The 72,089-nt window shown below is 45.3% G+C and overlaps 1 protein-coding gene across 1 annotated transcript; it reads right to left on the bottom strand.

Moving 5' to 3' along the window:
* Window positions 1–16,817: 16,817 nt before the first annotated feature.
* TNFRSF11A (TNF receptor superfamily member 11a) lies at window positions 16,818–71,489 on the bottom strand. The gene is made up of 10 exons (XM_059893798.1): window positions 71,415–71,489; window positions 47,741–47,822; window positions 45,809–45,934; window positions 41,894–42,037; window positions 38,925–39,018; window positions 37,679–37,770; window positions 35,867–35,980; window positions 32,956–33,008; window positions 30,096–30,855; window positions 16,818–17,158 (listed from the first exon to the last, which is right to left on the bottom strand). Exons 1-10 carry the CDS (start codon window positions 71,487–71,489, stop codon window positions 16,818–16,820), a joined length of 1,881 nt encoding a protein of 626 aa, XP_059749781.1.
* Between the last annotated feature and the right edge of the window lie 600 nt (window positions 71,490–72,089).

Genomic DNA, 72,089 nt, shown 5'->3' with positions numbered 1-72,089 from the left:
TAATTCGAAAAGATACATGCACCCCAATGTTCATAGTAGCATTATTTACAATTGCCAAGATATGGAAGCAACTTAAGTGTCCATGGACAGACATGGATAAAGAAGATGTGGCATATATATATATATACACACACACACATATTATATATATATATATATATATATATATATACACACACACACAGTGGAATACTATTCAGCCATAAAAAAGAATGAAATCTTGCCATTTGCAACAACATGGATGGACTTGGAGGGCATTATGCTAAGTGAAGTGAGTCAGAGAAAGACAAATACTGTATGATATCACTTATATGTGGAATCTAAAAAATACAACAAATATAACAAAAAGGAAGCAGACTCACAGATATAGAGAACAAACCAGTGGTTACCAGTAGGAAGAGGAAAGGGGGAAGAGGCAATACATGGGTGGGGAAGTAAGAGGTACAAACTATTAGGTATAAAATAAGCTACAAGGATATATTGTACAACACGAGGAATATAGCCAATATTTTATAATAACTATAAATGGAGCATAACCTTTAAGAATTGTGAATCACTATATTGTACACCTGTAACTTATATGATATTGTACATCAAATATACTTCAATAAAAAAATAGTAAATACAAAAAAAAAATGACCACAGACTACTTAGAATTGCCTTATACAGATTCCTCTTTCTCTGAGGTATTGACCTCCTTTAGAATATTTGTTGCTGACTAGAATGAAAAGACAATAAAACATTCCCATTAAAAAAAAATAAGAGTCTTTCTAATGGAGTGATCGTCAGACCAGCTGAATCTGCAGCTCCATCTAGAACACAGGCATCAGGAGAACGTGAGACTGTCAGACACAACATATCTCACGACAAGATGCAGTAAGCAGGACATGCCACCACCCAGGAATCGCCTAAAATAATTAAACCTGAATCTAATCGTGATGCTAGTTGTAAATATTATTTTTACAGGAGAAACAGTAGGAGGAACTAGTTAAATGACAGCCCGAGGAAGGAATCAGATAAGCCCCGGATGTACAACATTCTACAGGCTAAACTACTCATTTTCAAACAAATCAATGGCATTATTTTAAAAAAAAGTCTATAATAGGATAAATAGAATAAAAAGGACTTGAGACCTAATAATCAAATGCAATATATGGAAAGAGGTGATGGCTTCTGGTCAACAACCTCCTCTGAGCTTATTAGGTCAGCTCAGGAGTTCCATCTTCTCCTAGAACTCCAGGGGTAGTGGGCCTGGCCACCCAGACTGGGGACAGGGGACCACTGCAGGCCTGGGAGCCGGTACCAGGAGAGGCTCAGCCACACCACTGGCTCCTGAGTTCGCTGGTGAAGGACCCTGGCTGCTGCCCCCATCTCACACACCCAGTGCTTGGTCCCCCGTGCACCCCGAATCCTCAGCGCTCGGCACTCTGGGCCTCTCTCCGCTCTTCTTGTGTTTTTGGCCACACTGCTGTGGGATCTTAGTTCCCCCACCAGGCATCGAAGGAAAGCGTGAAGTCTTAACCACTGGACTGCCAGGAAATTCCCTCTCTCTGCTCTTTTGAAACCACTGATTATGTCACACTCTGAATAATTAGTAAAATTAGTTTGCAGTAATTATATCATTTCTCTTCTCATCTCCTTTAACATGGTATAAACATTTATGCAAATTGAGAATATCTTTAATAATCAAATATTTATATAACATCTGCTATGGAAAAAAAGGTCAACTGAATTAAGAATTTCCAAGGTAAACTATTTTAAATCCTGAGACTTCTAGAACTCTGAGGCCCCTTCTGGGAAGTGATTTATTTGGGAGGCAATGGGGGGGGGGGGCGGGGAGGAGGAGGGCTGTTCACGGCTAATGACAAACCTTTGGAGTAGAGGTGAATTCCCATTTGCATGGGTTACAAATCAAGGAAAAGTTAAGATCAGGACAGAACCACCCAGGGGTTAATTATGTAGAAGGATCTGTTTAGTCCTGGGTGGGCTTCTACATTCTTTGGGGCAATGCAGTCCACAGTGGTTAGACAGGAGGCAGGAACCTCCCACTCCTCAAATAAGGTCACATTTATAGGTGCCAGGTGTTAGGACTTCAACATGTTTGGGGGGAACCCAATTCAACTTACAACACCCCCATGGGCCTCCTATATGGGAAAAGCCTTTCTTCCATAGTTACTGAGGACAGGGATCCCTGAGTGAGAGACTTGGGTCCCCATCTAAGACTGGATCCTGAAGTCCTTGATATCCTGGGGGGAAAAGTGACCCCCAAACTCTAAAGCCTCAATGGTTCTCCATTGTGCTGACTCCCTGCTAGAGGCTAGAAGTCATCTTTGGAGGCAGATGATTCTTTTGCTTTGGGAAAAATACGCTGATTGTTTGTGGAAAGTAGAGCAAATCCTGTTCTGAAATAGGGTAGCTCAAGATAAAAGGACCTCTAGGTAATATAAAAATCTGTCCTCACTAATCTGCAGATTGTTTCTGGGGGAAGCAGTTGAGCCTGGATTCTGGGTAGGGCAAAGATGGTTTCAAGCGCATTCCTTTGCTTGGGGTGGAGGTGGGAGAAGTGGCAGGGGTGGGTGGTGGGAGTTACAGGTCATGCAAAATGCAGCCAGGCTGAAGGCTAAGGAGGACGTCACCTTGAAGAGGCAGTAGTGTGTGTACCGGAGCCGGCTGTGTGGACTTGCAGTAGATGATTGTAAGCTTCTCAGCAATTTTGCAAGCTAATTGATAAACATGACTTTCATTAAAAATTAAATTATGTAAATGTGTAACTAAGTAAATTATATTAAAAACAAAGTTAATAAATACACGAGCTCATCACTTCATAATGATTTTACTACTTTTTCTATTATCTATATTCTCGAAGTCTAATGTGTCAGTTGGTGGAAATACTGTATCAGGTTACATAGGGTGTGTTACCATACATCTCTTCCCAACTTCCATTCAATGACATCACAGTTGGCAGCTTGAAATTGGCCATGGTGGGATGTACACCATGGGAAGTGCAAAGATGAGAAAGCAGCCGCCTCCATCCAGTTGTTAGATATCTACCAGCCCTCCACTGACGGGGAGCACTGCGCAGGCGATTGAACTACTGGGAGTTGTTTGGTTTCCCAGGCTGACTGTCTTTTCTGTGCTGGAAAAGGGGAATAAAGGAGCAGGCTAGTGTCTACACACAGGACAAATCAATGTGGCAGAGCCCAGCAGCCTGAGCAAGCAGGTGACAAGGTGGAAAGAGGTGACGTGTGGGTGGAGACAGCCCGGCCCAGAGAGCCGACACCTCTAAGGGTTTATAGACTGTGGAAGCTCGGTGTTAGCAACTGAGTACTGGTGGCTCAACTCCATTCTGAGACCCCCAAAATAAAAAGGTATACGTACACATATTCCTTGCAGGTTCTCAGAAACACTCTCAGAGGGGAACCTGAGGAAGGACTGGGTTTCCAGTCATCCCACAGGCAGGGGCTCCAACTGTGGTCTTCGGAGAGACTGAGAAGCTCTCAGCTTCAGAAAGTTAACAGCAGTCTTTCCTATAGGATTTCTCAGGACCTTCAATGATCTAATGTGCCCCAGGACTCTCCCAGGGGGTCCCGTATGCAGCATTTCCCAAAGTTATTTTTCCACAAAATCGCTCATGGGCTAAGACTCCACAGAAACAAACTTTGCAAAGCTCTAAACCAGGCACGTGGGGATCATGGAAATCCAGCCCGGCGTTTTCCAGCCCGATCATAGTTCTATGATCCTTAAAGAGGAACATGCTTGTTATTTTCACACATGTGATGGTGCTCACATGGAACTCTCCTTTACAGCCCATCCTTCTCACTCCACCACCCAAAATATACAATGGGAAAAAATGTTTTTGCAGTGAAGAGTGACCTGCAGACTACTGGCATCTCCATTATGGCCCGAAAGCATCAGTGAGGGCCAGGGTTGCTATATTTAGCAAACAGAAACGGAGGATGCCTAGTTACATTTGCATTTCAGATAAACAAGGAATAATTTTTAGAATCTTCATGCTTCATGCAATCTTTGGGCCATCCAAATACTGAAAATGTATTTCTCGTTTATCTGAAAAGTTAACTGGGTAGCCTGCGTATTCCTGGGACACCAAGTGAAGGCAGGTTTTTGAAGGGATGCTGTCAGGTCTTCAGGGAGGCAGTTGTGGGGTGGTGGGAAACAAGTTCTAGAGTCGGATTTGGTGGGACTGAGTTTTGTCACTTAATTAGCAACATGAGTAAGTTAACTAACTTCGCTGAGACTCAATTTCTCCAGCTCTACGTAGTTATGGGAGATAACACTTCCCTCATGAGTGGTTGATAGAATTAAATTTGAAAATTCATGAAACAGACTCTAGCACAAAGTAGCACATAGTAGTTGCTTAATCAACGTTTAGTTCCAACCTCTCCTCACATCTCCCTCTCTTATTTGGGATCAATCACTGAGGAAACAATTTTGCTGGAATTCTGAGAGATATGGTAAGCACTCTAGCCACTTGTGAAACTTCCATCTTCTCCATTTCAGCTTCTGTGGGGCTTCAGTAGTTCAGAGTCAGAACCCGACTGACAATTCGCGGGTCAGCCCTTCAGGCCTGAAGACAACGGGCCCATCTGGAGGCCGTTCTAGCGAGACTAAACCAGGAGCCCCTTGCCTTCCTAGTAATTCAAACATTCGACAATTCTACCAGTGACAATCAGTTAAAATCATCACAGAAGCCTCCATGTTTTGTTTGTAAAGTGCTGATTTTACAAATAATGTTCGCTTGGCTTGTGAATTGCTGCCAAGGGGGAAGGGAGAGTCCTGCCCAGGTGGCTCTCCACGTGCTTCCCTGTCACCCTGTGGCCGACACAACGTCACATTACTCTCAATTTCCCTGGGTAACCAAGAACGGCCCAATCCATGCTCCAAAGATGGTGACTACTTCAAGCTGTGAGTCTCTGTCTTGATATTGGTTTACATAATTATTTTGATTACAAAGTGTTGGTTCTCTAATTATGTTCCCTTTGCACTAATGCTGATTATTTAAAATTTGTTTGTAGCATGCCTGGATTGACTAGGAAAAAATCAGTTGGGCAATGAGGGGAATTAGAGGCAAATTGGGGACAACTCAGTATGTATTCTAAATTGGTTGTGCAGAATTCTGGAAGCAGATAATCCACATGTGTCATATAGACAGCTAGCTTTAAAAAAAAAAAGCCATTTCCTACAAGACAAATGAGAACAGTCCAAGGTTACCATTGTTCTTATTATGGTTTCAGTTTTCCCCAGAGCACAGGAATCTTCACATTCTTTTCAAAACAGCATTAAGGAAGTTGAAAGCTTCCTTTTAATGAAAGTATAACCTCATTTGAATGTTTAAAAATACCCCTTGAACACAGGATCAACTGCTAGACTACTTACTGCATGGGTATCAAGGATGTTGGTTGTAAAAGTTTTAATTACATAATAAGAGGGAAAAAGCCATAATTTAAGAGGGCAATTACCCAGAATAATTTACCTCATTATTAACTTCTTCGGATAGATTTAAAGCCCTCAGAAGCCTTGCTTTTAGGAAACAAAACAATACAAAGTCCGCTCGTCATTAGTAAACATTTGAAACTGTGTTTAGAGCCAGGTTGTGGATAATACCAAGTGCTGGTGAGGAGGGAGGGTGGGTAACTGACTCTCACACATTGCCATATTGCAAACACACACTTACCAGAGAGCCCAACAATCCCACTCCTAGGTATTTACTCAAGAGAAATGAAAACTATATCCACACAAAATCCTGGATGTGAAGTTTTATAGCAGCTTTATTCACAATTACCCCAAACTGAAAATAACCCAAATGTCACTCAACTGGTGAACGGATAAACATACTATATCCAGGCAAAAAGAATACTACTCAGCAATAAAAAGGAACAAACTACTGATACATGCAAAAACGAACACTGTGCTAAGTGAAAGAGGCCAGACTCAAACAGCTGCACACTGTATGGTTCCATCCATGGTGGAAAAGGCAAAGCTCTAGGGACACAGAACGGATCTGCAGGTGGCAGGGGCTGGTGGGAGGTGGGCAGTTTTCTACAAAGGAGCAAGGGGGGACTTTTGCAAAGATGTTGAAATGCTGTCTTGATTATGGTGGTGGTTACATGACGACATGCATTTGTTAGAATTCATAGAACTGCAGTCCTAGAAAAGGTGAATTTTACTGCAGGTACTAAATTATACTGACTCAATAAAACTGATTTAAAAACCAGTCATTTTGTGACTTCCTAAGTATCATGCTGATGTTGAATAAGCTTTCATTAACACTCTTGATGCAAACAAGTGTGGGGAAGGTGGGCAGGTCCTTTGTTCTTCAAATAACTAGCCCAGATGTTCTGTTATAGCTGCTTTGTTCCGTCTGAGCAGGAGACAGATGCACAGGTTGACAGGGCCCTGACTGACTGGAGTGCTCTTGGAGAACAGAGGTCACCATCTGCCCCTCCTGGAAGAGGTCCTCGATCCCGTGGACATCTGCTCACCACCCACACCATCCATGGATGCTCAGATATGAAGTGTCAGATAACTGCTGAGTTTGTATTTGCTCGACTTTAAAGATCTCTCAACCATGACTTGGGGGCTGTTTCATTATTTATCATAAATGCTGTAATGAACATACAGTCATTGACACAGATGTATAGGGCCCTGCAGCATTCACCCAGTGGATACGATCACAGACAAGTGCCCATGAGCTGCCGTCAGTGGGGCTGCTCATCCTTCTGACGTTGCCTGTGAGTCTACACTTACTCTAGGTGCGAATAAAGGATAACCCGCATCATCTTATTCACAGACAGGAATCCCTTTGGGAACATAGGGCCAACAGACTGTATGCTTAGGATATAAAGTGTCTAATGCAAAGTTTTAGGACTCACTAATGAATTTGGGAAACTAAGTCTGATTATAATAAGAGGGTTTGGGGTTTTTAAAAAAATATTCACATCATTGATTTATTCCACCTACATCAGTTCTACTCTAGTGTACATAACTTTGCTATAGCCAAAAACAGAACACTTTAGAGGAAGCAAAACAGAGTGGATATAAACATGACTACAATCCACAAAGTCATTATAATAGTGGGCAGGAACGCAAACCTTGGGGCTTGGGTGCAAAACCCACACACTAGTTTTGTGAGCTTGTGGAAGTTCATTAATTTCACTGACCCTATTCTCTCTACTGTAAAGATAACAATAGTCACTTTGGATTTGCTGTGATGATTAAATGGGATTATATATATATGTATATAACTTTGCAGGTGGCTTCAACAAATGATAGTTATTTGCCCAGACGTTACCTATAACCCACGTGAGGTGAGGCTCTCTTTTTACCTTGAGTCAAATCCACATTCTTGTCTTCCTGTAAGAGGACTGTCAGTGATCACTGCTGCTCCTCCCCCGGAGGCCGCCACAAGTGGATTTACTTACAGCAGGAATTGAAGGTCAAGAGCAGAGTCCGCTGTCAGTGTGAGAGGCCGGGGCTTAGTGACGAATGACAGCTCAGCAATGGGCAAGGATTCTGGTCAGAGCTTAGGGCCCCTGGCTCTGCTGTCACACTGCACCTCAGTCCTGACATGTGAACTCTCATGGCGCCTAAGGTTTGTTTCTTTTATCACTGGGAATTATTTTTTCCCCGGATTTATTGACTGACATATAACATTGCGTTAAGTTTAACATATACAACGTGATGATTTGATACACACGTATATTGTGAAATGATTACCACAATAAACTTAGTTAACACCTCCATCACCTCACATAATTTTTTGGGATGAGAACATTTACGATCTACTCTCCCAGCAACTTTCAAGTATTTAATAGAGTATTGCTAACTAGAGTCACCATGCTGCACATTAGATCTCCAGAAGTTATTCCTCTTATAACTGGGATTTTGTAACTTTGACCAGCATCTCCCATTTCCCCACCTCCAGCCCCCTGGCAACTACTTCTGGTCTCTGTATCTGTGAGTTTGGCTTTTTTAGATTTCACATGCAAGTGACATCACACAGTATTTGTCTTTCTCTGTCTGACTTATTTCACTTAGCATACTGCCCTCGAGGTCCATCCCTGTTGTCGCAAATGGCAGAATTGCCTTCTTCTTTTATGGCTGAGTAATATATTGTCAGGAATTACTGCTCTATCCTTACTTTACCTTCAGAAGCATAGCCAGCTCTGGCTTAATAAAAATGCTTATTTTAAAAAGGAAGGCACACGAAGAACTCTTTTCTAAATAGTCCCACTTTCCCACCAACATCTTCAGAGCAGAACCTTAAATTGTGTCTTCCAACTAGAAAGATGTATCTTTCCTTGAGTCATTATTGATAGAACAGAAATTGGAAGAGAATGGAAGTCCTATAATGATCTTGTCCTCACTGTGTTTGCTCATGTTATCAGACCTCAGCAGTCGGGGCTACACATGGCTTAGGGGTCCAGCATTCTCCATCTTCCTCTGGACACATTTCTGCCCACAGGCCTGACTGTCCCATAAAACAAGTGCCTTGTTTTATGTTAGTGGCCCTCCTTGGCCACTGATTGGACTGATCCATGTGATCTATGAATGGTATCCTGGTTGGAAAGTTGTGTTGAGATACCGAGAGTGTATCTCATGGAATTTGGAACTGTCTTATGTATAAACTGGGTGTAGTTTATATCTATAAGGTTTATCTATACACATACACACAAATACATCTGGCCAGTGGGTAGTGGACACTGGAAATGAAAGGATTTGGGCGCTGAAGATTTGGGAAGAGAGCAGCTATTACCTGCACCACACATAGCAAAGCTACGAGGGAGACAGAGAGAAACTGAGTGTGAGGGGGAACGTGAGGGGGCAAGAACAGAGGGGCTGTCTCTGGAGCTGCCTCCTTCCTGCGCTTCCAACATCTAAGGTTCATTTTTGAAATCCCTCCCTGAATTGACCTGATTTCACCACAGTGGGTTCCTTTGTGCAAGCCTGACTTTGAGGCAGTCAGAAATAGTTGTTGGTTTCAACTACCACTGAGCAGGCTTTAAGGGTTTAAACAACCATTTAAAACACAATGCTGGGCTTCCCTGGTGAGGCAGTGGTTAAGAATCCGCCTGCCAATGCAGGGGACACGGGTTCAAGCCCTGGTCCGGGAACATTCCACATGCCGCGGAGCAGCTAAGCCCGTGAGCCACAACTACCGAGCCTGCGCTCTAGAGCCCACAACCCACAACTACTGAGCCTGTGTGCCTAGAGCCCGTGCTCACAACAAGAGAAGCCACCACAATGAGAAGCCCGCGCACCGCAACGAAGAGTAGCCCCCGCGCACCGCGACTAGAGAAAGCCCGCGTGCAGCAACGAAGACCCAACACAGCCAAAAAATAAACTAATTAAAAAAATAAATAAAACACAATGCTATGGATCCATACATGCAGCCAGAGGTTGAAATGGTGAGATTCGAGTCCAATCCCCACCTTTGTGTCTGAGGGGTCCTTTCCTAAGGAAGATGGGATCTGGACTTTGCCTTGACATGAAAGCAATATGCTCACCGGTGCAAGAGGAATAAACAGGGTAATTTCCAAGAAAAAGTCACATTCTAAGAGAGTGATGGGTAGAATGTTTAGCTTCAGCAAGAAGACCTCAGCACAGCACCCTCTTGCAGCCCGAGGTCCCGGGGTGGAGGAGGGAAATGGAGGACCTGGCAGAGGGGACCAGAGCGGGGATCGGACACAGGACATGAGGAATCTGGGCAGGGGAGGCTCTGAGGGCCCAGGAGGCAGGGAGGAACAGAAGAGGCGTTGAGGGAACAATTCGGAATGCGGGAGCCACATGGAAGGATGGAAAAGGGGAAGTGGACCAAGTGCCTGGGGGAAGAGTCACAGAGACAGAGAATGGCTTGAGCAACAGGAAAAGAGGGAGAAAGCGACACAGAATGAGGGGACAGAGAAGAGGTCAGGGAAGTTGGAAAGGAAGAGTGCAGGAGGATGGGGGGCAGACACACAGAGAGACAAGACTCCCTGGTTCTGACACATTCTCATTGGTGACCCCTGCTCCACGGCATGGCCTCTCCCCATCTAGATTGTCCTTGTTTTCTGATTGGTTAAAAAAAGAGCTACTAATACCATCCCAGTCTATCTCAGAGGGAAGAAGTCAGGACCAGGGGAACACACATCCTACCCCTTCGCACGTGCTCTTTTCTCTGACTGCACCATTCTGCAGCGTGTGCCCTGGGAGACCAGTGAAGCTGGAATGGTGGAGGGTGGTGTGGGATGAACCTGGAGGGCTGGGGGCCGTGGAGTCCATGTGAAAGGTTTTGATCTCTTTGGGGTAGTTGTGGTCAAATTCATAAAGTCCTGATTCCTCTTTTCCATTATCTGTCCATCTCTGGCATGCCTGCTTCACCAGCTGCAAGTATAAATACAGCCGCACCTCTTTTCTTTTTCCTGTTAATTGCTGGAGCCCCCATATGTCAAACAGCTCACATCTAAAGCCTCCCCCTCCAGGCATCCAAGAACCCCAAGGTCTTACTTGGTCCCAAGGGGAAATGTTCTCCTTCCAAATACCCCAGAGAAGATGAGAAAAGCTAGTAAGCTCAGCTGTGGTCTGTCACGGCCTCTGGTCACTGTCGAGCACTGTCCCACACATATAGATACTTGTGTGCTGTTGAGGGGAGGAGAGCCTCCAGGGATAATGCTGGACTTACCTCGCTCATGCTCAGCCACTGTCCCCAGAGCTGAGTGGGACGTGGCTGGGCCTGCAGGAGTGTCCACCTGTCAGCCCCAACAGTTCAGCACCAGCCCAGTGCTCTTCAGAACCCTTGGTGTCCTTTCTCCCAGGGGACCTCACATGGATGCTCTTAATCCCTCACGAAGCTCCTGAGTGTGGAACGTCTCAGGAGGCTGCTGGGCCTACATGCAGCCCGGACTTACGGCCCTCCCCTCCACTGGCTCTGCAGACCAAGGGCAACCGCGGAGCATTTTTGTCAGGGCACAACGGATCCCATTACACTCCAGCCAACAGATACCAACTGGCCTTAACTTCATAAGACCAGACCACCTTTCCCATGATAACAAAATCTATCCCATGGCTACCAGCTCCCTCTATTTCCAGACATAGGTGACGGTGGCATTTGGAGTTTGTTTTCATGGTTTCCCTCTCCCAGCACCTCATTATTATAATATTATTATTAATATACAAAATAATGAAATCAGAAAATATCAACAGAAAAACATTCCACGTTTCCAACCAAATAAAGACATTTATACCAGCATGTAAAACACAGAACTCACAGTTTCCGTGGGTGAATGTGCTCCCTAGAAGTGTGACTGATGCATCCCATAAAGCCTTATAGGACATAGCAGCCCACAGAGCAAGCGACGGCTCTGGGCCCTGACACTGCGAGTCCCACTGTGAAAAGAGGTTTTATTGTAGAAACATTTACTCTGAAAAAATGTTACTGCTATACATATCCTGAACCTTAATTTTTTAATAAAATGAAAAATTGCGACATCTTTACTTTTTTACTAAGGGTATTAAATATACTTTCAGAATGCTCTAAAAGCTTTAAATATGTATTTTTCCATGGTTTCTTTGTCATTGAAATAAAAGGCCCTAAAACCCTATATATTCTCATATCCAGAATATATAAAGAACTTTCAAAACACAATAAGAAAATAAACAACCCAATTAAAAAATAGGCAAAAGATTCGAACACACACTTCACCAAATAAGAGATAAAGATGGCCAAATAAACATATGAAAAGATGCTCAGTCATGGGCTGAAAATGTAAATTAAATTAAAGTCACAATGACATCTATTAGAATGGCTGAAATTAAAATAAACCAACAACTGATGCTACCGAGTGCCGGTGAGGATACGGAGCAACTGGAACTCTCCTTCACTGCTGATGAAATGAAGGGAATGTAAAATGGTACAGCCACTTTGGAAAACAATTTCACAGTTTCTTATAGAGTTAAATACATATTTACCATATGATCCCACAATTCCACACCTGGGTATTTACCCAAGAGAAATGAAAACACATGTCCACACAAATTATTATAGCAGCTTTATTTGTAATTGCCCTAAGCCGGAAAGAATCCAAGTGTGGGTGAATAAGCATCCATACAACAGAATACTACTCAGCAATAAAAATGAACTATCTGCTGATGTACCCAATAACTTGGATGGATCTCAAGGGTATTATGCTATAATATTTGAAGAGTCTAAATTATAACTATTTCTATACAAAAAGTTTTTTAGAGAAATTTTCACTATAAACAGTGATACCAAGCCATAATGTAGGCTGAAAGGGTTAAGGAATTCTTTTAAATTAAATAGAATAAAGTTATGAAGGAAGGAATAACCCATTTCATTATATTAATTCAGCTCCTTAGCAGGGGCTGCCATGGGAGCATTGGTCCAGGGTTTCCAGAATCTGTGGCTCCCCTGCACTTCTGAGCTTGGCTTCAGTGATACCACCTTACATGCTTGTGCCCACTGCTGACCCCACCCCTGCCCAATTTCAGGTACCCACGTATTTTTTTAAAAATAAATTTATTTATTTATTTACTTTTGGCTGCATTGGGTCTTTGTTGCTGCACGTGGGCTTTGTCTAGTTGTGGCGAGTGGGGGCTACTCTTCGTTGCGGTGCACGGGCTTCTCATTGCAGTGGCTTCTCTTGTTGCGGAGCATGGGCTCTAGGTGCACAGGTTTCAGTAGTTCTGGCACGTGGGCTCAGTAGTTGTGGCACGTGGGTTCAGTAGTTGTGGCTTGCGAGCTGTAGAGCGCAGGCTCAGCAGTTGTGGCACATGGGCTTAGTTGCACTGCGGCATGTGGGATCTTCCCGGACCAGGACTTGAACCCGTGTCCCCTGCATTGGCAGGCAGATTCTCAACCACTGTGATACCAGGGAAGTCCTACCCACCTATTTTTGGAAAGGCTTTAGTAGTTGCAAAGTATTCTGTTCACCAGCATAGCCCTGGGGAGTCAGGAATTCCACAGATAACCCCTCCTTGTGCCCTAGAGCACAGCAATGCCCACAGTCTTCCCCAGAAATCTAGGACATCCCAGACTCCTTGGAACTCTGCAGCTATCTTCATCTCCTTTCTCAGGGATGCTCGGGGCCCAAGCATCAAAAGCACATTAAATAAAAATGATGACTCACCAACCGTATGTTTAGGCCTTTGAATGATTTATCCTTTCTCGCAAAAAGAGGTTATGCAACTCATGCCCAGAGCACCCCAGAGCTCCCCAAAGCAGATGGCCAAGGAGAGTCATGTGCCATCAGAGACTGTCAAAGAGCAAACATTTCAAAATTATGCCTCTTCCACCGAAGACAGTACTTCTGCTCAAGCTCACCCTTTTGCTGAGTACCTAACCATAAAGAGTTTGTTTGTTGAATCAGCCTAAAGGGTGAACAGGACATCGTTTATCTGTTTATGTAGCAGGTTCTTCTACCCAAAGGATCTCACCAGTTTTCTTGACTTTACAAATCGTCACTTTTCCACGATCTGTGCCAATGGAATGCAGTAGTACCATAGACCCAGTTCCCTCATCATGGATATTTGGCTTTGGAAGGAATCTCAATACTTAAATATGAACGTGGGAGTCTCTCATTTGTAGGAATTGACTGTACTCTGCATGAAAGGAATCTGGTCACCAAAGAAGGAAGCACTTATTGGGGGCTGGGAAACGTTCCTCTCCTGCTCCCAGCTGCACTCTCCCCAGCACCATTTGATTATGAACAATGTTCCCGTGGTAGAGAGGGCAAAAGGGCCCCATTCTCCCCTCCTTGTATCTACCACTCTCTCAGTGTCACCCTGCAACTCTGTGTCCTCACCCCTTCAGTCTGGCTACCCTGTGTCTTACTTTGGCCAACAGAATGTGGCAGAAGTGACAGCACACCAGTTCAAGCCTAGGTCTCAAAAAGCCTGATATGGTTTTGTTTGCTCTCGGAACCCAGGCACCACCATGAGAAGAAGGCCAGGGCAGCCTGCTGGGAGGACGAGGGACCGCGTGGACAGGGCTCAGTCCGGCCAGCCTTCCCCCAGCCAGTCAGCCTGCAGGCTGCATGCCGGTCAGCAAGCCCAGCTGGGCTCGTCCAGGCCTAATGAACCAACCGAGCTGAGCCAACCCACAGGGCTGGGAGCTAGATCAATGGTGGTTGTTTTAAACCACTAAGTTTTGGGGTAGCTTGTTACACAGCAAGAGCCCTCTTTTCCCTTGCCATAGGAAGGTTCCAATACCTCACATTCAAACTACTCTTTGTGCTTGCAGGTAGAGAGAAGAAATTAATTCTTCCTACTTCTGATAGCTGAATTAGGTGTGGGTAGAAAACACGAGACTCCATTTCCGTTTCAACTCTTTCACTGCCTAGCCAACCTACATTTTAAAGAATTTTACTTATGAGATCAATGGTAGATATATTATTAAAACAAGGCACTTTCTGTCCCAACTCTTGTTGAGGTTTCCACCAAAGACACCATATAACTAACATTTGATACCACAGCACATCATAGAGATCAGAAAGACGTCAGATCATTATTTCACAAAAAGCTTTGTTTAAACAAGCCATGAAAAAAAATTTTTATCATCAAATATAAGTTTAATAATCTCTTTATCACATTCCCCAGTTTTTCATTATTGTCTTCATTTCATTCTGTTTACATTTGTCATATACATCTCTATAATACACAGACACAGACCTATATTTGCTATATACCTCCTATCATTTAATTGTCTTTGGATCAATATAGAATCAGTAGGGATCAGCATGGGAAACAATACTACCTTTTTCTGAAAGTAGATTCTTATGTATTTATTTAGCACCTTTTATTTAAGGAGCTCAAGATACTTTAACATTCACTGTAGCATCCTTATGTTATCTCTAGTTTGGGAAAATGTCAAAAATTAGTGCCTTTTTATAGGAAAAAAAAGGAAAGTATCAGTGAGATGATGACAGTCACAGCAGAAACTTGGGTCTTTAGCTCAGCCTTCTCCTTTGTGAACTATACTTTAACATGTCAAAAGGTTTAATGGTTTCTTCCATTTTTATAACATCTCTCTTTGGATGGATGTGAACTAAAAGGGCAGCACAGACAGTAAATTCCCACCAATGGATCATCCTGGCAACACAGTTATTTCCTGCAGTTTTTCATGTCCGCTAAGAAGCCCCATAAATTATAGAACCACCTCCGCTTCTCCATTAAAAGTCATAATTGATGGTTACTATTTTAGCATTTCCAAGAGACCTGCAACCAACAGGGAGAAACCAGTGATCAACGATCATTCCCTTCAGCTGGGCATTTGTGGCCATTAAAGTCTGGGCAGTGACCACTATCAGCACTCTTAAAACCAACCAGATCTGCAAAATTAATTTTAATGTGTTTAGATATTTTAACTTTAGTATTTGAGGAGAACAAATGCTCACTGGCCACAACAGATGAAACATCCTAGGTAATTCCTTTCAATCTGACTCACATTGTATGTTTCCTCACAAGAGCACTGACGCTAAGAGAAAAGCACCTCTATGATAAGTTTTCTTAAATTCACAATATAAGGATTTGGTTTTTAATGTAAACGCATGGAAAATAATGTTTTCCACTTCTACAAGGCTAAATTACAGATACACGATTTTTTAGGAAGAAAATGGTGCCTACTGCCTAAACACATTTATGCTATTCTTGTTTAGAAAGAAAACAAATGCACAACTTTATTCTTCCTTTCTTGAACTTTCCTGGCACCTTCCTTTCACCGTGTGTGCAGGCCATCCCATGTCCTACTCATTTTCCACATCTTTTCCAGGGAGACATCAAGAATAAGAATGCCAAGTGCAGCAACTTGGATTTTTAGAGATTTAGTTTCCCAAGTACCTGATTGCCTCTGCTGGGAAGGGTACTGCATTCACCCGGGGGGAATGAACCATTTTGAGATGGAGTAAAGGAGGCAGACACGAATTGCAACTTAGTGCTGCCTAGACACAAACTTAAAAAACATTCAGGGGGAAAATGGGGTTTCCCCTTTTCCTTCGTTTAGAAAACTGAGAACTCAGAAAAGTTTTCGAACGCTAAAAGTCCCTCCTCTTGCTCTCTGAGCCTCCCCCAGGCTTCACATTTCCAGCCTTCTTCCAAAAGTGCTTAGTGCAGATTCCTCACCTCTCCCCACCCCCGCCGTCACCCAAACACAGGCATCTACTCGTGAGAAGGGACCAAAAGAAAACGTATAAAGAAGACCATCACCCTTAGGTGACTTTTCAAGAAAATCGTTAAATAGTAGAAAGAAAAAAGGGCGGACAGTATCAAGAGAAACGTTATGAGAGACAGTGAAATACAAATATCAAATATGGAGGACGGGGTGGGGGGAGGGATACAGACCCAAATAGAACAGGACAGCCATAAAAAGATGCCATAAAGAGACAAACTACTGATGAACTAACAATGGGAGGTGGAAGTAGAAGAAGAAAAACTATAGAAGGAGATAAAAAGTGGAGTAACCGAGGAGATCAACGTGTACCTGTGCAATTAGTTGACACGTGACTGTGGATGGAAGTGAGTAGTAATAACAAATGTACTTTTGTTTGCTTGTTTTTAAAGTCCCCGATTCTAGTTAGAACAAAATGGATAAAGAACGTCCGGTCATTTGACGCAGGTGTACCGAACGGAGGGGCGGCAAGGCACACCTCTGGGGCCACGGCCCCGCCCCATCCCAGGCCCCGCCCTCAGCCCCGCCCAGGCGCGGGTGCGCGGCGCAGAGGGCGGGATGGGAGGGCCGCAGCTCTGCGCCCGCCCGGCTGCATCGCGGCTCCGAAGGGCGCTGCGAACCGCAGCGGGTTTTCGGCTGCTCAGCGCCGCGTCTCGGGCGCGCCGGCCTCGGCCTCCCCCTGCTCCTGCACCGGCCGCGAGGCCTTGTCGGGCCCGGGGGCGCCTCGCTCCTGCAGCCCCGGGCCCACCTCGAGGCCGGCGCACGTGTCCGGGAAGCGCGGCCCGAGGCCGGCGAACGAGTCGCAGCACGGCGGGCTCTCCTCCTGCACCGGGCGGCCCACCGGCTCCCCCGCGCCGCCGCCCGGCCCCGCCGGCCCCTCCTGCGAGTTCTGACTGACGTAGACCACGATGATGTCGCCCTTGAAATTCATCACCTGCCCGCTGGAAATAAACGTGGAGTTACTGTTTCCAGTCACATTTCCTACAAGGGGAGAGGAAGAGAGAACACGCAGAGGGTGAGTCATCATCAGTTCTGGGCGAGAACTTGGTCTTGTGAGAGGAAAGTTTCCCAGTGAATGGAGGGGCGCTGGCGCCCCAGCCCTCTCACCGGGCGGCCCCTCCTCACCCACCCGTCTCCTAAAATGCATGGGGCGCTCCCCGTGGTTCCTTCCTTTGCCGTCTCACCGGGCCTGACTGAGGTGGAGGAAGGAAAAAGGGAGGGAGCGAGAAAGAAGACGAGGGAAGAGAAGCACGACAGTGGGCCATCCTCAAGTTCTGTCGTTGGCCACACTGACCTCGGGGGACACTGGCAGGAGAGCCCGCCCGCATCGCAGAATCACAGACGGGATTCAGATGTTGCAAAAGGGTATGCGCACGTGATGGACACGCAGCAAACACAGCCAATGGCTCAGCAATGGTCAAATGCATCAGGAAGGGAAGCAAAGGCTGCAGCGAAGGTTGCTGCCCGTTAGGACCCTGGAGCCCACCGCAGCCCAGCCTCCTCTCTGACCAGACTCTTTCGCATCTTTTCACCCTCCCTGGGGAGGTCCCTAAGCTCAGCCCTGGAGGGCCATGGGGCCACTCGGGCTCAGGATTTAGCAGAAATTAATTTCCTTAACATTTTTTTTAAACTCCTAGAAAAAAAAAGAGATTCACAAGACTAAAATGGAGAAAAGCCAACCAACCAAACAAAAACAATCTTACAAATCACTCTTTCCTTCTGATCCCTGGGAGCTGTTTTGTCCTCAGGGGGGTTCTACCATCACTTTTTGTGGGTGACTGGATTTAGCCAGTCTTTAATTAGTGGGCCTTTTGAAAAACAAATAGAAAGTTCAACAAATGTTAGGAAACCTACTACCTCTTATTCTCCTATGTTAAAGACTGATGCTCTACAAATGACCCAGGTGAAAATAAATGCCACAAACCAAGCAGATGCAGAAATGCCCCAACACTCAGCATCACAAGCAGAATCTTTCAGCCTGACCAGGGAAGGTGAACATAAAAACAGTGCCTCTCTATTAACCTCATCTTTTTTTTTTTTCTTCTGTGTTGTGACAAAGCTTAATAATAATTACACAAATAAAATCGTTTCTGTCATTACTCTCCATGAAGAGATTTCTCCCAAATGTGGAAGGCATATTTTGGATGGTCTGACTGAAATACTAACAGCATTCAGGAAATACCAGGAGCCTTCCCTCCACCCACAGGGTACCTTCAGAGATCCTGAGACAGGCACAGTGGCCCATTACAGGGATTTCAATGAAAACAGAGATTTCAAATATGAGCAACAAATTGAAAGTCACAAGGAAGGATTTGTGACTCACGCTCTTTCTCCTGTTGGCAGTTGTATTGGGGATGTTCCTAGATGGGTGGAGGCAGGGATTTATTTGCCTATTAATTCCCCCAAGCGACTTGGGCAAGTACAGCTAGTATTCCATTCACCAACTAGGCAGATGGACCCATGTTCTCCATTACCTCTAAAGTACACAGACATGATCCAGCAATCCCACTCCTGGGCATATATCCAGAGAAAACTATGGTTGGAAAGGATACATGCACCCCAGTGTTCATTGCAGTGCTGTTTACAAGAGCCAAGACATGGAAACAACCTAAATGTCCATCAACAAATGAATGGATAAAGAGAATCCATTGTGGTACGTATATACAACGGAATATTACTCAGCCATTAAAAAGAATGAACTAATGCCATTTGCAGCAACATGGATGGACCTAGAGATTATCATACTAAGTGAAGTGAATTCAGACAGAGAAAGACAAATATCATATGATATCACTTAAATGTGGAATCTAAAAAAAAATGATACAAATGAACTTGTTTACAAAACAGAAACAGACTCATAGACTTAGAAAACAAACTTATGGTTACCAAAGGGGAAAGGTGGAGGGGGAGGATAAATTGGGGGTTTGGGATTGACATATATACACTACTATATTTAAAATAGATAACCAACAGAGACCTACTGTATAGCATACGTAACTCTACTCAATGTTCGCAATAACCTAAATTGGGAAAGAATTTGAAAAAGAATAGATATATGTATATGCATAACTGAATCGCTTTGCTGTACACCTGAAACTAACACAACACTGTGAATCAACTATCCTCCAATATAAAATAAAAATTAAAAAAAACCATAGACAGGTGCTCATAACATCAAGCGTACTCTACGCTACAGGTCTACTCTCTATTATGCCTATGTCTTTCTGCTCTCACCAGCTACCAAGTTAGTTCTTAAGTCTGCTTTTAACTAGTTGAACCTATTAGGAAATCTAATGAAATACAAGTGTACCTCGTTTTCTTGCTCTTGGATTTACTGTGCTTTGAAAATACTGTGTTTTTTACAAGTTGAAGGTCTGTGGCAACCCTGCATTGTCAGATGATGGTTAGCATTTTTGGCAATAAGTATTTTTAAACTGAGTATGTACATTATTTTTTTAGACATGCCATTGCACACTTAATAGACTACGGTATAGTGTAAACATAACTTTATATGCACTGGGAAACCAAAAAAATTTGTGTGACTCACTTTATTGTGGTGTTTGCTTTATTGCGGTGGCCTGGAACTGAACCTGCAGTATCTCCAAGGTCTGTCTGTATCTTTATGTAAAGTTGTGAAATGTAAGTAAGTGTGAAAAAAAGGCAAATGTTTCTAAGAAAACTAAAGTGAATGCTTTGCAAGGACCCAAATAAATGTGACCCACTAAACGCAAAACAAAAGGCATCAGCAAGCTGCTGAACTGGTGTGTGGTGGCGTGGACAAGGCAGCTGTTAAAAGAAAAAATGAAAAAGAGACTTTAAAAATGCAGAAGGAGTTTGCATTCAGACTTGTTATGCCTGGAAATTAAGATGGTGTGGTTAACGTGAAAAAGGCTCAGGAAACTATATTTAGCCAACACATATGTCCCTATACTAAAAAATCAATGTGTGAATGCAAGTTATATGTTTTAAGTTTAAAAAGATGTTGAAGAGGTGAACTTGTAAATGACTTTTTCAAGTAACTCAACAACTACTAACTGAGAGCTGATATAAGGTCTCTACTGTAGCAGCAGCAGCATGAATGAGCATAATAACACAGGAGAAGTCTTCCTAGTTGAGGGATCACTAGTTAACAGAAAAAGTCAAAGTGAGAAATCAAAAATAATATGTGTATACCATAAACCATATTCCAATTTAAAATGTACTGTTTAAAAATAAAAAATAAAATACCAAGATTATTTAATAAGAGCAGCAAATTTAAGTTGCTTTAAAGTATGATTTTTTTCTTGGTATAATTCCTTTAGCTTTTTATTATTACAACATTGAAGAACATCATGATTCTGTTGTTCTTCAAGATCATGTAAACCTACACACAGGGCAGTGCTAGCCACTGCGTGATTGATCTGTGGTCTTGAATTTAATATCTTTTTTGTCCTCTTCATATGGATTTATCTGTTTATGTCATGGTATATATAATTTCTCCATCATTTAAAATTTTATTTTCCAACAAATCCTCATCATGACTCCATTGTTGTTTACCTTCCTCATCAGAATCTTCAGTTTGTCTGAACTCAGATAAAAACCCTTTTTTTTTTTAACCATTATCTTACACATCAAGATTTTGTGTTAAACTTTTCTTCTTAAGAATTTCATTCCAGGGGACTTCCCTGGCGGTCCAAAACTTTTCTTCTTAAGAATTTCATTCCAGGGGACTTCCCTGGCGGTCCAGTGGTTAAGACTCCACGCTTCCAACGTTAAGGGGCACGGGTTTGATCCCTGGTCAAGGAACTAAGATCCCACATGCCGTGCAGCCAAAAAACCAAAAAACAAAAAAATGTCATTCCATGCCTTTGCCTCCTGGTCAACAACATATTTTTGATATATTCTATAGGATCGATATCCTTATTTTCTATATTTTTTTCCAAATGGAACTCAAACCCTTTTTCCTAAGAAATATATTTAAACATTTTGTAATTCTTCGATCCATAGACTGGATCAAGAATATTATTCTTGCAGGGGGCACAGTACGGAGGGGAGGACCAAAAAAAGGCCTTTAAACTCCTGAACGATTAGGATGTAAAGAAAAGCTACCTAGAAAGAGTATGAGATTCTCAAACAATTTTATTCTTCATGTGTTTCTTCATCGAAAGTACAATTAATGACAAAAACTACCTTCGATCAAGTCCAAGTCTGTTCCATTCACACTGACTTTTATGAGAGTAGTAAACTGGTGCAGGCTAAACTTTAAAAAGCTCTCCTTATTTGCCAGTAACAGTAAGTGACAGCAGAGCCATCTTCAGGGGCATGTGACTTGTGCAGTCGCACAGGGCCCTGTGCTCAGAAGGGCCCCGTGCTTGTTTAATGTTCTGTTGTCATCATCTTGAAATTCTTACTAATTTTTGCACAAGGGGCTTCATATATGCACTTTTCACTGGGCTCTGGAAACTCTGTAGCAGGTGGCAGACAGCTATAAGGAGTGCTGCTCTGTTTCCCCCTCCCCCCTCACTGATGCTCTAATTTAATGTTACTCTTTTTGGAGGTAACATTTTATAAGTTGGACATGTTTCAATACTGCAGACACATTTGCCGATCTAATTTTCTCTATTGATAAAGAACTCAACGTTCGGTAAAACTCTGAGTTGCAGAGGCTACCCACCGGTGCTCCTAAAATGTGGACTCTATGATATGTTTCCCTGGTGTTCAAGCCACTTGCCACCCGCTATAAAACTTTCAACACCCACTTTCTGATAGAGAACTGAGGCTTGTCCCTTTGAGAAAAGGTCTGCTGACTGTGTCAATTATACCTGTCAGGCTTTGCCTCCGATCTCATTTTGGTTTCTTTAAAGTGAAATGAGAACCAAGCCAGCTGCCAAGCAGTCTAAGTGCAGAATCCTTCTAGAGTTTTATTGCCTCAGCCTTTTATCACCTCACCCTCTCAACTTCAACAGCAAAAAGATTTTAGCAGCTCATTCTTTGAATCTTCCTGAAGCACTTAATAGTTTTCATTGAAATAATTCTCATGCTTATCAACTTCATTTTTTTTTTTTTTAACCAGTTAATGCAACAGTTAAAGTTTTAAATTACAACAGGATCAACTCACGCTCATAGGACTGGGCAGACCTGTGGATTTTAGTAAGCGCGGCCATTCTCTGGGCGGCAGCAGAAGGTCCGGGGTGTCCTAGAGTGACCCATTAGCTGTGAGTAATCAGTGTGCTGTCGGCTTCCGTCAGGCCACTCTACAGAGGTTAGGAGGATGTGGGCTAATCTATGGTTAAGTGAAGCTAGATTAAGATTAAGCTGGATCACTATTACAATACTAATAGTGACGGAACACCTCAAATCCGGAATTTACTGCATGCTCCCTCTGTGCCAGGCTGGCTGCATTACAAACACCAGCTCCCAGTTCCTCCTCATGTGAGCATTCCAGGCTTGCTTCTTTTTCCCCCTCTACTGACTGACATGGCTTCAGGGATGAAAACTGTCTAACAGCCTTCTTTCTCCAGCCTCATCACAATACAGACTCACCTGCAAGTAATCTACTAACATCCATGGCATCCTAGTCTCACCTGTCTCAACTTCAAAAGCAAAGAGCTTTTAGCAGCTTAGAGTGGTGTTTCACTCTCTTAAGAGCATGACTGGTTCCATATATATGTGTTAGCAGATGGTATTTGTTTTTCTCTTTCTGACTTAACTTCACTCTGTATGACAGACTCTAGGTCCATCCACCTCACTACAAATAACTCCATTTTGTTTCTTTTCATGGCTGAGTAATATTCCATTGTATATATGTGCCACATCTTCTTTATCCATTCATCTGTTGATGGACACTTAGGTTGCTTCCATGTCCTGGCTATTGTAAATAGAGCTGCAATGAACATTTTGGTACATGACTGTTTTGAACTATGGTTTTCTCAGGGTATATGCCCAGTAGTGGGATTGCTGGGTCGTATCTAAGAAAAAAAAGGTCATGAAGAACCTAGGGGCAAGATGGGAATAAAGACACAGACCTACTAGAGAATGGACTTGAGGATACGGGGAGGGGGAAGGGTAAGCTGGGACGAAGTGAGAGAGTGGCATGGACATATATACACTACCAAACGTAAAATAGATAGCTAGTGGGAAGCAGCTGCATAGCACAGGGAGATCAGCTCCGTGCTTTGTGACCACCTAGAGGGGTGGGATAGGGAGGGTGGGAGGGAGGGAGACGCAAGAGGGAAGAGATATGGGAACATATGTATATGTATAACTGATTCACTTTGTTATAAAGCAGAAACTAACACACCACTGTAAAGCAATTATACTCCAATAAAGATGTTAAAAAAAAAAAAAAGAACATGACTGGTGACTAAAAGGGTGGTGGTTTCAGTGGCGGCCCGAGTACAGGAGGGACAGAAATGGGGTTGGGACAGAGGAGAGTGCAGGACCCTGAAAGCTCTTGTCCTGCCCTGGCTCGGCATCCACTAGCTGTGGAATTGGGACAAACTACCTAACAACTCGGTCTGCTCTTTATGAAACGAGCATCAATTTTCAAGCCCAGCTAGCCTGGCAGCGTGCAGCCGCCCAGAGCAGGCATATGATAAATGTTAAATGAATGAATAAATGAACGCGTGAATAGCCAGCAGGATGGCATAGGGTCAAACGAGACAGTGGATTTGAAAATGCTTGGGAAATAGCACAGAATTTCTCACAGGTGCAATGCTGGCATCATTACTCCCAGAATGTAATGTTTGTGCTCATGGAACTCCCCAGGAAACGAGATTCGGGAAATGTACTGAGCGGTCATGTTATCTTTCCATCCCTGTCTTGTTGAAGGACATCAAAATACCTTGAAGACTGAAAGGGCACTTACCTCTAGCAATCTAACCAACTTTTATTTTCTTTGCTGAAATAATCCATCATTCTGACTGTTTCCATTTTGAACACTCATCTATGTAATTCTACACAAATCCCCCACCATCTCATTTCTCATCATGCAAGTCAGCAGCTAGTTGAATGTAGCACTAGAGTAGGTCAAGGTTTTGAATGAGTTGGTAATATCCTTATCCTGTATTACGCCTCAGTCCTGAACTGTCCTTGTTTACAAGCAATCGTTCCTTGAAATCAGCTTTCTGCCTTTCAGAGGGTTTTACACGGTTGTGTGAATGGACCTGAGAGGGCAAGGCCCAGGGATGGAGAGTCAAAAGGACCCCATGTCAGCAAGGTGGGTGCTGCGGGCCCCCTCATGAGCATGGTTGCCGGGGTTTCTGCAGCTGGTACATGCCCGGAAGGGGTAGCCCTCTCCACTGACAGCCAAGGAAACCCCAGGACGTTCTGATGTCAGGGGAGACCTTCTCCCTTGCTGGTGGCTGGTTAAGGGGGGAATGTGGAAAGGGAGGGATGGGGTGCATGAGGCTTGTCCAAGATGCCTTAAGAAGGCTTAAGGCTTTCATAGGTCCCATTAGTCCACAGACCTATGGGAATACGAGCAAAGCCAGGCCCGTCACTTCCCTCTTCCCTACTCTCCGAAGCTGTCTTTCCGCCAGCTTTCCCCAGCAAGCTGCCTCTGGCATTTATTTTAATTTTATTTTACTTTCAAAAAAAGATGGGGTTGGAGGCACATGGAAGAAAGAGCTTTCCTCCCAAAAGAATCGGTGATAGTGAAAACAGTAACTTCCTGAGACAACTGGCAGAAGAAAGGGGACTCAGAGGCCAAAGTAGCCATCACCTCCTGCACAGACACTAGCGCCCCTTCCCACGGAACCTTCTGGGCCTGGCCTGGCCACTGCCCTGTGCTCAGCCTGAGTAGCCAATGATCCCAGCCTGAGTTTGCCCTTATTCTACAGCACAGTGAGGATTCTCCAGCGCACGGTAAACAAATGAAGTCAGTAACATTGGCACTGATTTATGGGGAGACAGTGCCATGGTTGAAGGCATAGGCTTCAGAATCAGATAGTTGAGTCATGGTTTCATCGCTGACTTGCTCTGTGGTCCTGGGCGAGGACCTTGCCCACAGGATTCCTGTGAGGAAGTGGGAAGGTAATCCCTACACGAAGCACTTAGCCAGCACCTGGTAGCTAATACCTATAATGTCACTGATAAAAATGCAACCTTCAGGATGTCAGAACAGGCTTAATGTGCCTCTGAACACAAGGGGATTGATAGACTTCTATGTGAAGGCTACCCAAAAGGTTGATTTGAGAACTAGCATGACATGAGGGTTTTTATTAAATTAGAACACCTGAAGAGTTTCTAACATTTAAAATGGGTTGGTTGGCTTAACATTAATATTTAATGTGACTTAGCTAGAAAAATTTTCAGGTCACTTGAGAGAGTTAAAAATAGCATTTTAAGTCAACAGAAACAATGAATAAATGAAGTGTCTCATCATGACCAGAAAGATGTTTATAGTTTGCTAAGCCCCTGCTTTGCATAGCAGGCCCCGTGGAATACCTATTTCTCCAGCAGAGAGAACAAAATTCCTTTTAAGAACTCAATCCTTGACACAATTTACATTTTTTAAGCAAGGTAATGCATACTTGTCTTCTCAAAGGCTTATTATGTTGTTTAAAATGCATAACGTATGAATATTAAATCACAAGAACTATAGCAAATAATATCACCCAATTGTCATGTAGATTTTCTTCCAAGGAAAAGAACTAAAAATATACACAAATCCACTCAAATTACCCAGGCTATATTGGGTTCTTTTGGAATTTTTTAAAAACTTATTTTATATTTAACCCATATGCTTCTCATGTGATTTTCCTTTTTATGGAAATGCAAGATCTGTTTCAGGCATTTGGAAGAAACTGGGTCTATGATGATATGGGAAGGGAAACAGTATTTAATAGTTCCATTCTGAATCATGCTTGAAAATTACTTAGAATGGCTCACAAACGAAACCCTTCCAAAATGAGCCCCATTAGAATAGAAGGAAGGGAAGTAGGGCTAAACTAAAAGATACAGTGAACAAATTTTTCTTATATTTTGAAATAATGCATTGAGCTTTAGCATCAATGAATGCTGAATTTTATTACCAAATAACTGAATTAAAAAATATTTTTAACTTATAGAATCAGTGAGCTAATACCTGCCCTTACGATACTTAGCTAAAAGTCAAACACAAGTTAGTGGATGGCATTGCAACAGGAGAGAGAAGAAAGTTAGAAACAGAGGACTGTCCTTTGCTCAGGGAGAGGGGAGGAAGGGGAAGAAAACTGGGGTAAGAGAATGTTTATCTGTCTTTCAGGATGGAAGTGGATGGTCAAGAATAGTCATTTCAGGACGGGGTGGGGCCCAGGGATGGGAGACCAAGGATGGGGGACAATGGAGTCAGGCGTGTACCCTCATCCTCCAGTGCCCTTGGCTCCCAGGCATTAGCCTAGGTGTGTCTATGCCACTTGGATGGACCAGCGCATCCTTGTTTCTGCCATCTCTGCCTCCTCTGCCCAGGACACCTAAGTCTGCCCAGGACAGCTAGCGGCCATCCTTCCATCCCCTGCCTGGCCCCCTGCTCCCCTGAACAAACCGAAGAGGTAGGAGGCTGAGAGTGAGTTAGGGAACAAACAGGAAGCTATGGGCTCTTATTCCTTTAGTTATTCATGACTGGATGGATGGAGGAATGAATGAATGAATGAATGAGCTTATGAACATTTATTCACTTATACTGTGAGTAAGCTGCCATGGGAGAGACGAGGAAGATCGGGAGTGGTGAAGGTCATGGCAATTCCTACCAACTGTTCGTGGCTGCCTAGAGACGGCTGTTGATAAAGGTACGAGTGTGCTGGGCTCGGTGAGAAAGATGCCAAGACGAATTACGAGGGGCTGCCGAGGGCACGGAAGGGGAGAGTGGCCACCCAGGCAGCTAACATGCATCCCTGGTTTAGGAAGCAGCATTTGAGCTGGGACTTGAAGGTCAGGAGGAGCTGGGTGCTTTGGAAAAGGGGACCGTGTGGGGACAGAGTGGCCACACTAGGGGAGGCCTGTTACAGTGCAGAAGCAGGAAAGTGAGAGATTCCCACTAAAAATGGCTGAGGCTGGCGTTGGCCAAACTTAGGTGGGCGAGCAGGTGAAGAGCACCAACAGGCTGCAGGTTAGGGGGGCTGGCCATGGAGGGCCTTGCTTTCTCAAATTATTGATTCTCTTTGTGTTGTCCATTCCCTAGCACCAATCCCTACTTGTTTTCCAAGCTTTTCCAAGTCTCCATGTCTCAGTGGAACCTCAATAAAGATGTGATAGAGAATCATGTAGCTGGTGTTCATGAAGAATTGTTGTGGGCCCTGGGAACAAACACCTCTCTCCAGTTCAGAAGTGTCTGAACCAATTAAGTGATCTCAGGAGCCAGAAGCAAGTCACAGGCCAACTAGTGACACATTAATTGTAAGAAGTTGTTCTTTCACATGACATCATTTTCTAGACACAGAATTCTCCAAACTCCAGGTGAAAGGGCTTGTAACCAAGGTAACCACCGTCATGTCATCAGGATAATTTAAGACGTAAATCAAGACATGGTTTCGCAAAACAAAACCACAAGTATGTTTGTTTTCCTCTTTCATTGGTTTTTGCTGGTAACTCTCCTTGTGCTTTAAGAGCTGTGACACTGCTAACACAAACTTACCATCAGGTATTATTTTTGAAAGACAGGCTTGTGGAGCTGCTTGAAGAACAATCATCCTCTTCACAAGGAAGCTGGGTGCAAAGGAGATACTTTTCCCTACTTAGGTGGCGCCCAACCCTGTCATTTCTGCAGAAACCACTTGATTTGGTTGTAAGTTTTTTTCTTCTTAAATACTCACATATAAAAATCCAAAAGCCAATAAAAAGGTCACCTCCCTCAAGTCCTGAGAGCACAGTGGCTTTCAGGAGATCGTGTAGGATTAACCCCACCTATAACGTTCACCCAAGCTCCATCCTCTTTCACACATTTTATAGAAGATAAACTATGACAATTAAAAAAAAGCAATAATGAGAAAGTGCTATTTTGACCAGGAATCAGAAGGCCTGTTTATGTAGAAGTAATTATGGAGAGACCTGCACAGCCTCAAAACTCAATCTGGCTGCTACTTCTCCTCAGGCGAACATGAATTTGGCCCACTTGCTGGCAACTCTCTATGGATGTTTTATATGGCTGAGCACCAGATTAAGACAGAAAAAGCAGTGTAAACTTTTTGCAAATTAATACCATTTAGTTGATGACACACTTTTTTTTTTTTCCTTCTTTCCACGCCTAGATGTTTAGTGCTGGAGAAAAAAAAGATAAAAAAAGCAGAGATGGGCACTGCTTTAACTCCTTATAGGAGAGCTCGGATCCGCATTTTTGGTTTCATGACACTACGAAAAAATTGATCTCTTTCACTTTGGCCAGTGCTGTTCTTCCAAGAACTGCTGCTGCTTTTCACACAGCAGCAAACATCACCTTCCTGATGTTAGCAACTGAAAAACAGGTCTGTCCCCTGCAGTGTCACAAGACGTGGCAGCTGCCACACTGAGGTTCTGCCTCCTTCCTCCCCACACCCCCAAATACTCGTGTTCTCTCTGTGTGTGCAACCAGCGGGAAGAAAATTAACCTGTAGAAAAGAAAGAGACCAATGCAAACGAACCATAGAGCCAAACTTTTAGACACGGAAATTACTTAAAATCTTTGAAAAAAAAAGTTGAGGTCTTCTGGAGGAAAAACATATCAGTTCTTTGAAAAATATCCCCAGGCCTATGTCCTCCTTTCAGTTTTACTGAGAACTGATAGAGAATTTACCCATCAGTGAATCTGTGTAGTTGCAGCAAAACCACAAACCTTGGAGAACAGATTCAAATTCATTGTTCTACCCAATAAGCCAGGAGCCATTATCAGCATGGGGTAAAACAGTCTCCATTTAGGGCCCGATTGAGCTACCTCATAGTTATAAAATAATTCAAAGACCAGCTGCTAGACCCGGTGGCAGTCTAAATAAAGAGGCAGGAAAGAAAAAGAAAAAGCATCCCAGGATAAAGGTGGTCCATGAACGGGCTTTGTGGTTTTGGAGAGTGGGAGGGTTCTGTGAAGCCCCTTAAATAGTACATATGCATATATTCATTTTTCTGGAGAGAGGGTCTATAGCTTTCAGAAATTTCTCAGAGATCCCTGACCACCCCTTCCCATAATACAGCAAACAATCCCCGGAACCAGAGGAAGCCCTCACCATCAGCAGAAAAGTTCCCTGTAACTACATAATAAAACAGAGGATGTTTTACCTTCTCAGAAAAAAGTTATAATATTACAACTGGTGGCCTATTCACACTCAAGCAGTGGTGCAGCAATAAATCTCTATAATGATTTTAAATTGTAAAACCATTCTCCTGGTTCCATAAATATATCCTATGCAGTGTTTATAACAGGGGCTTCTCATAAAAAGCATCAAAGGACAGCCACTGCCCCATTAATTTGGCCCAGAATCAACAAGCTACACTCAATAAATATTAATTAATCAACGATTAACTAAACAATTTTGTTTGTTGTCCTGAAACTTTTAAGAGCTTTTTTTGGGGGGAAATTTGAGGCCTAGGTCGCTTTAAAGAAATTTGAGGCCTAGGTCGCTTTTGCAGCCAAACCCAGAAATCTGAGGCAATGCCTTGACTTCAGCCAGTCCTGCGGTCAATGTTGGCATTGTTTTCAGGGGTCAATGCTGGGATTTGAGGTCTAATCCCATTGTGAGAAGCCTGAATGGAAAAGCGCATGGGGCACGTATAAACCAAGAGAGAGAGCCCCAGGGGTACAATCCACAAACCCAACATGTGGACTGACTCAAAACCCAGCCTGTAAAGAGGCTTATCAGGAGAAAATGCTCGAGCTGAACTTTTCCCATGTTAGCGTCCCTCTTTCCTGAACGGCATGTGGCACTTGTCCCCAGATACTGCACAGAGACCAGGCCTTTTTGCTCAGAAGGGAGGAACCAGCAGAGTCACTTACCTGAGGCAGGTGGCTGGTCACTGGAAGGGCCTCCAGAGCCAGGACCTCCCCTCATCGAGCTGGGAAGCCGTGCATCAGCCCCATCCATGGGCTGGCCTCCCGCCTCTGCCCCGTCAGCCGCTTCGGGCGGAAGGCCCATGCCATAGGCGCTCTGGGGCAAGGGTCCACTTCGGGGGCAACCCATCAGGGGTTCCCGGTCCTCCCCAGCGGGGTTCCTGCAGCCTGCACAGCCATCTGCAGAGTTGGAGCTGGTTGCCCAGTGGGGGCAATTGCCACCCTCCACTTCTCTTTGCAAGTACTTTTCGGAGGACACAGGAATCCAGTCAGTCCTGCACGGAGGCTCGGCGAAGTGGCAGCTTTCGGAATCCACGAAGCTCTCTGTCCCAGTGAAGCACTGGCTTAGACTGTCATTCTCTCCCACCTCCAGGGGTTCAGCGAAAGGCGGTGTGGATGTGCTTCCAGGCTGAGTGAGGAACAATACAGAGTCTGGGGTCCGGGGGGGCCTGTCCACGTATTCGTCTTCCGTGGGAATCTGCCTGAAGGGGTCCCCCTCAATCTCGCTGACCAGGGTGAGCATCCCGGCGTCTTCTCCCGGCGCACAGGGACCGCCACCTGCACACGCACCTCCACTGTCAGGACAGCACATATCTTCAGAAAACATCTTCTGTTCCAGAGTCAGCAGTAAGACACCCTCACAGATTTCACGCTGACTCGGGGCTTCCACACGAGTGCAGCTAAGATTGCTGCCTGAGGACTCCTGCTGATTTAAATTCAGAAGGCAGAGCATTAATACCAGCGATGTTAGAACATGGGTCTGCTAAACGTGGCTGAAAATGGTGTTTATAGTAATTATTTCCACCATAACAAGTACAGATGGAATACTCACTGTGTCGCTTTATTTGGGTTATTTAAGATTAGCGGGTGGGGAGAACCCTCAGATAGAGTACAACCAGAATCAGATGAATCTAACTGCATTTCCAATGGGATAGCATGTTTACACTGAAGCAAGGGGGAGAGCTGACCCAAATAACTTTAGAACACAGGATTTTGTCTATACCCTCAATCTAAATTTTTAAAAAACCCTGTAAACAAATATTGAACTCTGGTTAGTAGCTTTGCTTTTTGCTGTGATATGGCTTAGTGATTCTGAAACTACTTTCTGTGTATTCTGGAACTGAGTAAATGAGTAAATATACTGAGAATAATAGGAGCTGGGTTTCTTACTGTTGGAGAAGGGAAGATTCAAATACAGCTAAAGAAAGACTACAATAAATCCTGTAGTGTTGGGACCAGAACTGGAAAAATCAGTATGAGCTCAAGGTTTAAAATGTATATATCTTTAGGGACTTCCCTGGTGGCACAGTGGTTAAGAATCCACCTGCCAATGCAGGGGACACAGGTTCGAGCCCTGGTCCAGGAAGATCCCACATGGCACAGAGCAACTAAGCCCGTGTGCCACAACTACTGAGGTCGCAAGCCACAACTACTGAAGCCCGCATGCCTAGAGCCTGTGCTCCGCAACAAGAGAAGCCACCGCAATGAGAAGCCCGAGCACCGCAACGAAGAGTAGCCCCCGCTCGCTGCAACTAGAGAAAGCTTGCGTGCAGCAACGAAGAACCAACACAGCCAAAAATAAATAAATAAAATTTTAAAAAATGTATATATCTTTATACCTAAGAACCTAGACCTAAAGGATATAATGGGATAATTAATGAAATTTTAAGATCAAATGTAAATTACTGATATATAATAGTATTGTACCACTACTAAATTTTTTGATTTTGATAAAGGTACTATGGTTATATAAGAGAATGTCCTTGTTCTCAAGAAATTCACATGGGAGTATTTAAGGGTAGAGGAACATGATGTCTGCCACACACTCTAAAATGGTTCAAGAGGGCTTCCCTGGTAGCACAGTGGTTAAGAACCCACCTGCCAATGCAGGGGGACACAGGTTCGAGCCCTGGTCCGGGAAGATCCCACGTGCTGGGGAGCAACTAAGTCCATGCGCCACAACTACTGAGACTGTGCTCTAGAGCCCGCAAGCCACAGCTACTGAAGCCCACATGCCTAGAGCCCGTGCTCTGCAACAAGAGAAGCCACCGCAATGAGAAGGCCGCGCACCGCAACAAAGAGTAGCCCCTGCTAGCCACAACTAGAGAAAGCCGCGCGCAGCAACGAAGACCCAACGCAGCCAAAAAATAAATAAATAAAATAAATAAATTTTAAAAAAATGGTTCAAGAGAAAAAGTATACATACGCATATACAAACGTACAGATAGCAAATAATAAAGCAATGTGAAAATATAAACAATCGGTGGATCTGAGTATAGGGCAGGTGGAAATTTTTTGTACTATCTCACTGCTTTCCTACAATTTTGAAGTTATACCAAAATTAAAAGCCACCAAAACAACTACAGAGTACAGGAATGTGACCGCTCTTCCCCTAGGAATCTGTCCTAGGCAATAGAGATTGGCACTAAAATAATAATATAAATAATACATGGGCACAGAGATGACAGAAATGGAATGAAATACAAAGAAAACAGCATTTAGGATGAGCACTGACTTGGGCTTTGGGTTACTCTGTGGGGATCAATCCTGGGATTTGAGGTTCCATCCTCTCAAGGAAGTACCCATTCACTATTTGACTAATAATAGTTATATCAGCCAATTTTTTTTTTTTTTTTTTTTTTTTTTGGTCTCGTGCACTTGGCTTTGTGGGATCTTAGTTCCCCGACCAGGGATGGAACCCGGGCCCTGATGGTGAAAGCGCCAAGTCCTAACCACTGGACCATCAGGGAATTCCCCCAAATTGTTAACAGTACTTAAAGGAGGCACTTAAGACTTTTAAATTTACCTTATTTCCACTTAGGCGGCCGCAAGCTTCATTGACCCAGTGCCACAAATTAGCTAGAAAAACAAAGTAAGGATAAGCGCTTCATATTATTATTTCCTATTTCTAATTCAGTATTATTGACCACTATGTCAGATCAATATTGTCTTTAAACACAATCGTCTGCAAATCTGAGAGTGAAACATTTAAAAGAAAATCAACCAATTTAAAGACTATGAAGGCATCTTCCTCCTCCTATCAAAAACAGAACTTTTTGATCTATGTAAAGATAAATATGATGCCCTAATGTTCCATCGAATACCTTCAGGCACATCTGAGGGCTGTCAGAGCTGCTGTTCTGACTAGACATTCTCATGCCCTTAGCACTTTTTCTTTGACTCTTAGGGACCCTGTTAGGTATTACAGGGGAACAAAGGTGACGTGGGTCTAGGGGACTTAGCACACATATATGTATGATAAAAGTAAAGTGCATGCCAGAAGGCTGTGTCAGGCCGCACTGAATTCCAGTGGGCCCTGAATCCTTTTCCCCACACCCTGCTGCTTCTCAGAAGAAAGAATATGTTCTGTGGCGTGTACAAAGTATATCTTCCTTAACTTTTTAAAATAGAACTGATGAAGCTTAAAAGGTCAAATCTATGAATTAAAAAAAATCTATGAATGTATATAATACAAAGATAAAATTTTATCCCACCTCCACTGAATATTTGATGTTGAATTCACTATAAAGACTAAAGCTAAGAGGTTGTCCATTCTCCACTGGAAGATAATGACGTCATCATAATAGGTAATGATACCTCTTATGTGACGTTGCCTGGTCTATTTAACCTCTCTGAGCCTCAGTTTCTGCATCATAAAATGAGGGAAATAATAATGCCTCCCTCTCAGTGCTGTTGTGTAGACTTAGGACACGTAAAATGTGTAGAGCAGTGTTGGCACATGATAAATATTTAATATGTCAGTTACGACTATCATCATCATTATTATTCGTGCTTATTTTCTATCACTTTAAAATTATATAAAAATAAAGATACTCCAAATAAAAGGAAAGTTGCAGCTCTTTCTTTTTAGGGATCAGGACTAGACAGTTACAGATGATACTAAAAATAACATTTGTACACAGAGGTGGTAATTACTCATAACTACTATGATAATCTCTCTCCTGGTTGACTGCAAAAGCCCTCCTTACTGGTGGGTCTGCATCCACTCTTTCTGTACCCCCAAATTTGTTTTAATTACTAAAATAGCCAAATACTAAAACCACAGGGTTGTTTTGCCTCCCTCTGCTCAGGATGGAAGCACACTTCGTAGCAGTTTCATGTCACACTGGTTCTGACTTTCTGCTCCAGCTGCGCTAACCTTCCAATCTCCCCAACTTGCTCTGCTCCCTCCAATCATGCAATTCTCTTTGCATGGAATGCTTCTGATTCTCCTTAGCTCCCCTTGGGCTAGTTCATTCCAACTTGTCTTTCAGATCTCAGGTCCCCTGCCTCCGCCCTGGGAGGCCCTGGCCGACCCCGAGGCTGGACAGACAACTCTGTCACCCCTGGAGCTCTTGCACCTCCCTTTCCTCACTCAGCCTCATTCTATGGGCCAATCCCTGCCTTGCTCACAGAGAAGCTTCTTCCATGAGGGCACTGGGTCTGTTTGTGTTGCTCAGTGTTGAGACCCCAGTGTCTGTCCAGTCCCTGGTGGCCAAAAAACATGTGCTGAATGAAGGGATGAAGAGAAAGCTGACAGTCCCACATCCCGACTCAGTGATGGGCAGGCCCATTGCCTTTGGCACTGGTAAGATATGGCCAAAAGAGATTATCACGGAGAAAAAAACTAAAGAATAAAACACTGGGAGTCTGTTTATCTCATGAAACCATGGCTATATGAGTGAGCAATCCATCAGCATCTCTGAACATGCATTATTCAAATGCCCAGTTCCGATGTCGGGGAGGTGGAGTTGCATTAAATAACAATATTCAATAATGATAGACTTTTTAAAAAGTTAATTCCAACTTTTCCTCTTCAAATACTCTCTGCTTAACACTGGCATCGTCAGTCACCATCTTCCCTCTTTAATCTTTTGATTGCCCAGTGTTACATTAGGCGATGGAATGTTAATGGAAATAGTAAGAGATGCAGGATTTCATGAAGTCTATGGTCGTGACTGTGAGAGAACTGATGGAATCACAGCAAAGCAAAGGCGGACAAAACAAGTGAGCAACTGAAGATGGGAAAGGATGGTGAGACCACAGGTGCTTCAAAAGACAATGATGTGCACTAGGTTTAGGAAACCTAGTGAAGCCTTGAACACTTACTTACAAATTATACTTTTTAGTTTTGTAGTATAAAAGTCAAACAGGATGTGACGTTAAAAGACACTATCAAACAATTTTTTTTTGTGGAAAAACTATTCCCAATAAACAAGACGACACTTGATTATTCATTCTAAGAATGAGCACCTGCATTTTACTGACTATAAGACCACTTATTTTCAGAATTTTAAATTTACCTATCAGGGTAACACCCCAGTCAAAACTTTCCATCTGCCATTTACCTGAACATTTTGTCTCTGTTTTAATTAAGTAATTAATTAAATTTAAGTAATTAAAAATGTTTGTATTCTAGGATAAATGCAACCTCTGTATATCTGACACTATATAATCTATACAACAGTCATTGGTTTCCTGCACCTAGAATATTTTTGTTTGCATATACATAAACAGGCACAATGGATTTTTGTTCGTTTGCTCGTTTGTTTGTCTTGCCAGAGAACAATGAACTAGGTATGAAGCGTGTGTCACCTTAGTTTAAACAGATCACCAGAGGCAGTCAGAGGGCAATATACGCCTCTTCAAAGCATACACCTAGAAATGTATCTATTGGCTTTAAGATTCATTTTCAAACCCCACCATAGACACAATACCTGTTAGTGCTTTCCCTTTTTTCCTATAGTAAACACCAAAGATGACAGCAGCAACTAATGCCACAGATATGAAGAGAAGCAGAATAATTAAACTGGGCAAGTAAATCTGGGGTTCTGTGTTGGAAGAAAATGAGAAAAATGGCATTAAAGATTGTTTATTTTTACTTTCTCCATTTAAAAACATAACCCTTTCAGTCAAACCCCAGAATCAAGGATGTTGGTGTGGAATACGAGCAATAGGAAGGTCCCCGACCCTGACTGTAGGTTTACCAGGGAGCGCTCGCGCGCCGAAGGGTGACATCGACAATGCAGCCCAGCCCTGCCGGCTGCCAGAGCTCTGAGGGGCCAGCCCAGGACCGTAGTTAAATGCTTCTACTTTAGAATAACTCTAATAGGGATGACCACACCATCCATCATCTTTGCTTACCTACAGAACACTTCACTCTCTCCAGTTGGATGGGCTCTGGAGGCAAAAGGAAGCCCCTTATCAAATCTCTTTCCAAATAACAACATGGCACCAGGGTTTTGCTGGTCATGAGAACAGAACCACAGCCATCCTGCGAAGTGTTTCTGGTACTTCATCTACAACACAATGTGGACTCAACCATTTTTTTCATCCCCCCTTGATCACTTAAATGCTAGTACCTTTATACTGTAAGCTCTTGGTTTACATGACCTGGTTTCTGGACTCTTGCCTTTCCTCTCCTTTTTTTTTTTTTTTTGGCTGCATTGGGTCTTTGCTGCTGCACACGGGCTTTCTCTAGTTGCGGCGAGCGGGGGTTACTCTTCGTTGTGGTGCGTGGGTTTCTCATTGCCGTGGCTTCTCTTGTTGCAGAGCTTGGGCTCTAGGTGCACAGGCTTCAGTAGTTGTGGCACACGGGTTCAGTAGCTGTGGCTCACAGGCTCTAGAGTGCAGGCTCATTAGTTGTGGTGCATGGGCTTAGTTGCTCCGTGGCATGTGGGATCTTCCTGGACCAGGGCTTGAACCCATGTCCCCTGCATTGGCAGGAGGATTCTCAACCACTGCGCCACCAGGGAAGTCCTCTCCTTCTGTCTTTTTTAAGACAATTTTTTATTCCCTCAGTTATTTTTAATGTTCTCTTAATGGTCTTTTTAAAATGCTGCTCTGACTGTGCAATTCCTTATCCAGAACCCCTTCATGTTCTCCTGTTTGCCAAAATGTCAAAGCTAAGGCCTTGATTTTCTTCGTCAATGTTCATCAACTCCATCGCTCTGTGGCCTAGGTTCTCTTGCCTCACTAGAAAGGTTTTCTTGCCACTTATGCCTCCTCCTGTGCTGTGATACCTGGACCCACCTTCACAGCATCTCGCTCACCTGGGTAAGCAGCTTCCGCCATTAACTGTCAACTTTCTGTCAACCAATGAAACTGTACTTGAGATTGATTTGATCCACAGGATGTTCCAGAAATAATGATAACTATCTTCTAACAAGTTGCTAACTCTGGCTGGTGACCAAAATCTCCCATAGGTACCCTACTGTGACCACTGTGACCACCACCATCCTATCACATTTGGGCATTTTAATTTATGTTTGCACCTCAGTTTTCTTTCTTTTTTTGGCATATACGAATAAATTACTAGTTATCCATTCCACAGTAGAAAATTATCAAATAAACAACATATCTGGAATTAAAATACTAATAAAAATGAAATACTGAGCTGACCACGGATAGGACGAGATGAAAAGGGAGAAATGGACGCCTCTGGATACAGCATGTAATTCGGGAGAAATCTAGAAGAGCTGACTAGACTGGGGCACGTCTACCCAACCAACCTGCTCTATTCAACATACCATTTGGTGGTTTTGTAGGTGGAAGAGAACTACAAACCACATCTGATTTATCGGTCCCGTGAAGTGCTTCTGTCTCTCCAAGAATGGTACAGCTGTGAGGGGAAAGGTAGGTAAGTGCTTTGGTTTTATAGTCTTATTAAAAAAAAAAAAAAAAAAAAGCTACAAAAGATTCTATCCCTTTCGATTGCAAGCTCATTCAGGAGAGGAACCAGGTCTTTGTGGATGTTTGAATCCCCAGTGTCTATCCACACATCATTAAGGTGGACAAAGGCAATAGTTACTACTGCCAGTGTTCTCTAAGAACTACTCTGAGAGCATGGTCCAAAAGAGAAAAGACTGGTGTCTTCAGTAAAGAAGATTCCAAATTCAATTACCATAGCTAAGTGATAAACTTTGGATGAATACCCTTTCGAAGCTGAAAACACAGAAAATCTTTTCAAAATAAAACTTGGATAAGTGGATCAGAAAATAAATATTTTACGAGAATTAATTTATTGGGAACTGAAAGAATCATGACATTGATTATGAGTATTCAACAACAAGCATGCCATGAAAGGACTCAGGAATTTCACTCTGGATATACTCACATAAGCATAAGATAGTATATAGAAAAGATGATTCATTGCAAACTTATTTACTACTGCAAAAGACTGCAAACCACTTAAATGACTATCAATAGAGAGCTTATTAAATAAATTATGGTACATCTCTATGATGACATACTATGTAGCTGTAAAAAGCCACAAAGATCTAAGTGAACTAATATGGAATGAGCTTCCTTCAGGATATATTATGCGGAAAAAAAAACCCTCAAGTGTGTAAACATTTATTTAAACAGGAGGCTTCTATTTGCACATACACCACACACACACATCTTTGTACAAGTAAACCAGTGATGCTGGGAAGCTGGGAAAAGTGGGACTGGTGAGCGATAATATGCACCCTAAGTAATTTGCAACTAAATAAGGTTAGAAAAAGGGAAAAAGCAGCTGCAACTATAAGTCAAAGCTTCAGTCAAACTGAATCTAACAAGCAATACACAACTCCTGTCACACATCAGGGTGAAGATTGGCTGCAGTGGTTTATTTCCCTCACGCCCAACTGACAGACTTTTTCTGTTGTGAACCTGGCTTCCAGAGGAAGCCTCATCAAACTGAATCAGTCTGTTTTCAAAACAGATGAGACAGCAGAGGCTGAGATGGGTTTAAAATCAACAAATCCTCTGGGTTCCTTCGTTGTCACTTACTTGGTCCAGGGTTTGCACTTCTCTGTGGAGGAAGAGGCGTCGGAGAAGTAGCCTGTGAGGCAGGGCTCGCACACCGTGTCCTTGTTGAGCTGCACTGTCAAAAAGACCAACGGACAAAAGAACACAAGACAAACGAGGACACTTAGAGATCGGCCAGGAGGACGGTCCAGAGGACCAGAGATCAAAAGCGCCCCGCCTGTCTCCTGCCTCCCCATTCCCACCCTCACCACCTGCGGCTGGTGGCTGAAGTCCTCACAGACTTCAGAGGGCCCGAGACCCCACAGCAGGTGACAGCACTGTGTCCAGAGGGGAACTGGCTCAGTGTCAGGGCGCCAACGCCAGATCTGAATTAGATCTGAATTAGATCCAGCTCTCTGGTCCGGACCCTCTGCTGGTCAGAGCCACCGTCCTGGTCACCGATCCTTTGTTTCCTGGCCAGGGAGCCTGCTATCTGTTTTGTTTTAATCAAGCACCTGTCTGTTCTCCCCTGTCTCCCCTTTGGGGCTTACACCAGGCTTTGGGTACAGAGAATGGCAGCTCATTTACCGCTTTTAAAGGAAACTTCTTGTCTTGACCCTTTCTGATCAATACTCTCACCAGTCTAAGTATCGGAGTGTTGATAAAGTTTTCAAAAAAAAGAAAAAAGAAAAAAACGAACCAACCTACACTATAGGTCTCTTTCTCTTAAACCAAGGGTTGGTAGTAACAGTTTTCTATAAAGAGCCATACAATAAATATCTTAGGCTTTGCAGGCCTTCTGGTCTCTGCAAATTACTTGTAGTGTGAAAGAAGTCACAGATAATGAGTAAAAAAAAATGGATGGGGCTGTGTTCCAATAACATCCTATTTACACAAACACAAGTGGTGGGATGGATTTTGGACCCCCACCTTAAACCATAGCACTGAAAGCAGGAATTGATCCTGGTTAGTAAGCTGTCTTCACCTCCCTCATATTCCACATGAACTACATTATCAAAATAGAAAATGTCTCAGATTTCCTATGTCTATTACCTTTACTGCAATTGACACATGATGACCCTTTGGTAATTCCAGTAAAGAAGGACACTGGCTACCATGTGATATCATAATAAGCAACTGGCTTGTGCCAAAACCACAAATTACTCTTGAAATTAGTAGCACTTCTGTGGTTTATTTTCATGAATAAAACCCTAAAATAAGGAATTACATTTTCTTTGTCCAAAGTCAAGTGGGAAGTACATTCTTGATTTCTGCAATTGCCTCAATAAGTAGGGTACCCACCCCTTACTCTAGCAATTTGATTTGCCTTGAAATGATATCAACAAAGGTGCATTTAACATCTAGTCACTCGTATTAATTCAAACAGCTTTTAAAAAGATAAACACCCTCTGGAAGAGTAACCCTTAAAAACAAAGCGACTTCCTAAAGGGGCTGCAAGTCACGAAGAGCTTGAAGGGACACGACTTTCATGTCTGCTCTTTGTAACACTGACCTGCTGGGGGCATCCTGCACGTTCTCCTTTCTCTTTTTTCCTTTCCCAATCACACTCCCACTTTACAAAAGAAGGCACACTTCATACCTTCTCCAAATCCTACCATAGTGCCAAACTTCTGAGATGCCAAACAAAGCAACAAGTCAAAATACTGGTGATGGAAAGCTCCTGCATTCAGAGCACCTCATTACAACTTCTGTCTTTCCCTATCTATTAAGGGCAAGGGTGTGACAACAGATATGGGGTATTTGGGATCAGGTTCAGTTGTTCCGAGTTCAAATATACTGCAAGGCAGGGGTAAAATTTTCAGTCATCCACGTCACCCCCTCTACCCTCCACCAATTGCTGAAGAATGCACCATTTCCAAAGGAGCAAAGCAGAGAGAACACTGACCAGAAAAAAAAAAAAAAAAAGCAGAAAGGGACCAGCACCTTTTTTCATGCAGCTAACAAACTTTTGGAAAGGCTCTGGGTCTTGCCTATATCTCAGAACCAGAATTCAGAAGGGAGCAGGCTGTCATAGGGAGATTTATTTTAGTAATTAAAAAATCGTCAGACTTCTTCCCACGAGAAAGCCTGTCTGGTTTAATTGAAGGACTGACTGTGTCAGACTCTGTGATGGACATTTTCCTCCATACAAAATGAAATGAATAATATTTTTAATTCTCCCAACCTTGTGTTTTACTTTTATAATTATAGTATAGCAAAATATAATATATTCATCTTTTGGACCAACTGTGTATAATAATAACTGTAGTAACAACTCAGTCCAGAAGAAATGTTTTTAAGGTTAGAACCCTGAGTCACAAGAAATTTTTAAAAATTAAAATTTCAAATAGGTGCATTTTTTTTCATGTGAAAGAGTATGAAAAGGTGATATAAACCCCCCGAGCTTAAAAATACATTAGGATAAAACTCTGTGGGGAAGGTGAAATGGATACAAATCAAAGGAGAGAAAAGAACCACATAAAATTTCCAACAGTTAAAGACGATCGGTGCATTTTTAAATGGATGATGATGGTTATTCAGTTGCTATCCCATGTTTTGATTCCGCTGAATATTTTGGAAAGTGTAACTTACTGCTGTTCCAATTCCCTGGAAACTAAGTCCTTAAGCGACTCTTTCAATTTGTAATAAAAAATGTTTAGCTGTCTATTTAAAATTTTGGCAGGAGGTGCACGGCTTTTCAAAATTCTCCAAAGAGGGTGCACATGTTTTAAAAAAAGTTTGGGGACCCCTGCATGATCCGGTTCCCCCCTTAGTGGGCATGGGAAGGTTCAGAAGGAGAAGCCTTGAGCAGAGCGCGTGGGCCGAGCTCTCACATTCCCCTGGAGGCGCACAACCGGGGGTCCGTTCCCAGGGAACCCTCAGCCCCCTCCAGCGCCCCCTGGTCCCGCAGAGTGTGATGACTCAGGGAAGCCGTCTGAGAGGCCGCTTTGGCCTGGGGGTACTTGCACGGCTTTGGGGAGCGCCGCCAGACGCGGGACCCCGGCTCGTACCCGGGAGCCGGGCGCCGAAGCCGGGCGCGCACTCGGCGTTGCGGCGGCAGCAGCGGCAGTCCTCGCTCCAGTGGTACCCGGCGGTGCAGGCGCAGCGCCGCGGAGCCGTCCGGTTGCCGGGCTCCACGGCCACCAGGGCCTTGCCTGCGGGAGAGAAAGACAGGGCGGTGAGGCAGCGGGAGCAAGGGCGGATACACACCTTCCACCTCGTGCCACTCGCTCTCCAGCACCACCAGCCCCAAACCACCCAGACCCCCCCCCGCACGCAGCGCACGGATGAATCACTCAGCACGCCGGGATTCAGGAACTCCCAAGTTCCCCCTCACACTTCCTGTGCTGGCACTAAAACATCCCAGAAGGTTTTGTTGTTTTTTTTTTTTTCTCTCTCTCTCAATAATTAAGAGTCCTGTGGTTTTTGAAAAGTCAGTTTTCATGTTGGTAGGAAGATTAAGGCCTGGGGAGTTTCTGATCATTGACTATTTTGACAAATGCAAAATAGTCGACTTCACAGCTTCTTGAGTTTTAGTAAATTCAAATGTGATAAACATTCTTAACACCAATGCTAGATCAGACCTAAGAGAATTGGGTTTCTGGAGACTGGGGATTCATCCTGGGATCCTGCAGGGCCGCAGGATTATTCAGTCCTGAAAACAGGCGTCACTGTGGGATTAGATACGGGCAAAGTAAGGAGGTTGGGCCTGGTGACATATTTGGAAATTAATCTCTTCCCCCAAACTAAGGATAACATGTTCGTTGTCTCTTTTCTCACAACACATAGCAAAGCGCTCCCTCCTTATCTCAAACCTCCTGGCCCTTTCCAGTTTTTGTGGAATAGAGCTAAATGCTCACACACAGTCGACCCTCATTATTCGCTGGTTCATACTGGCAATTTTGCCTACTGGTTAAAATTTAATCGTAACCCCCAAATCAATAACTCCTGGCGCTTTTGCAGTTATTCTCCAACACATGCAGAACAGCGAAAATTTTGAGTCACTGGCTGGACATGCATGTCCCCCGCCAAGGGCAAACGGGGTGACACTGCCTTCTAGTTTTAGCTCTCACACTGGTAATCAGAGTCCTTTTTGTGGTCTATTTAGTGTCCTATTTTGGGCATTTTTGTGTTTTTTATTGGTGAGTTCACTGTTTAAAACGGCCCCCAAGCATAGGGCTGAAGTGCTGTCGAGTGTTTCTAAGTCCAAGAAGGCGATGATGTGTCTTCTGGAGAAAATCCATACATTAGATAAACTTTGTTCAAGGCTGTTTATTGTGAGTTCATTGTTAATGAATCAAAATATTTCTTAAATAAGGTGTCTTTAAACAGAAACACATACAAAATGAGGTTATGTTCACCCACCCAGGAGTGGTGGTTCAGTATTTGCTAGCTCAGTGTTTGTGGTGACTTTATAGAACATAACTACCGTGAATAACAAGAATCACCTGCACACACACATGCATACATGAAACAACACAATAACATTTATTTAAAACAGACCTCCTACTCCTCCTATACATCCCCATCTCACCTGGATTGTCCAAACAGCCCTTGTACTTTATATTTCTTAATACTTATCAGAGTTTGTTATGGACTGATGTTTGTGTCCCCTCAAAATTCATATGTTGAAATCCTAAAACCTCCCCCCAACTACAGTGTGATGATATTAGGAGGTGGGGGCTTTGGGAGGTGATTAGGTCATGAGGGTGGAGCCCCCCATGAATGGGATTAGTGCCCTTATAATAAGAGATGGCACAAAGCTTGCTTCCACTCTCTCTCTGTTCGCCACCATGTGAGGACACAAGAAAGTGGCTGTCTTGAAACAAGGAATAGGGAACACACCAAGAACCCCGTCATGCTGGCACCCTTATCCCAGACTTCCAGCCTCCAGAACTGTTCGGTATATATATTTGTTGTTTAAGCCACTGAGTCTGTGGTATTCTGTTATCGCAGCCTGAACTGCCTAGGACAGAGTTCCAAGAGAAAACAAAGAAACCAGAAACCTGTTCCCTCCTTCACTGTCTCAAGTTATAACCAGCAGGGAGGGAATGCTTCCTGTTCCCATTCTTTTCAGACCAGAGCTGGGTGAAACTGAGAAGTCTCCACTCCCTTCTGTGTCCACTCTCCGAGGCCCAGGTCAGCTCTGAAGCACCAAGACCAACTTGCATAAACATGGACATACTGTCTGGAACATACAGACAAGTGTCATTTTCCTTGGAAAATTCGAATTCCAGTATCCCACTCAAAAGTAAGTGCATGTGGACTTCCCTGGTGGCGCAGTGGTTAAGAATCCTCCTGCCAATGCAGGGGACACGGGTTCGAGCCCTGGTCCAGGAAGATCCCACGTGCCGGGGAGCAACTAAGTCCGTGCGCCACAACTACTGAACCTGTCCTCTACAGCCCGCGAGCCACAACTACTGAAGCCCGTGCGCCTAGAGCCCATGCTCCGCAACAAGAGAAGCCACCACAATGAGAAGCCCGCAAACCCCAACGAAGAGTAGCCCCTGCTCACTGCAACTAGAGAAAGCTTGCATGAAGCAATGAAGACCCAACACAACCAAAAATAAGTAAATAAAATAAATAAATTTATATATATATATATATAAAAAGTAAGTGCATATACGCCTGGGTGGTTATGAACAATTTTGACATATTTTTAAATATCTTAATGCACTAGGTTTGGGGCTTTAATCAATTTTGGCAGTAGACAGAGTGAATCTTTCTTTCCAAGAGACAGCAATGAGTCAAGCTCATTACTAAGCAGTGGGAAAGAAAAAAGACTTGATCAGATGCTTCTGCTCAATGGAGTTTCCACGTTACCTTCTCTGGACAAAATCTGCCAGCTATCTCTAACACTTTAGAAAAATTACGATGTTTAGAAAAATGCTTATTTCCTAGTTCTGTCTACTGAAAAAAAAAAAAAAAAACAAACCTATATACAAGGATCAATCCAGTAGCAATGAGCCTTCCCAGCACCCAGACTGAAGTTGCTAAATAAGATGTTCTGCTGAAAGCAAGGAGAAATCCTTGGAGAAATGGCTGATTCCAGCTTCAGGGCAGGAAACGTCCAAGATGAGGCTGGGAGCAAGAGAGCTCAGAAAGACACCGGGGGCCACATCGAAAGACTTGGGGGCCACCTGGGAGAGGTGAGATAATCCAAGCACCAGTAAAACTAGTAACCGCAACAGATTAAAACACCTCAAATACGTAAATGCATGAGTTCATAATATTCATACAAATCCTTTGGAGACGACTTGGTGATCGAGTCATTATTTTGAAAAGTGGTAAATAAAGTTACAAGCAGTCATTCTGCCTTTCCTGTATATACTGTACTTCAGGGTAACAACCCGTTGATGAGGGAAGTTTCTCTTTAGAAAGCATTCCAGCCAATAAAGGAAGAAGGGATGATGGAATTAGAACATCACCTTTCTGCAGCCCCTAATGAAAATGGATCTAGGCCATGATCATCAACAGCTGCTAATATCACCCAAAAGAGAGAGAAGCAGCTACTTTGTGAGTACTGACATCACCACATATGCTCACCTTTTAAGGAGTTTTGTCAAAAACAAGCAGAAAAACCCAGATTCTGATCAGCCTTCTAGATCAGCCAATAACCCCTTTACAGGAAATATCGGAGATATAAATATTCAGATATATATATATATATCTGAATCACTTTGCTGTATAGCTGAAACTAACACAACACTGTAAATCACCTATACTTCAATAAAAACAAAACAAAACAAAACTATTCCAGAACAGAAGTTCTACATGAAGAATTTTAACACAATCCTTCTGGGATCCGAAGCACATCTTTCTGGGGGTCTGTGGTCAAAACTTCTTCCCATGGCCCCTAAAAGAGACAGTATTGCTGTATCTAAAAATATCATTTATCCACACAGTCCCCAACATGACTGACTCACCTGTATCACAAACTTTATGCAGCAAGCATTTATCTTCTTCATTCCAGGTGTCCAGGTATTCATCCGGGCCACAGGGCAGACAGACGCTTTCAGAGGTAGCAGTGCATTTGGAAGACAAGTACTTTCCTTAAATTAGAAGGGGAAACATGCACCAATCAAAAATACTCCCTCCCAAAAAAGCCAACAAATCAACAAAAATGCACCAATCTGGGAATTCCCTGGTGGTCCAGTGGTAAGGACTCCGTGCTCTCACTGCTGTGGGCCCAGGCTCAATCCCTGGTCAGGGAACTAAGATCCTGCAAGCCACGGGGTGTGGCCAAAAAAAAAAAAAAAGCACCAATCTACTGGAGCCCTTACATGACCATGATCCCAGGACATCCCCCAAAGGTAGACTGATACATGAGATAAGACCACATCTCACAGTGAGGGCTCCTCAGGCCTCCGGGCTGGCTCAGATAACCTCTCCTGGGTTTGCTGTGCCTGTGTTCACGGCAGTCTTTTAGATCTTCTAAGTAAAAGACCACCCCTTCCACCCCAAACCTCTGCTGACTAAGGAAAAGAACTATGGTTTTCAAACTGGTGCCTGCAGAACTTGAGGGGTTCCCTGGGGGCTAAGCAAGAGGAACTTCCTCTCACCCCTCCCCTCCCATCTTCAAAACCCCTCTACTGTCAACCTGGATAGTTAACTTCTTTTGTCCCAAGTATACTGTGGGCTCACGGTTAACTTAGTTTGATCAGAGAGTAATACACACACACATAAACACACACACATGCGTGCATGAAAATCAATGGATCTTCATTCTACGAACCCAAAAAATTATTTGTAGCTGAAATATCTAAAGGATCTTGTTATAAGGTAAGCACCTTTTCCTCAAAGCTCTCCTCCTCTCCCCAGAGCAGTGAGTGAGTGAGGACCCTCTGGACGTGGGGCTTCACTGAGGCCACAGAAACACTTGGTCACCTTCTGGCAGAACAACTTTGGGGAAGTGGTGACCAGTCCACCATCTACCCCTCAGCAGGTATTGTGCGGAGGAGTTATAACAGGGTTTCGGCAATTTTTAGCAGTGATTCTAGGATAGATTACCACCCCCATCCCCTGCTGATTTCTGTGAAAATAATACTTTTTTTTTTTTAGGCCACACTGCATGGCTTGCAGGATCTTAGTTCTCCCACCAGGAATTGAATCTGGGACCTTGGCAGTGAAAGTGCCGAGTCCTAACCACAGGACCGCCAGGGAATTTCCCAAAATAATACTTTTAAATAAGAGTTGTATCTCATATTTTGAGAGTTTGAATCACAAACTTCTGAAACAGAGTTTCAAAAACCATCTTGGGGGGCTTCCCTGGTGGCGCAGCGGTTGAGAATCTGCCTGCCAATGCAGGGGACACGGGTTCGAGCCCTGGTCTGGGAAGATCCCACATGCCGCGGAGCGACTAAGCCCGGGAGCCACAACTACTGAGCCTGCGCGTCTGGAGCCTGTGCTCCGCAACGAGAGGCCGTGATAGTGAGAGGCCCGCGCACCGCGATGAAGAGTGGCCCCCACTCGCCGCAACTAGAGAAAGCCCTGGCACAGAAACAAAGACCCAACACAGCCATAAATAAATAAATAAATAAATAAATAAATAAACAAAAAAAAAACAACCATCTTGCCTTCTCAAGAAACAGCATTTTGGAAAGCTGGTACTTAATCATGGTCCGGCATGTACTTAACCTAAGTACCAGTTTCTGAAATTGCTCTTGATTTTTAAGTGATTTCATCTACTGAGAGAAAAGTTTTTGTCTTCAGAGTGACAAACACCACTACCTGCCACTGCCGTAAAACGCCTACCCAATTTCTTTTTTTGTCTGGCAGGATAGAAATGGTTCCTTAGATTAAACAAAGAACCCCACCCACTTCTGGAGGACAATGACAGGAGGTTTCGAAGCACAAACCTGGTTCACATTTGCGACAGCATCGTCCCAGATGCTCGTAATGCCTCTCGCTAGCACATGGAGAGGTGATCTGAAAAGTCACCTAAAGAGAAAATGCGCATCAGGTAGAGATTAGGCACAGGTTCTTTCTAGAGAAAACAAAAAGTGAATTACTGACTCACATTTCTGAAAAGTATAAGAAATCACCATAAACAGTCCTGAAACTGCTCTGCATAATACCACCCCCCTCCCAAAGATGTCACTTTCCTATTCTAGCCCATTTCTCCCTAACAATGTACAAAACCAATGATTCTGGCACCAAAATCCATTTAAGCATTTAAAACAATTTCGGTCATGCTCATGGTAATAGGCCGGATGAAAGGGAAATTTACAAATGGTACACAGAAGGTTGAAAACCGCTTTACACAACCCACGTACGAAATTGGTCCCACTTCTGTGTCATCACATGGTGGACAGTTTGCTCAGTCCACTTTGGTCATAAAACTGTAGGAGGACAGAGTGGGGCCTCTTAATACGTGTCTTATACCAGGGGAGGCCAGCTGTGGTCTTACAAGCTAGCTCTGATTTTAAAAAGATGCTTAATACCGCTTACCTTTTAAAATTTTAAACATGCAGAGAACCTGAAAAAGTGGGACAGCAAGGGGTAACAGGAAGCCTTCTGGCTTACAGCCAGGAGCCCTGACCGACTGCCCGCTGGCTGAGGGATCCCGGACAAGCTGCTTCAGCTCTTGGAACCTTGTCTCCTTTCTGTATGATTCTAATACCAATATTAATTTCCAAGTCTGCTCATCTAAGCAGAGCAAAACAAAAAGCCAAGTCCCCTACAATCACTCAGATTCTTATCAGTTTGCCACAGAAAAGCTCTTTTCTTTATCAGCTTTCTCAGTGTCAGAAAAAAACCCCACACATTCCTGTTGACAGGCAGGCAGTGGAGTTACAGACTGAACGATGAAGTGGAAGCGTTGGGCTCAGCTGCACAGACTTCACACTGTGCATACCAAGGGTCCGCTTCCTGCTGGGTCCCAGGGATCCAAGGTTACAACCTTGCCCTCAAGGGACTTCCGCACACCAGGGTGTGTGCTATGATGAAGCCAGGCGGGTCCCTCCCTCGGCTGAAGGCCAGGGGAGGTGTCCCAAGGAGTGTGACAAGTGAGCACAGGCTCACAGGATAAAAAAGAACTCAGCCAGATGAGGAAAAAGGAACTGGCCCGTGGAAGTGGGGGGCAGGGCAAGGAAGCCGTCTTCGGCAGAGTATGAGATGTTCAAACAGGGATACTGAGGCCTGAAGTGGCATGTCGGGTGGGGCTGGCAGTGGAGAACATCAGCAGGGTCCTGGGAGACGAGGCCAAGGACGGTCAGAGCAATCAGAGGGCTTCACCTGCCTATTAACGAGCTTGGATGGGAGGTGTAGAAATAGTGTAGCTTGGAAGAAGCCGTGCATCCTCACAATACCTCAGTTATGAAGGAAGTTTTCCAGAGAGAGCACCACACCCAGAAAAGCCCAGGCTAGCTGAGTAGGGTGTGCAGGAGGCCCCCAGTATGGACCTCTCCGACCTCCCCCAGGCCAGGTAAAGGGCTTCCAGGAGGGCTGGGGCCAGGGACAGTTACTCTGAGGCTGATGAGAAGGTCAGATGTGCTTCTGGAGCCAGGTGTGCCAGGAAGGTTGTATTTGGACTTGCTTCCGAGACCTGTCTAACACTCTTCGTGGACCCCTGATAACATGGATTGATGTTCCCCGAGCATTCACCACATGATGGGGTCTGGTGGACAGTGCAGTGAGCCCACTGAACATTAGGAAGAATGATGTAACAGAGAGCACCCCACCTCTCCTTTCGGGTCTCTTTTTCTCTTTGTTTTTATAGGAATCTGTTTCTCTGCGCCTGGCACAGTAATGTGTGCACACAGAAGAAAGATGCACAGAGGCAAAATGGTGAAACTGAATTCGGTCACTGCAACTTTCGTCTCACCAACAGGATCTGTCTGAGCCTGATGATATGTGAGCACTCCTGCGATGCTGATGACAAAGGCAAACAAGAGAAATGTGTGGTTGGAGATAAAGGTCGATTGCTTCTGACCCATAAGAAAGCTGCAAGAGTCTCTGTAAGATAAGCACAGACTTGGTCTGTATTACACACACAGCTTCTTTTTAGGGGAATTTGGTAAAAGGACTCCGCCGAAGCAGCAGCTCAGAAGCTCTGTCAGGTGCTACAGGCTGTGCCCGGGGCTCCAAATCCTGGTACCTGGTGAGCATCACTGACCTGAATGTGTGGACAATTTGTTTACACGTTTAGGAGAGTGGCAGTGATTCATTCAACCCATCCGCCATCTAACCCAGGAGCGTAAAACCTCCTAGCAAAAATGGGGGAGCTGCTGATTCCAGAGGTGACCAGATGTCGTAGCTCTTAAACAGATTTTCACAGATTATTCCTTAGAATCCATATCTGTCTCCTAAGCTTACTGTGGCTTTACACCTGGACATGTCTTCTTTTTTAAAAAATGGAGATATAATTCACATACCATGAAACTCACCCTTTCAAAGGGTGCGATTCAGTGGGGTTTTTTTTGTATATTCACAAAGTTGTGCAACCACTGCTGCTGTCTAATGCCAGAACACCTTTATCACTCCAAAACTGATACGTCTGCTTGACACAGCTCTAGGATTACAGATCTTTTAAGTTGCATAAGCAATTCTGCTACTGGGAGAATTGGCTACGGTGAGGCAGAAAATTATGGAACTTATCTAATTTAAGGTATAGCTTAAACTGAACCCTACTTTATTCTTGAGTTACATCAGATACTTCGCAGTACACCTTCAAACCTTCAAAATGGCAATAAATATACAACTCAAAAGGCAACATACATACATAGTTATGGTTAAGGAAATGTGGTTTGTGGGTAAATAAAAAGAATCTGGAAAACTCTCTGTAGGAGGCCTACACCTTCAGAAGGCAAGATGTGCCTTTGTTGTTCTTTTCCTTCTCTTGTCCTGCCTCTCTGCTTCTAAGAAGCTCTCTGCTTCTTTTCCCCCACTGGCAGAGCTGCAGCTCTAGGATGACCCTCTTACTGGAGGATGTGCAGCTCCCCGGACCTCACACAGCATGTAAAGCTTGCCCTGTGCTGGTCTCACTCTGATCCCGAGCGCCACGTCCAGGAACCCTGTGGTTTGCTCTCGGCACTGCAGTTCCCGCATTTGTAACTATTAGGAAATCCAGATCTTGGACACCCTGGCCTGTCACCTTTTGCTGATCCCCTGCGCACTTGTCCCTCCATGACACAGACCAGACGGGCTCTGCCTGCCTGCCTCCCCCATCCCAAGTCTCCGCGTCCAACCTTCTTGGGCTCGGTTTCCGGTTAGCCTGAGCTGGATCTCCTTGACACCAGCCTCCCTCTGTCTGGATAGCCTGCCAAGTACCTCCCCAGACTGGCGTTTTTTTGATGTGAATGAACGGATGCCCTTCAGCCCCTCCCAGTCTGACCCCTTCTTTTTCTTTTTTAACATGTTTATTGGAGTATAATTGCTTTACAACGGTGTGTTAGTTTCTGCTGTATAACAAAGTGAATCAGCTATACATATACACATATCCCCATAGCTCCTCCCTCTTGCGTCTCCCTCCCACCCTCCCTATCCCACCCCTCTAGGTGGTCACAAAGCACCGAGCTGAGCTGATCTCCCTGTGCTATGCGGCTGCTTCCCACTAGCTATCTATTTTACATTTGGTAGTGTATATATGTCCATGCCACTCTCTCTCTTCGTCCCAGCTTACCCTTGCCCCTCCCCGTGTCCTCAAGTTCATTCTCTACGTCTGCATCTTTATTCCTGTCCTGCCCCTAGGTTCTTCAGAACCTTTTTTTTTTTTTTAGATTCAATATATATATGTGTTAGCATATGGTATGACCCCTTCTTTTTCCTACAGATTCTAGCTCTGACATCTCCCATCTCAACAGCAGCTGGGAGAGCCGCCAGGCTGCTCAAGCCCCTCCTGGTCCTCTGGCCCTTGCCTCCCAACAGCTCAGAATTTGGGCCTGACTCTAGCCCCCAAGACCAAGCTCCCAATGGTTATGAGGTGGTAGCTCTTATTATTGGTAGCAATCCTAGTAAGACAGTAATTTGATAAAAACATGTTCCTGCTTCAGTGTTTTGGAAGCAACCTCCCAGGGAATGGGGGGATTCAGCAGAAGGCTGCAGATTTTCGGTTCATGGGGTGATTTTGTCAACCACCTCCAGTCTCCTCTCTTTGCCCAAGATGTAGCAAGAGAAGGCCTTTGGTGACCGAGTTGAGACGTACAAACTTTGAGTTACCTACGTTTTTGTCTAGTTTGCCTTCAGGATTGACCTGTTTCCCTCTAAAACAATACAGCTTCTGAGCCATCGTTGGTTTCATTAAGCAAATAAAGCAGAACCACTTCTAAAATGTCTATTTATTGAATAAAGAATATAGTCACATACATTCAAAATCAGGTCTGTTGCAGCACTTGTGTTTTGAGGAATACGATTTGATTCATGCATGGTACTTAGAAGTCTCGTAGAAAACCAGCCATGTCCTACCACAGTTCTTAATCAATAAACTACAAAAGTAATGTTTGGCCCACAGAGTTTACATCGACTAACTTCTGCTTTCTAACAGACTTCCCCTGAATGTATAAAGAAACACTAGAGTCTGTTTATAGCAAGTATCCTTTACATCCTCTGCCTTTCCTTTCCCCCCATATAAATTCTTTGGAAAGTCTAAATAAAGGAGTTAAAATGGCAAGACAATACATCTGATTTATTGGCCAGCTGTTGCCTCACTTTCTTGTGTGTTTTGTGTCATGTGTATATTTGTTTCAGGGCATACGGGCTGGTATTTAATTTTAACGGCTGACAAACTCTTCTGGAATAAGCATGTCCACAGTCTGTGCAAGGTTTTGGGAGGCCGGAGGGAGATAATAAATTGTAAATCAAAATTGTCTTTATAAAGCTCCGTGGATTTATTTCCCAATGCAATGCCATGTTGGGTCTAACCCTGAGAAACCCCAAGCTGAAGAAACAAAACATTTCTGTGAGCTGAGCTGCAGAGACCGGAGGATCTGTATTCAGAATCCTGGAGGGAAGGTGGACTTAAGTATTTATTTTTCGTGCTGTTAATCAAACCAATTGTAGTGAAAGCCATTATGAATACTAAAATTACTTTTCTGCTCTACTAAAAATTCATGCTGACATATAACAAAACAGAAAGAAGCCTGGCTCTTTCTGTCAAACCAAGGAGAAAAGAACCCAACCCAGAAGAACAAATGAGGGATTTTCCATAGATTTCATTTTATAAGATATCATCCATGACTATATTTGAGAGTTTGGCTGTAAATTAAGTAAAGATGGTATCAAATTTCTGAATGTTACAGTCAAACTGAAAGATGTGGTTTTTCTTAAGAGAGAAACTACTGAGTGTGAAAATAACACCTAATAGTTCTGCTGCCCTTGAAAAAAATATCCTTAAAGAAAGTCACGAATGAAAAGTGCTCTAATCCAGAATAGAACAGAAATCAATTACAAGTGACCTGTGTTCCCAAGAACACCAAGAAAGCGGCTTTACTATGAGGGTCTCACACCAGGAAATTGTTTCTTTCTGAAGCCTTTTGTTTTTAGAAATAAATGAACAACAAACAAATAAAAGGTCTCAGTCACAGACCAGAGGAACCGAAAAACAAATGTTGTTCCTTGTCCATTTCTTTGAATGTCTGTTTTTTTAGCTGGCTGAGCAGTCAGGCCAGAGACGAGGTCTAAGTTTCTCCCCTCAAAACATTTCAGTTAGGGGCTTCCCTGGTGGCGCAGTGGTTGAGAATCTGCCTGCCGATGGAGGGAACACGGGTTCGAGCCCTGGTCTGGGAAGATCCCACATGCCGCAGAGCGACTAGGCCCGTGAGCCACAACTACTGAGCCTGCGCGTCTGGAGCCTGTGCTCCGCAACAAGAGAGGCCGCGATAGTGAGAGGCCCGCGCACCACAATGAAGAGTGGCCCCTGCTTGCCACAGCTAGAGAAAGCCCTCGCACAGAAACGAAGCCCCAACACAGCCATAAATAAATAAATAAATAAATAATAATTTAAAAAACAGAAAAAACATTTCAGTTAGTGAATCCAAACACAGACCCTTTCAACCGAGATGTTCTAGGGGACCTGCCCAGTTTGGTCCCTTTCTTAGCTCCATTTCTCCAGAAGCTTCCAGTGGTCCTGCTCTATTTTATCCGGCTTACTACTCTTGAACATGGCACAGTTATATGTCTGTTACTGCAAAGAAAGCATCCACTGTCATGCTTCTTGGTTCAGAACTGGAAGTGGATATCATAGAGGAATCATTTTGAGCTTGCACATCAGATAAGGCAGGTTTCTAGAGAAAACGGAGAAAATGAAACACTAACTTAAGTAAAGTCTGACATGCCAGAATGTAGGGATTTACCAGACCAGAGGCCAGGGCCAGAAGGACACAGGGAGAAGGGAGCATGGTACCAGCGCGCTGGTGAAGACGGAAGAAGCTGCCTGGCCAGGTAGCTCCCCTGGTCGGTTAGGGCAGGGCAGGCTTCAGGACAGGATTCTTCCACCCAGGGCAGCTCTTAGAGTTGAGCTTCCAGATTGGCCTGGATAGATGAATGCCTGACATTTCTGTAATAAAACTGTCTACATTTCTACAATTTGAGGACAAGGGGGTAAAAAGTCAGTTCTAAGCCTCAGTCTCTTCACCTGTAAAATGGGGCTAATAATTGCACCCATCCCACTGCAGTGAGGATGAGATGGTATAATTCATGGAAAATGATGTAGCAATGGCAAGTGGCAAAACTCAGGAAAAATGAAGGCTCTGCTTTCTCACTCTGAAGCGAAGGACCTTTCTAGCAGGTGGCTGGGGGAATGAGGTGGGACGGGAATTGTGTCACTCACTCAGCACAGGGGCGCACACCTGGATGGCGGTCGGTAGGGGGGATGCTACGGTGGGCACCTGGGCAGAATCGGTGAACACCAATTACTTTTATCAGATCGTTCCCTGGTGGGGGGCTGGAGGGAAAGGAGTGTGACAGAAAAAGGAAAGAGGGTGGAAAAGAGACCAGGGACTCGTAGAAAAATTCTGAAGGCCTGGCAATTTTCCTAAGCGAACAATCCCTGTTTAGTTTTAACATGGCTCTGATGACAAAAGCTGATGGCAGAGTGTTTCAGCTGGGCAATTGGAAAAACATGATTTTGGAGGTTTTTTTTTTGGCTGCACCTCGAGGCTTGTGGGATCTTAATTCCCTGACTGGGAATAGAACTCGTGCCCCCTGCAGTGGAAGCGTGGAGTCCTAACCACTGCACCGCCAGGGAATTCCCAGAGAAACATGTTTTTAATCCAAAAGGTTTATTTTTTTTTAAAGCATGTTTGACTTCACATAAAGGAGTGCTTTCTCATGAGACTGAAACGGTGGCAGGTGGCCTGAGTCATGGTAGTGGCTTTCTGTCTGGAGCTTCAGTCAGTGATGGGGACAGAAGCTGGGCTGGGGAAGGAGCGAGCTTACTCAAAGCTTCTGCTGATAAAGCGTTTCCTAGACTCTGTCAGTGATTTCTGTCAACTGGGACAGAATCGAGTTATGACCAAATGCCCTTCTAGACATTTTCATTTTAGAAAAACTCAGAATTTCAAGCAGAAAGAATTTCAAGCAGAAAGAATTTCAAGCTTACAGGTTTACAAAGAAAACATCAGACTTGTTTTTCTTTTGCACAAACCAAAGCTTCACATTTCATACTTCAGAACATTACCTATGGCACCTATGAAGATAGTATGTTATCAATTAAAGAGGCAAAGAAAATAAAGGAGCAGCTTTTGGGGATCTCCTGTGCACCCCAGCAGATCACCCCGCACACTCCCTGGAGAACACTGAACTGTGGAACATGTTAAGAGTGTGAAGACCCCACGTTATACAAGCCAGGTATGTGGTCTAAGTCATGATGGAAGTGGATACAGAGAATCAGAGGGTTTAAATAGAAAACTCCCTGAGGGTCCAAAATACTACAATTCACTTTACAGAAATATATTTTACACACAGCTCTTGAAAAAAAAATTCTGCTGCTAAAAGTGAGGCTCGGGACTTCCCTGGTGGTGCAGTGGTTAAGAATCCGCCTGCCAATGCAGGAGACACGGGTTCGAGCCCTGGTCCGGAAAGATCCCACAGGCCGTGGAGCAACTAAGCCCGTGTGCCACAACTACTGAGCCTGAGCCTGTGCTCTAGAGCCCAAGAGCCACAACTACGGAGCCCTGGTGCCACAACTACTGAAGCCAGTGCACCTAAAGCCCGTGCTCTGCAACAAGAGAAGCCACTGCAAGGAGAAGCCCGCGCACCGCAACGAAGAGTAGCCCCTGCTCACCACAACTAGAGAAAGCCTGCTCGCAGCAACAAAGACCCAATGCAGCCAAAAATAAATAATTTGCATAGAAAAAAAAGTGAGGCTCAACTGTTCTCTGATTGGTACAATATGAAAAGATGTGTCTGTTTGAGAAGAATGTGAAGAAAATGATGACCATCATGAATACTATTATAATAATTGACCAGCTACTAAGGGATTTGGGGCATTCTAAAATGCATTTTATGAACATGTTTCCAGTGATAAAGAGTATTCAGAACTCCAACTCGAAGGCGTTCATCACAGCTGGTCAACTCCTGCTGGTCTCGTTGAAAACCCACTAATATGAATCAACCCCCTCCCCACATACAGACCACTCCCCATGAAGGGGTTGTGAATTGATTTCCTCACGATGCAGACACTAGAGTAAGGCCAGTCATTCCTTTGCCTGAGTCATTTGCCTTATCTTGTAAGATGACTTTTCATATGATTATGACCAGAAGACAAATTTCGGCCTGGTCTAGGGTTTAATAATACAAAGCACCAGTCTCTTAAAAAGCTCTGCTATCATCACACCTTCAAAGCTGTCTTTACTGAGCTCTCATATATCAGTATTTGTGCAAGGGATTGGCTTGTGTAGCACAAGGGAATGAGTCCATCCCTACCCTCTCAAAGTGTGTCGCAGCAGAGGACACAGGCAGATAGAGAGGAGAGAAAACTAACAGATAGAGACCCACAGGACAACACAAGACCTGGTGCACTGGAAAGATCAAGTTCTACCAAGTCCCTGGATGCAACCCTCACTGTTCACGGACTGGGAAGGGGAGGGAACCTGGCCTGGGATACATGGGAAGGAATCACAGAGGGAGATGCACAAAGCCCAGAGGGCAGGGGCAAGGGCAGAGGAGTGAAGAATGGGGCTTGGGCGGGGGGAGGGGGAGAGGAGAAGCAGTGGGAGACCTGGGGCAGATGCGGAGGCAGGGGAGTGGGGCTCTGGGAAGAGGCAGCTGTAGAAGAAAGGGGGGGTCATTTTTAGCAGTGCCATGGAGTGTATTGCAAAGAGTGGTGGAATGAGAAGGGCCAATAAGAAGGTGCGAACTCCTTTTGGCAATGAACAGTGTCTGATGGAGGGAATGACTGGTGTCTTATGGAAGGAATAGCCATGTAAAGAGCTGGCATGAACAAACAAGGTAGGGAGTCTGGATCTTGCAGGAGGAGCAAAGAAAGTGGCTTATCTCAGGGAGATGAGAAAGGGCTGTCTCCATCGTGAAACACTGAATTTAGGTCTTTTTATGCCAGTCCTTCGAAAACCCATTTTTAAAAAAACTTTGGGGGTACTTTAATTAAAAACTGTTTTTTATTGGGGTAAAAATTTTATATATATATACATATATATATGTATATATATACATACATATATATAACAAAATTTGTCATTTAAACCATTTTTTTTAGTGTTCAATTCAGTGGCATTAATTACATTCATGTTGTATAACCGTCACCATGGTCTCTTTGCAGAACATTTTCATCACCCCAAACAGAAACTCTTTTAACCATTACACAGTAACTCCCCATTTTCCCCTCCACCTGGGAACCCTGGAGTTAAACAATGCCCCATTTTCTCCAGCCCCTGGTAACCTCTATTCTGCTTTCTGTGTCTGTGAATTTGACTATTCTAGGTACCCCATATAAGCGGAATCATACAGTATTTGTCTGTTTGTGTCTGGCTTATTTCACTTAGCATGGTCTTCAAGGTTCATCCATATTATAGCATATATCAGAACTTCATTCCTTTTTATGGCAGAATGATATTCCATTGTATGAATACATCATAGTTTGTTTATCCATTCATCTGTTGATGGATACGTGGGTTGTTTCCACCTTTTCCCTATTGTGAGTAGTGCTGCAGTGAACACTGGCACACAAATATGGTCATTCTATGTTCAGCTTTTTGAGGAACTACCAAACTTTTTTCCATAGTTGCTGCACCATTTTAATATATTCCCACCAGAAATGCGGGAGGGTTCCAATTTCTCCACATCCTTACCAACACTTGTTATTTTCCATTTTTTTGGTAATAGCGATCCTAATGGGTATGAAGTGGTCTCTCAGTGTGGTTTTGATTTGCATTTCCCTAATGACTAATGATGCTGAACATCTTTTTTATGTGCCTGTTGGCCAGTTTTGGAGAAATGTCCACTCAAGTCCTTTGCCCATTTTTATGGGGTAATTTCATTTTGCATGGACCTGTTCACAGGACTCAATTTAGCTGTCAACAGCACTGACTTATTATATAGGACTGGAATGGTTATTAGAGGGCTGTAGGACCCTTGGGTTCATTTTCACCAACTTGAAAGAAATCTTTGATTTTCCTGTTTAAGAAGAACGTTCCCAGTCTAAACAGCATCACTGCATGGCTCTCTAGAAAACAATCAAGGAGGTTTAGCATTTAAGTAAGACGTGCTCAGTGAGTCTACAACCTAAAAGTGGAACAAATTAAATATGCATTCACTTACTCCTCAAAGGTTAACTGAACATATCCTATGTGCCAGAGACAATTTTAAGTTTTTTGGATACAGTAGATACTAGACAGAGAGAGTCCTTGCTTATACTGTACTTTTTGGGAGAAGAGTGACAGTAAACAAACATGTAACGGAATCTGGTTGGAATGATTGCGCTGAAAAATATAAAACAGGATGGGGCTTCCCTGGTGGCGCAGTGGTTGAGAGTCTGCCTGCCAGTGCAGGGGACACGGGTTCGAGCCCTGGTCTGGGAAGATCCCACATGCCGCGGAGCAACTAGGCCCGTGAGCCACAATTACTGAGCCTGCGCGTCTGGAGCCTGTGCTCCGCAACAAGAGAGGCCGCGATAGTGAGAGGCCCGCGCACCGCGATGAAGAGTGGCCCCCACTTGCCACAACTAGAGAAAGCCCTCACACAGAAACGAAGACCCAACACAGCCATAAATAAAAAAAAAAAAAAACCAGGATAAGTGAGGTGATGGGATTATGAGTGGGAGTCTCATCAGATGAGATGACTTTTTGAGTGGAGACCTGCATAAAGTGAGGGAACAAGCCAAATTAATAGCGAGTGTCAGGTAGAGGAGTAGTTCAGGTGGACAAAAAAGCATTTGCAAACGTCCCGGGAGGGTGTGTGCCTGGCTTGACCAGGAACAGCAGGAAGGCCTGTGTGACTAGCGCAGCGAGGAGAGGCTGGAGTATAAACTCACACAACTGGTGACATAACTTACCCAGATCATGAGTTAATATGCACCTGCAGCTCCAGGACTGTGTGATACTGACTTTAGGTTCGTAGTGGACATAATGTTTTAAATAATCAGCACTTCATACTATTTTTATCACCAGGCAGGAAATACAATATTTGTCATAAGAGTTTTTAATTTTTACGTTTGTGATAAAATACTCATAACATAAAATTTACTGTCTTCACTGTTTTGCCACCAGATTTTTAAAAAATAGATATTATACAGAGAAAAAAAAATCTGACTCAGGTCAGGTTTGATTAAAAAAAAAGGAAAAAAAAAACCCCTTAAAAATGTAGAGTAATTGTGGCCTATTAGAAGTCTTGGTATATTCACCATTTCGATTTAGCAAACGTTACAGGTGACTTCATGAGCTGTCTTGAAAGTTGCTTTTTATGGCCCCATCAGTATTTTTTTTCTCTGACCACCTTGATTCCAGATAAGCTCCTTTAAGAAAAAAAGTGCTGCACTTATTTAGACAGGAACATATCAAAGGTCTATTGATTTTTCTTCAACTCTCCTTCTTACTTTCCTCCCAATGTATTTATTATCTCTGCTCCTAGACAAGAAAACATAGGGCCTACGGGAAAATGAAGAAATAACTTTGCATCTCAAAACTTTAATTGCAAGTTTCTTTGTCTTCCGGGGAGATAAAGGGTGAGAAAAGTCTGCAGCCGTGGGCTACCTGAAATGAAGGCCCAAGGAAGGTTAGTTTCCTAAACACAGTAATTAGGATGGGTTTGCCTTGTCCTCACATCGTCACCCCACAGGCTCCAGTGAATGCCCCTTTATTCTCCCAGTGCGAAAGGATTTTTTTTTTTGCCATTCTTGAATTTTTTTGTTGTTGTTGTTTAACTTTTATTCATTTGAGATGAGAACTGCTTTCTCTTCTTTCCTGTAGTAAGCGCTAATGGCCCCTGTGCTTCCAAGCGTGTGCTGGTCTGCTGGACGCCAAGGACTCTCCTAGGCTCTGCCTCCATACTGGGGGTGGACCAAGCTAATAAGGTGGTTAGCCCCCAAAGTGGCCGGGGTAGGGACTAGACTTGCCCCCGCCCGCCTCTTAAAAGTGCACAGAATCACCTGGAAATCTCATTAAAAGGTGATCCTCATTGGGTAGGTCTGGGGCGGGGCCTCACCCTGCATTTCTAACAAGCTCTCAGGTGATGCTCACGCTGCTGGCTGTTGAGTGGCAAGGTCAGAGATGGTTCAAGGCCAAGATGAAGTCCGGCTCCTCAGCGAGGCTCCCCGGGCCCGCACGTGTGCTCAGTCCCACCTCAACCCACTCCTCCTACTGTCTCCTCGCAGCCCTGCCCTGGATCCTAGGCCTAAAACACACTGCGGCCCCTGGCCCCCATCCCGCTCCATTTCGTCCAGCCAACCCGTGTCATCCTACTCAACCCTGGAGCCTGAGTCAACTAGTCTGACACACGAACTCGCCCACACTGGCCACTTTGGTTTAACCTCAGATCTCACACCTAGACTGGTTAGCCCCTCGCGCTAGGTGGTCTCACATCCACCAGGACTGTCTCCTGTCCCAATCCCTTTGATGCTCTACGGTTGTTTTTCGTGTGTCTGCTCCTCCTGGTAGACTGAAAGCTCGCAGCTAGGCCCTCAGCACACCGCCCGCTCCCCACGCTCGCCTGTCCCCAGCATTTTTCAACAGACGGCCCTACACCACTTTCAGGGTCACCCCCGACTCAGCACCCTTGGTTAACCTGCCGGCATTCCAAGCCCCCTAACCTGGTTTTGTGTCCCGCGGGCCTGCTGACCACCCACACACCACTCTACTAACCACGCCTGCTCCTGTGTCAACCCTGTCCCCATGCTTTGTTCGGCTCTCCCCACCTCTATCACCAATCCAAATGCCAGCCCTCTCTCCTGGCTCGGCCCGTCCCACCTCTCCGGGGGAGCCCTGCCCGGGGACTCTGACCCACAAGACCCTCCACCCTTCCTGTATCCCACCATGTATCTCATGTATCCCACGTCTCACACCCTCCGATGTCCTCACAGGGCCACATCCAAGGACTTCAACTAGATTCGAAGTTCCCGGAAGGACTAAGCCAGTGCTGGCGACTGAGCAGGTGCCCACAGGATGCTGGACCTGGGGGGAGATGCAGCTGGGGGGACCCTCCCTGTCGAGGTGGCTGGGGCACCAGACACCACTGCCCCAGCCTCCGGAATAATCATTGCCATGCTCGGCACCCTTCATCTATCTTGCTTTTCAAGACTTTAAACCCCACACCTAGTGCTATCCCTGGACTTGTTTGAACTCGTCCCTCTTCTTCCTTTTTTTTTTTTTTAACACAGTTGAGCTTCATCGTCTCTTGTCTCAGCCACAACTAACCTACACTTTTTAAAAAAACAAACCATAATTCAAAAAGAGTCATGTACCACAATGTTCACTGCAGCTCTATTTACAATAGCCAGGACATGGAAGCCACTTAAGTGTCCATCGACAGACGAATGGATAAAGAAGATGTGGCACATATATACAATGGAATATTACTCAGCCATAAAAAGAAACGAAATTGAGTTATTTGTAGTGAGGTGGATGGACCTAGAGTCTGTCATACAGAGTGAAGTAAGTCAGAAAGAGAAAAACAAATACCGTATGCTAACACATATATATGGAATAAAAAAAAAAAAAAAAAGGTTCTGATGAACCTAGGGTCAGGACAGGAATAAAGACGCAGACGTAGAGAATGGACTTGAGGACATGGGGAAGGGGAAGGGTAAGCTGGGACGAAGTGAGAGAGTGGCATGCACATATATACACTACCAAATGTAAAATAGATAGCTAGTGGGAAGCAGCAGCATAGCACAGGGAGATCAGCTCGGTGCTTTGTGACCACCTAGAGGGGTGGGATAGGGAGGGTGGGAGGGAGACGCAAGAGGGAGGGGATATGAGGATATATGTATATGTATAGCTGATTCACTTTGTTATACAGCAGAAACTAACACAACATTGTAAAGCAATTATACTCCAATAAAGAATTTTAAAAATATAAAAAACGAACTCAACCATTCAAAATTATCCGGTACCTTTAAGTGCTGCACTGTGCCAGGCACGGGAATCTGACTCTCCTCCACTGCCATGTTCACAGACCAGTGCCTCTCAATCCTTACTGCGAAAAAGAATCAACTGGAAATCTTTTTAAAATGCAGATTTTCTAACAAGCTCCCAGGTGATGTTGACACTGCTGGTCTTTGAGTAGCAAGGTCAGAGATTACATTAAAGACCGAGAGCCAGAACTTTCTCATATTCCCAAACGCTGTACAGTTGTCTCCATTTACATAATGGACATTGAGAACCACCTCGCCCATCGCTGGAGACAGACACCATTTATCTTGAGTGGGTGAGGGGAAAGAGTCGGCCCTAATGCAACACCCACTGCATGCCAGGCACCACGCTTGAGGCTTTCCCTTCCTTATATTTCTGCTTCCTCACAAAGAGACAAGGCAGCCCATTCAGACAGTTAGTGATAAGCCGACTGGCACAGTGCCAGACACAGAGCAAATGCTCGAATTCTAGGTAAATTAATGAATAATTTTTCCTGAAGGACTGTTGTGATCTTATAACTTCCCTTTACAGAAAACTATGATGGTTTCCTACTAGCTCTGAATCAAATTCACACTCCCAAGCATGGACTTGGAAAGGTTCCACCAGTTGGGGGCAAAATTAGAGACACCCTGGGGGAAAGGGGTTGCAAAATCAAGATCAGAAATCTCTTCCTGGGCTCAAATTGTCTTTTCTAATAGGGATAGAACACAGGTCCGACTAATCAACACACAACACAGCTGCTCCAGCCTCTTACGCTGTCCCTCGTGCTGGGAACAGAATGCCTCTCACACTGGATGAGGCCCCTTTCACCAGGCCACCCTGGACTCGCTGTTCAGGCACAGAGCAGCCAGGTGCCGGTCACACCCGCATTCCCTTGCCTGTGAGGACTGCTCCATGCTGTTAAGATGACTGGTTGTGCATTCTAGTGCTTTGGTTATTTGTAATTTTACACCTAAGTAGGACCTCAACGGCCTGGTCACAGGGATCCCAAATGGGACACAGAAAACCTAAGCCCATCAGAAGGGGCACTTTCCCCCCACCCCACCCCGTCCAGGACAGAGCCTGGCAGGTGGCAGAAGTGGGATAAACGTGGCCCGTGAACTGTCTTGACAAACGCAGGAGCAGGGCTATCGTCAGTGGTACAGTACAGTTTATTTCTGGTGGGGGTGTGTGTGGCATAGAGGAGTCAGAGATGCCTTTGCTTCAGGAAGTGGCAGAGATGATTCAAAATGTCACATTTCTTTTCCTCCTGAGTCAGGGAGCAACTGGCACATGGACCCTATGCTGAGAATGCTCAGGGTGCCTGTTTAAACTCAGCCTTAAGGTCATAGTGTTCTTCTTTCTGCTCAATGACAGTTAACAACAGAAAGGCCTCAATGGATGTACCTCCTTGAGCCGAGCCCCAAGAACGCAAACTGGTTATGCTATTTCCCAAAACGCTAAAAGAGCTTGCTTCTGCCCAGCCCCCCACCACGTCCTGGAAGTTTCTTTCTCTGCTGCTTACCTGTCCGATAGGCGACTGCATAAGCAGTTTCCCTGAGGGGTTAAGGCCATGCCACTGGGGCGGACACCTGGGAGGGGTTCCAGCTCTGCCACTTATGAGCTGTGCAAACTGGACCTCTCTGTGCCTCACATTTCTCATCTCCCTGGCAAGGTGGAGTGAGGACTGGAGAAAATCTATGTAAAGCACCTAGCACGTGCCTGGCACACAGGACGGATTCAGAAAGAGGCAGGTGCTTTTAGTACATTAACCATATATATTAACTTACAGCTGAGCTCAAAATCTTTTTATGGAATCCCACGTCTACAGCAATGGTTCTCAAACTCGAGTGTGCGTCAGAATCCCCTGCAGAGGTGGTTAAACGGTGTGTGATATAGTGGGTCTGGGGTGGGGCCCGAGAACATGCATTTCTAACAAGTTCCCAGCTGTGGACGCTGGGTCCAGGCCCCCCCCCCCCCCCCCCCGCACAGGGCAGAGTCCAACTCCCTCCTGAGGTTTGTTCGTGACTAACCAGCACCCCTCCCGTCCCCAACTGGCCTTGGCCTTTCCTGGTCTCTGGCCAGCTCTGGGCTCCAGACAACCGGACAGGACTTGAGTTTCTCCTGTTTGGCTCTGCTTGTCCCCCCTCTGCCCCTTCCCCTGGTCACTCTGCCCTCAGACTCATGTCCGTCCCTCCAGGCCCAGACAAGCGCCACCTGCCCAGCTCTCCATGACAACCCTGTGCTCTCTGCGCTCCCGCGGCGTCTTGCTCTTGGCAGCTTTAGACCCACCTAACTGCAAGGACTGAAGACGGGGTGTCTTATTTTCCCTACTAGGTGGGGAAACTCTCCAGGGCACAAGCTGTGGGGTAAGTCTGATGTTTTCCAGAGGGTCTTATGGAAGTGCAAAACCAGGGTCCAGAGAATTGAAAGGAAAAAAGGCTGACAGAGAGGTTAAAGGAAGTAGCATGAATAACCCGAGCAAGGGGAAGTAGTGGGCTGACAATCTTCAACGAGAGAAACACAAAAATAAAGAAGACGTTGGCCAACTGATCTTTACCCCCATGAAAGAACAAATTTGAGGAAACGGGGTCAAATTGTGACACAGTATTAGATTCTGCTATAGGGAAGTTCCTACCACTGGGAATTGTTAAATAATGCACTGGAATAGCAAGGGTGGGTGTGAATAATCTCTACTAGGCTTGAAAAATGGAACAGATTCTCAATTACCACGAACGTTTCAGACATGATCCTGTTTTCCTACCTTGGGTACAAAATTGAGAACCCTTGACAGATTTTTTTTCAACTGGATATGAATTTGGCTGCTGTTTGTGCTACTTAAGGATACACTTCTAAGTTAGTTGCTAAGTATGTTCCAAGAAGGAACAAATATTTTTTAAAAATCAGAACCTTAGAAAAGTGGCTTATTTCCCATTCTGGGGGTGGGTAACGAGAACCCAGGCTGGCAAACGCTGCGGTGCTAATAGGATTTGTGCGATAGCACATGTCCACTCTCCCTGCTTGCCAGGTTTAACCATCACATTCACAAAAAGTTAGTTTTTCTTCCTCATTTTTAATGGAAAGTCTTCAAATTTCTGGTAGCTGGAGGAAGTGGCTCTTGTACTCTCAACACTGCACAGGAAATGTAATGAGTTATTATTACTCCGATGAACTGAAAGGGTAGTTTTTGCAGTCGGTTCTTCCTACCACTTGGAACCCTGGCAGCTCTCTGACTTTGCTTGTGCCAGACGGGCCTCTGTGTCACCTGCTAGCCTAGGACTTTTTGCAGTGGGGAGCAGAAGGGGGGTGGGCAGAGAGGAAGGGAAACACTCAGCTGAGGCACTAATAGCCACCAGGAAAAGGTGTCTCATGCAAGCAAAAAGTTTTTGCTGAGCTGTGGGTCCAAGGTAAACACTGCTTCTGCTGGGGGCAGGTGACCTATCTGAGGCCAGCGTGGGAAGACCATGGCGCAGGCCACACCAGCTCTGACGCTGGACTCTTTGGGGGTCACTGCCTGCTTATCTCTTTAGTCCTGAGTTTTAAAACTCTGCCTACATCCTGAACCTCTGATTCAAAGACACCTTTAGGTCAGGAAACGGCTCTGAATTCCAGAGCACACAAATTTCCTGCAGAGCTAATGCCTTGGGGCTCTTAGCTTGTTTTTTTACCCCAGTGGGGTCTAAGGACCTTTGCCTCCCAGTAAGATAATCCAAAGCAGATGCGATTCCATATCCTAAACTGCAACCTTCTTTATTGCTTGTTTGGGGAAAAAACCAATCCTTCTTTACTTGAACCTGAACCTGCTGTGATTCTGATTTGGACTGAGACAGAAGTTTCCTTAATAAACCGTGAAAAAATACGATCAAACGGTCAGCTATTCTGTTCTGACATCTACCACATTTTTTTTTTTTTTTTAAATAATAGGTCCAACCACATCCTTTGCCCCGTATCTTCGGCGCCCAGCACAGCCTGCTGGCTCTGAAATCGCTCCTGCGCTTCTTTCTCTTGCCACCCTCCTGACCCGATTCAAGCCTTTACCAGTTCTTCCCCAAAGCAGGGGCTGTGGCCTCCTTACCACGCCCCGGACCCCCTCTTCCCCCCAGCGCCATGGCACCCTTCCCCGTGACCCCCACATCTGATCACGTCCCTCCCCAGCTCACAATACATGGAGATAAAATCTAAACTATTTTCCTTGCACAGAAGGCCCTCGAGTGCTGGCTCCGCCTCCCGCCCCCCGCCGGCCCTCGGAGCCCAGAAACACTGCCCTCGTTAGAGTCGCCTGAAAACGCTGCACTCGGTCTGGCCTCCCCACCGTTCCCACCACCAGGCAGAGCACAAACCAGTCTTGATCACCTAGCCCACATGCTGCCCCCTTGCCCCTCTTTCTGTGCTTTGGTAAGGAAAAGGGGGTACTTTCCGCCGACACTTCCAGGCCGGTTAAAGCGCTCTTGTCCTGGGCGCCCACCACACTCTGAAAGCCCTCTTGATGGCTCGAGTGTCCCACTGCATTCTGTCTGCACGCACCTAGGCCGGGCGCTTCCCGGAGACGAGGGCTATGCCCCTGCTCTCCGTCTCCTTAGCCTGCTGCAGGGCGGCCCACCTGGAGGAGGCGCTCGCTTCGTTGCGCTAAACGAGCACATCTAACACAAACGCAGTCCTCTTTCTCACTGTTGAGTGCTGTGCCCTGGACGTGGCAGCCCACAGAAATCCGAGGCTGGAGGGCGCCGGTGGCGCACAGGACAAAGACAGCGGGTTAGCACGCGTGCACGCAGACGCGCTGAGACTGCTGCCGGGCGATGAGCGGGGCCAGCAGCCGCGGCCCACGAGAGGGAGGGCAGCGCGCCGGGAGCCGCGCCCGCCGGGCTCGCGGGCAGGAAACAGCCTGACGGCGCCTCTCGGAACCAGGGCAGAGGAACCCGCTGGGCTGCGCGTAACCTCGCCCGCCGCCCACTCAGTGTTAAACCTCAAAAGCGCACTGAGAACTTCAGACCCACTCGCTCTTCTGTTCTGCTGAAGTCCACTGTCTCACTCGTGATTTCTTCAGGCTCGGGGCTTGGGTTTGGGGGGTAGAAAGGAGGAGTTGAGCTTAATCTGTGTTCCTAGCAGTGGGTCCTACAGGAAGCTCCCACGTGGCAGCCAGAGGGAAACACGAAGATTAGGTGCCCGACTTCCTACAAACCAGGTGGAGAATTTACAGGCGCTCGCAGGGAGAATCACCTGGCGCGCGAATCCCACCCACGCCGGCTCTGGGCGCCGGGAGGTGGGGGTCAGGTATGCTTCCCTTGCGGGCTGGGGTGCGGCCGCTGCAGGGAGACAGCAGACAGGCCACAGCTGTCCTGGCGGCCACCTGGCCCGAGGGGAGATGCCCTGGGGGGTGACTCATTTGTAGAGAGGGCAACTGTCAGGGCGGGATGCAGATCCACATCCACAGCGAGACCGGCCCAGACAGCATCCTCTGGACACACCATGTGGAAAAAACACCACTATCTTTTTCCATGCGCTTCAAAGATAGGAAAATAGCATGGGGGGAATTTTAATACTGATCTGGCAGAGAAAGTTCACGTGGCACCTTCTTCAAACAATACTCTCTGCAAAGGAGGCCCTGGTTTGGAACTCCCCTTTTCATGGCCTCATAAAACACTGATTTATTGACCTTCAAAGACATACCTTTATTGTTTCAGTTTTCCTGGCATATGAATTTCTGGTAGATAACTGAAAAAGCAAGCTCATATTTCCTTATCAACACGGAGAATATGTTCATATTACAGATGTGCCATTTTCGGGGGAAGTGGTGGGAAGGAAATAACAGGGAAGGCATTTGAAATATTTATCAACAAAATGAACGAAAAGGACACTGATCCCCAAGTCTGTGATTCTCCAAACAAAGTAGTAACTTATGGCCAAGCCTTCCCACTAGGATGGGCTGGCAGGGCAGGAAGACAGCCGGGGCAGGCGTGGGCACCTACCTACCCAGTCCCACCCAGGGGATTTCCTCTGCGGGGTCTCCCCACAGGCCTTCCAGGGCCCTGCGGCTTATCTGTTTCTGATTAGTCTACATTACCATCTCAACAAGGGCCATACAAGTGTTATCTCAAAAACTATAAATGTTTAATGTCCTGTCTGTCGTGGGGTTCCTTGAATTAAGCTAGCTTTACAGATAGCTTTGTGCTATCTATAAAGTCATAAAAATATGTGGGTTTTCTCTTTTTGGCAAGATTCCTTTAGGCCTAAACCACTGACGCCACCCTCTCAAATAGAAAGCTTTCTTCCCCACAACAGCCTCTTGGAATCATTCCCTCTCTGACCCTTGATTTCCTACCCATCCTCCGAAGACCGCTTCAGAAGCCCCCTCCTCCAAAAGTCCTCCCTGATTCCTCCAACTATACTCCCTCCTTCCCTCCACCACCCTCTGCGCTTCTCGTTATCATAGTCTGCGTTATTATTATCACTGCTTCATCTGTCTCGTCCTCTCGACTGGACTGTGACCTGTGAAGACCCAGCTATGTCTTCGCCTTGTTTCTCACCAGCACAAGGTTTTACATCCCAAATATGTTTGCTGGCCTGGGCACGAGTGAATCTGCCCTTAGGTCTTGGATAACTAGGGATAAACACGGCTGTGTGATCAATCACCTCAAAGAAAACAGCCTGCTCCTATAGTTTCTTACTTGGAATAAACAGCAGAACTATCAACATAATTTTAAATGTTTTTTTCGGTAGGCAAATACTCTTCTTCTGTCTGAACTCAGATTCCCTCACACAGGCGCAGAGAGATATAATCACAGAGATGTTTTAAAAGGCAAAACTTACAGCCCCCCAGGTAAGTTTAAATCGATTTAATATAATGTAAATAAACCTAAATACAATACTTGCAGATAAAGCACTTTCCAGAAGCTGTTTTTGCCAACTATTTTACAAAACCAATACCTCCCCCATCCTCCACACTCAACAGTTCTTTAAGCCTTGCCCAGTGTGTGATAACTAATCGCCAATGCAATGCCTTTCTTTGAACTAATAGATCAGGTTGGCCAAAGAAGCAGTAATTGAACAGAGTGCTTGTAACCACAGTATCTTTGGGGGATAATACTGCAACATTACATCTAGCTCCACCTTTCAGAATTAATGGATTTCCACTGGGGAGACTGGGCACAAACTTATATCATTTGATTAGAGCTATCCCAATATCATTTGATTGTTTCCTGTTTAGGTATGATTTAAAAATGCACATAATATAAGTAGCCAAAAGGGAAAGGGGTTGGGGGAAGATAGCACTTGCTGAAAGATAGCTCTGAGAAATAAATGTTCTGATAGCAAACGAGTTCATGTTAGAACGTACTGCATTTTACACATATATGTACATATGTAGTTTTTGCAATAACGCTGTGAGATGCTTTTTTTTAAACTGTGTAGTGAGCAGGTATTTCTCAGGTGGCTAGCTGTTCACTGGAACCCTAGTGCTGTGGTTCAAATAAGGCAGCACCCTGTCCAACCTGTTGAACACTTAATTAAGCAACATCTGAAGTGTTTAAAATGAAAAATTCCAGCAGGCTTTTCCGCCTTCTTTGCCCTCAACCATTCCTAGAGACTCATACCAGTAGAAATGAAATAGACTGAATCTTCCTGAGAATTGTCTGCTCCAGCCTTATAGCACGCTCCTGTTATTTCTGTCAAGGCTCTAATCCCAGGCTGGCTTCCCCCTTCTCCTCACTCCAAACACAGTTCTCCAAGTGCCGTTCCCCTTGTCTTCTTGGGGTTTCGAGCTGTTCCCCCGAAAGCTGTTAACAAGAGCCTAAGCCAATCTTTACAGAGAAGGGAAATCTGAAACTGCTGAAACCCAGAAAACCACCAACGTTTACCCTTCCCTCTGAGGGACTTCCAAGTATACAAGGCTTTCATAGTATTTGTGGTGCTGGCTTCCTACACTACAACTCTCCGCCGGGGAGGGCAGAAAACCAGTAACTGGTTTTATTTATTTGGCAACTGTACCGAGTGATCTTGTAAAGAAATCTCTTCTGAGAGGACTTGGGGTGGGAAGGACAACAGGACACGGGAAAATGCTCTTGTTCTGGCACCCCCAGGCCAGCAGGGCCTGGCCCCAGTGAGACTAACCACTGCCCGCTGTGCCCGCCGGCCCGTCCCCGTCCCAGCCCGGCTGAGCGCATGGAGGACGGGGCTGTTTCTGGCTCCCCTACTGGCTTGAAGCACCCCAGGTACCTGGGTTTCTCCAACTGTGAACACTATTTTGTCCTAACACCATCAGAGGGGTTCTGAGAACAAGTGATTCTATGTCATTCTGGGCCAGAACCTGAGCCGGTGGACCTTAAACTGTAGGGAGGAGTCGGAGGGGAGAAAGGAGACATAAAAAAGAGGGGAGCATAAGAAAGAAATCCGATGTCAGCCTTTCTGAAGAAACTACCAAACCCTGTTTCACCACACGCCCGGGAGGCGAGCATCGCTCTAGTCTTCAGACTACCAGCGAAGCTGAGGCGGGGAGAGGGTGTGAAGCCCAGTTAGAGGGAAGGACCGGGAGCTCCGGCGGGTTCAAAATGGCCCGAAAGGAGAAATCGTATGTGGGATGGTTACTTAACGTGGGCACTGTCCGCGACTCCGAATTTTTCCCTCGCTTCTTCTTCTATTCGCGGGGGAAGGGTCCGTGTCCACGCCGCTGTCTCCGCAGCAGCTACACTGCGGGGGCACCTCGTAGACGCTCCAGAAATGTTTAGAGAATAAACGACACCACCAAAGCCTGCCACTAAGTGGGACTTTCGGAAGCGCCCGTGTCCGGGTGCTGGGGTCCCGCAACTCCCCGTTCTGCACCCCAGTTCCCCTCCACTCGCCCGTTCCCTCCTTCCACCGTCCACCCCGCAGCACCCCCAGCTCTCCGCCCTCTCCGCCCCCAAATCCTCAGCTCCTGCGGCTCCGTCCAGGTCTCAGGACGTCTGGCAGCCGCCGCGCCGCGTCCTTCCCCAGCTCCCGCGAAGGCGTCGGGCGCGGGACCGGGCGCGCGGGGAGCGGTAGCCGGGGCGGCCCTCCTTACCTGCAGCCGGCCGAGCAGCGCGCAGAGCGCAAGCAGCGCGGGCAGCGGGCGGCGCCGCCGGGCGCGCGGGGCCATGGCGCGGAGGGGCGGGCTGAGCGGCCCGCTCTGCGGCCTCTGCTGCCCAGGCGGCGCGGCAGCCCCGGGTCTCGGTGTCGGTCCTCCCCGCCGCCGCCGGGCCCCGCCCCGCCGCCGCCCCGCCCCGCCGCCGCCCCGCCCCGCCCCGCCGACGCCCGGCCCCGCCCCGCCCCGCCGACGCCCCGCCCCGCCCCGCCGACGCCCGGCCCCGCCCCGCCTCGGGCACCTGTTCCCGCCCGCCCGCCCGCCCGCCAGGTGGGGCCCGAACGAGGCGGGTGGTGTCCGCTTCCCGCGCCTTGTGGGGAGCGGGGGGGACGGGGAGGGTGCCGGGAGGTGAGGGTCGCGGGGGCGACCTGGGGTGCTCTCCGCGCCCGCCGCCCGCGTCCTCTGCCGCACTGTGCGCCCCTGTACGCAGGTTTGCCTGCGACCTGCCTTCGGGTGTCTTTCATGGTCACAGACGCAGCCGGCCTGCATCCCAGGACTGTCGGGGCCGAATTCCCGGAGAAGGAAGACAGCCCGGCGGCCTGACCCCCGCCTCGCGCCCGCGCTCAGGCTTCCCGGCGGGGCCTCCCAAAGCAGGTGCACCTCGACCAAGAGTTA

The sequence above is a fragment of the Balaenoptera ricei genome, chromosome 14 (genome assembly GCF_028023285.1).
Source record: "Balaenoptera ricei isolate mBalRic1 chromosome 14, mBalRic1.hap2, whole genome shotgun sequence".
NCBI classification, from domain to species: Eukaryota; Metazoa; Chordata; class Mammalia; order Artiodactyla; family Balaenopteridae; genus Balaenoptera; species Balaenoptera ricei.
Note: the sequence above shows the minus strand (reverse complement) of the source record. Positions and strands in the feature narration are given on the sequence as shown.

Coding starts and splice junctions, on each gene's coding strand:
- TNFRSF11A (XM_059893798.1), bottom strand. CDS start 71,489: ATGGCCCCGCGCGCCCGGCGGCGCCGCCCGCTGCCCGCGCTGCTTGCG. Junction 47,823..71,414: donor CGCTGCTCGGCCGGCTGCAG/GTAAGGAGGGCC, acceptor TTTTCTCTTTAG/GTGACTTTTCAGATCACCTC. Junction 17,159..30,095: donor TGACCAGCCACCTGCCTCAG/GTAAGTGACTCT, acceptor CTCCCCTTGTAG/GAAATGTGACTGGAAACAGT.